The 71,383-nt window shown below is 41.9% G+C and overlaps 4 protein-coding genes and 1 long non-coding RNA gene across 31 annotated transcripts in view; 2 read left to right on the forward strand and 3 right to left on the reverse strand.

The window, feature by feature from the left end:
* Positions 1–14,360: 14,360 nt before the first annotated feature.
* LOC112175424 lies at positions 14,361–15,135 on the reverse strand. The gene is made up of 2 exons (XR_002926447.2): positions 14,918–15,135; positions 14,361–14,639 (listed from the first exon to the last, which is right to left on the reverse strand). It is a non-coding gene; the product is annotated as an uncharacterized LOC112175424 (long non-coding RNA).
* Positions 15,136–15,996: 861 nt separating this feature from the next.
* Positions 15,997–29,580, reverse strand: LOC112180076 (MADS-box protein SVP). 6 transcript variants are annotated; one of them, XM_024318584.2, is made up of 9 exons: positions 29,418–29,575; positions 28,938–29,150; positions 17,653–17,728; positions 17,220–17,272; positions 17,040–17,139; positions 16,874–16,915; positions 16,666–16,707; positions 16,384–16,562; positions 15,997–16,268 (listed from the first exon to the last, which is right to left on the reverse strand). In XM_024318584.2, exons 2-9 carry the CDS (start codon positions 29,126–29,128, stop codon positions 16,250–16,252), a joined length of 702 nt encoding a protein of 233 aa, XP_024174352.1. In that variant the 5' UTR covers positions 29,129–29,150; positions 29,418–29,575; the 3' UTR covers positions 15,997–16,249. The 6 variants fall into 6 exon arrangements, with proteins under 6 accessions (XP_024174352.1, XP_024174353.1, XP_024174355.1 ...); XM_024318585.2 differs by having other exon boundaries at positions 28,938–29,146; positions 29,418–29,570; XM_024318587.2 differs by lacking the exon at positions 29,418–29,575 and adding an exon at positions 29,284–29,400.
* A 496-nt stretch (positions 29,581–30,076) lies between these two features.
* Positions 30,077–42,697, reverse strand: LOC112180075 (MADS-box protein AGL24). 21 transcript variants are annotated; one of them, XM_040510896.1, is made up of 16 exons: positions 42,432–42,697; positions 41,485–41,558; positions 40,256–40,938; positions 39,779–39,975; positions 35,705–35,786; positions 35,409–35,470; positions 35,219–35,318; positions 35,048–35,089; positions 34,745–34,795; positions 34,461–34,651; positions 33,901–34,021; positions 32,576–32,816; positions 31,830–32,310; positions 31,526–31,720; positions 31,033–31,144; positions 30,077–30,518 (listed from the first exon to the last, which is right to left on the reverse strand). In XM_040510896.1, the coding sequence occupies exons 4-11, from the start codon at positions 39,952–39,954 to the stop codon at positions 33,985–33,987; spliced, it is 741 nt and encodes a 246-aa protein (XP_040366830.1). In that variant the 5' UTR covers positions 39,955–39,975; positions 40,256–40,938; positions 41,485–41,558; positions 42,432–42,697; the 3' UTR covers positions 30,077–30,518; positions 31,033–31,144; positions 31,526–31,720; positions 31,830–32,310; positions 32,576–32,816; positions 33,901–33,984. The 21 variants fall into 21 exon arrangements, with proteins under 21 accessions (XP_040366830.1, XP_040366832.1, XP_040366829.1 ...); XM_040510898.1 differs by having other exon boundaries at positions 40,256–40,941; XM_040510895.1 differs by lacking the exon at positions 42,432–42,697 and adding an exon at positions 41,700–41,748.
* A 2,355-nt stretch (positions 42,698–45,052) lies between these two features.
* LOC112179470 (J domain-containing protein DDB_G0295729) lies at positions 45,053–46,485 on the forward strand. The gene has a single exon (XM_024317887.2). It carries the CDS (start codon positions 45,138–45,140, stop codon positions 46,143–46,145), a length of 1,008 nt encoding a protein of 335 aa, XP_024173655.1. The 5' UTR covers positions 45,053–45,137; the 3' UTR covers positions 46,146–46,485.
* A 23,071-nt stretch (positions 46,486–69,556) lies between these two features.
* Positions 69,557–71,383, forward strand: part of LOC112180873 (histone-lysine N-methyltransferase NSD3) — a 3,506-nt gene continuing 1,679 nt past the window's right edge. Inside the window, exons 1-4 of one of the 2 annotated variants that reach the window (XM_024319444.2) lie at positions 69,557–69,704; positions 70,797–70,931; positions 71,074–71,165; positions 71,246–71,288. In XM_024319444.2, the coding sequence (XP_024175212.1) occupies positions 70,827–70,931; positions 71,074–71,165; positions 71,246–71,288 (240 nt within the window). In that variant the 5' untranslated portion in view covers positions 69,557–69,704; positions 70,797–70,826. Of the gene's footprint in view, positions 69,705–70,793; positions 70,932–71,073; positions 71,166–71,245; positions 71,289–71,383 lie in introns of both variants that reach the window. The other variant, XM_024319443.2, reaches the window with a different exon arrangement.

Consider the following 71,383-nt stretch of genomic DNA (forward strand, 5'->3'; position numbering starts at 1 on the left):
CGAGCAGTGAGAATTCCGGGTCTGACATGTCACTGAGCGTTGCGGATAGGATTTTTATTGATTCGTTGCGTCCGTCTGCCCCTGCAGGAACCTCACTGCCGGAATCACTAGACATCGAACCTTTACAAACCATACCTTGAGAAGTAGCAATGGCTCGAGGTAGGGTCCAAAGAGTTCGACGGTAAGAGAGGGAACTGCCGCCCACCAGCGGCGAGAGGAAAGGTTGGCTAGCAATATATAGTGCCGCTAGTGGTTCCGTCGGCGGGGGAGAGATAGTGTCGGCCTGGGTCCTTCGTGACGGTACCCTAGTTGAATAAGCGGGAGGTCCGATGACTGCGGCTGCCGTGAGTCTGCTAAATCTAGTGTTCCACCTTCCTGGAGTAGTGAAGTTACGTCAGCCAATGAAGGATGAGAGATTGTCAATTATGCCAGCGGGGCACGCTGCCATCCACAAGGCCATCTTCCGCCAGGGAGTCACACTTCCGCTGCTGCCAAACCTTCAGATCTTGGTTTGCGAGTTCGACCTTGCATTTGGGCAAATTTGTCCTAATATGTGGAGATTGTTGATGGTGCTCAACTCACTCTGGCGTCTGTCAGGTTGAGAAGGTTCGACCGTGGCGGAGGTGCTACACTTCTATGAGATGGTCTATATGAGGCGCCAAGGGTGTAGCGGATAGGTGAACCTTACTCGCCACCAGGGGCCCCCTAAGTTGATCAAAAATTTGAAGGATTCGATGTCTCCCTAGCGGTTGACCTTCTGTGTTGCGACCACGGGGTGGGAGTATGATGCCGGAGTAAATGAAGGGGCGCCGACCTTTAGGATTAAGTCGGAGTTCCAACCAATCCGAGGTTGTCGCCAGTCCTTGCTGACCAAATTTTGCGGTTTTGCTTGCAATATGCCCTTGTTGTTTTTTTTTTTTTTAATCAACGCTTGTCTCTATGCAGTCAGCTTGCTCTTTAATTTGACGCGCCAGGAGCAGTGCCCTGTAGCGAGGATAAAAGGGTGCTGGCAGAACTGTAACCTTCTTGACTTGCGTCTGCTCACAGGTTGGGAGTTGCTGGTCAACTTGGGATTGACTCACGCCCTTGGTAAGTATCTTCCGTCGACCAGTGCTTTTTTTTTTTTGTTCCATATTCTAACTTGCGTTGTGTGTCTGCTTGTTCAGATTCTGTTCCAGGTAACAAAGCGAGCGACGACGCGTTTAACAAGGCTATGGATCACGCATAACTTCATAACTTCCTGGAGGGCATGTATGCCGCTGGGCTAGCCGCTCAGCAGACAGTCATTGATCCACAGACCCTGGTGGTGAGCCAGTCGCAGACTGAGGTGGTGATGCCAATGCCTCATCACTCATAGGTCGTTCCTGCTGGTCAGGCCGTGGGGTCAGTCGAAGGTTGCACCGAGCAATGGGTTGCTGGCGGGAGCAATGTCAATCCCGCTCCCACGAAGACCAAGGAGAGGGTGCCTGCCCAACTGCGAGGGCCCCGTAAGGAGCAAACGGTGTCAAGGAAGGAGCCTGTTACAATTGCGGGGTTAGAGCCTCAAGGACTGTCGAGGCCTGTTATCGAGGGTGTCGCCCATGGAGCCATCCTTCGGAAAAGGTGTCAGAACGACGTCGACGAAAGTGAAGAGGCAGTCGACGCCGTGCCGCTCTGGGTCCTCCAGCAAAGGCAGAAGAAAGCCAGGCCGACTCCTCGACTAGTTACTGTTGCTGACGCCGGGGAGGGGCCAACTGGAGGGTTGGTCTCTTTCGCCGCCTACACGGAGTTCTTGACTGATCCAGAGCAGGACTTCCTCTTCCATCTCAGCGAGCGGCTCGGGTTCGGCGGGCTGGATGGCATCTTTCGCTCGACTACCGTTCAACAGTCGCCGTTTAGTTCGACATTTGGGCATATGTCTGTTGGGCTGCACGAGCTGTTCCTGGGGGCATCGAACCAGCCTCAGGTTCAGCGGCAGCTGAGAGAGGAGATTTAAGGTCTCCAAAGGGAGTTGGGGGAGACACAAGACAGTCTGGCGGAGACTGAGCTGCGCCTAACCAAGGCAGAGTGCGACTTGACGGATGTCCGTGGTAATTGAGCGTCGCCATTAACCGAGATGTCAAGCGGAACTACTGAGTGTCCCGGTTGGAGCAAGACATTGCCCTGCTGCAGGAGTAGCTGGAGGCAAAGACTAAGCGGGCTGATATCCTTCAGCGGGAGTCTGCCGCCAAGTCTGGGGAGCTAAAAAAGTTAGAGGGCGAGGTTGCCCTGCTGGAAGTTGAGAGGGGCCGCACAGAGGCCGCCGCCATGGAGTCGTTCAAGCAGTCCCTGGTGTACAAGCAAGCCCTGAAGGAGGCGGCGAAGGCTGGTGCCGCTGCCAACTTGGACCTATTGAACAAGTAGGGCGCCATTGACTGGGTCAAAGTGTCTCAGTCTGCCAGTACGTAGAGCCAGCCGCTGATAAGCCTGAGGGTCTGCGCTCTGGTAGTGGCGAGAGTGACCATGGTCCGGCGGACGACTCTCAGCGGACTCTACTACCTACCTAGTCTGAAGTTTCTCGGGCCAACCTCATGGCAACCCACACTCGGCCGGATGGTACCATATGGACGCCAAGCCCTACCACCGATGGTTTTGATCAGTCCAGCAGCCTGGCTGCCCAACAGCCGCCAGTTGACGGTGAAGATGTTGCTGCTACTCCTGACAATCCCTGAAGACTGCCCTGGCCTTGTAGTTTTTTTTTCTTTTGCTGCCGCTGAGGCGTATTGTAATTTGACATTATTTTTGGGCAGGGAGTCCTGACCCTAAATGTACGGTGTCTTTATTTGTCTGAAATTTTTCCAAAATATGGGATTGTTGCTGATAACATGATTGTGCATTCTGAAAGTTGATAGATCGCTAGAGTTTTGACTTCAGCTTTTGTTGATCAATGAAACATTAAAGGAATTAAAATGATTCCAAGTGCACGATGTAGCGGACGTGGTCCGCTGAGCGTTGTTGGCATTGCCAGTTGACTTTTGTGCTAGACTTGGCAACAATGGTTTGAATAATTCCTCGTTTCATTGATAGTTGAGAGATCAGCGTTTACAAAAGAGGGGTTATACTCGTTGGGTAGCTTCCCTTAGCTAAATATTGAACACAAATTTAGCTAAGTCAAGATGCTCTTGGGTAGCAGTAGGACTATTTGTAATAATACCGAAGGTGTTCGGTATTCCAAGGGTGGGTCGTTGTGAAGCCATCCTTGTCCATTAAGTAGGTGCCGGGGCTGACGACTTCCACTATCTTGTATTGTTCTTCCTAAGTGGAACGGAGTGCCGTTGGCAGAGGAATGACCTCCTTCATAACCCAGTCCCCTAGTTGGAGGTTCCAGGCTTTAACTCTGGCGTTGTAAAAACGCGATACCCTCTGTTTGTGTTGCAAGTTGTGCAAATGGGCCTTCTGGCATTTCTCCTCGAGGAGATCCTTATCGAGGTTGATGCCTTCGCTGTTAGTCTCGGAGCAATAGCCCTTGACCCTAGTGATAGGTTGGGTGACCTCGATGGGTAGTACAACCTCAGTCCCAAATATCATACAGAATGGTGTTTCACTAGTAGCGGATGTGGGAGTCGTTCTGATGGCCTAGAGAACTTCCAGGAGCTTCTCCGCCCATAAACCCTTAGCATCATCGAGCTTATTTTTAGCAGCTTTTTGATTATCTTGTTTGCCGCTTCGACCTGGCCGTTGGTTTGGGGGTGAGTGACAGATGCAAAGCTCATCTTAGTGCCCAGGTTAGCGGTGAAAGATATGAGTACTTTATTGTTGAACTGTGTTCCATTGTCTGTGATGATGGTATAGGGGACGTCGTAGCGGCAGTAGAAGTTCTTCCAAAGGAAGTGAGTGACCTTGGCGGTGGTTATTGCTGTCAGTGGTTCCGCTTCAATCCATTTGCCGTTATTATCGATGGAAACAATGATATATTTGAACTGCCCCTTAGCGGTTGGGAACTTACCAAGTAGGTCCAGGCCCTACAAGGAGTGAATCCATGGGCCGATGATTATTGAAAGGGGCTCTACCGGGGCATGGGGGAGGTCAGTGTATTGTTGACACTTGTGGCAAGACCTGGAAACCCTTCTGGCGTCATCACCGAGCGTGGGCCCGAAGTAGACTTGTCGCATTGTGCGATTGGCCAGAGATCTGGCGCCGGAGTGGTTTCTACATTCCCCGGCGTGTATCATTGTCAGAACAACCTTTCCCTCCTCTAGGGTCAGACACAGGTGGTTGGGATGGGTGAATCCTTGGCGGTACAGCTTGCCATTTTGTATGTTATAGCAAGTTGCTCTTCCCTTGAGTTGCCGCGCTTCGACCTTATCTGCCGGCAGTGTTCCATTGAGCTTGTACTCGATGATTTCATCCATCCAACTGGTATTTACTTCAATGTTGAAGATTTCCGCTAGGGTTTTGGTGATGCTTGGCCTATCAAGGCACTCTACCCTTGTGTCCGCTAGACTTTGGTGCGGTTAAGAGGTTGCTAACCTTGCCAGTGAATCGGCCTTGGCGTTCTGTTCTCTAGGGATCTGTGTAATGGTGTGGAATTTGAATTTTCTCAGGAGTGTCTTGACGTATCCCAAGTATGCCGCCAGTTGTTTGTCTTTGTTTTGGAAAGTGTCATTGACCTGGTTGATGACTAGCTGGGAGTCGCTGAATATGTTGACGTTGTCAGCACCAGAGTCGATGGCGAGGAGTAAGCCTGCAATGAGCGTTTCATACTCCGCCATGTTATTGGAGGCTGTGAAATTGATCTTCAAAGCGAATTCCACGTTCAGTCCTCCTGGGCACGTCTGAGTGTTGCTTGGGTGCTGGTTCCTCAGCAGGTTGTTATAGGCGTGTCACTTTCTGTTGGCTCCGGGGTCGGTGCCTCATGTGGCTCTGTGAGCTCAGCAATGAGGTCAGCCACCGCCTGGCCTTTCATAGCAGTTCGTGGCTTGTATTCAATGTCGAATTCGCTGAGCTCAATGGCCACTTGTTGAGGCACTCGGAATGTTCAAGGTTCTGCATTACCTGCCTCAACGGTTGGTTTGTCAGGACATGGATTGTATGGGCTTGAAAGTATTGGCGGAGACGTCTAGCGGCTACGATTAGTGCAAGAGCGAGCTGCTCTAGGGGGAATATCTTGTTTCCGCCCCGTTCATGCCTCTGCCAGAGTAGAATACTGTGAGCTCGTCCTGCCCCTCTCGTCGTACAATAGCGCAGCTAACCGCTGATGAGCATACTACTAAGTATATGTAGAATATCTCACCCTGTACAGGAATGGAGAGAAGTGGGACGGCCACCAAGTACTCCTTCAAGTTCTGGAACGCCGCCTCACAATCTGGGGTCCAGTCAATTACTTTCTTGTGGGTCCTCTTTAGAACCTTGAAAAATGGGAGACATCCATCGGTGAGTCTAGAGATGAACGGAGAAAGGGCGGTTAGTTTGCTCTGGAGGCTCTGAACGTGGAGCTTCCACACAAGAGAGACTTCATGTTGAGGATGGCTTGCACCTTATTAGGGTTAGCCTCTATGCCTCGCTCGCTGACGATGTAACCCAGAAATTTACTAGCGGTGACGCCAAAGAATCATTTTTCTGGGTTGAGGCGCATACCATAGGCCAAGAGAATGGCGAATATGATTCCGGAGGTTTGCCACGTGTCCGCTGGTCTTGATCAACATGTCGTCCATGTAGACCTCTATTATTTTGCCAAGGTGCTTCGCGAACATGGCGTTCATCAACCGTTGGTATGTTGCCCCAGCGTTCTTCAAACCGAAAGGCATGACATTGTAACAGTATAGGCCTTTGTCGGTTGTGAAGGTAGTGCATTCCTGGTAGCTAGGTTGCATCTTGATTTGGTTGTATCCTAAGAAGGCGTCCATCATGCTGAGCAGCTCTTCCCGCTGTAGCGTCAACCAGTTGGTCGATGCGTGGTAGCGGGAAGCTATCCTTGGGGCATGCCTTGTTGAGACCCTTGAAGTCTACACACATTCGCCATTTTCCTCTAGGTTTCTTAACCATGACCAGGTTGGAAATCCACTGAGGATAATTAACTTAGTGGATGAACCCAATGCCCTGGAGCTTGGCGACTTCTTCCCCTATTGTACGATATCTCTCCTCATCAAAGGCCCTTCGCTGCTGCTTGACCGGATAAAAGGATGGTTTGATGCTCAACTTGTGCATGATGATCTCAGGGGAGATGCTCGGCATATCAACATAGGACCATGCAAATACGGCGACGTTGTCTCTTAGAAACTGAGTGAGTTCTGCCGCTATCTCTAGGGCTAGCTGAGCGCCGATGAGGACCGTCCGCTGAGGATATTCATCAGAGATGCTGATAACCCTCAAGGATGTTTCAGGGTTAACATGCTCCTTTTTCACATATTTCTCCTCGTCGTCCCTAGGATCTTCAAAAGTATTTGTCAATGGTGTATAGTTTCCCACCGTTAGGATCTTATGGAGGCGTGTCGACTGTGCTACAGTTGTTGAATAACATTCTCGTGCCAGTTGCTAACTTCCCTTAAAATAGCCCGTCCCATTGGGTGTAGGGAACTTCATGAGAAGCATGTATCCGGCTATGATACACTTTAGCTTGTTAAGCGCCGATCGACCGATGATGGCATTATACAAACTGAAGCAGTCGATGACGATGAACTTTGTATGTATCTCCGCTGTCATGGGTTGGCGCCAATGACTAGGCGCATGTAGCCAGAGCCTAGTGGCTGTGTGACGTCGCTGGAGAAGCTGAGTAGGGGTTCGTTCCGTTGGAGTTAGTTGTAGCAGCCATTGAAGATGACGTTGATAGTGGATCCCTTATCGACAAGGACCCTTCCCACGGACCATTTATCAAGCATGGCGTCGATCAAGAATGGATCGTCATGGGGGAGATGTACTCCGCGCTTTTCTTCCTCCGAGAAGATGATAGGTTCCCAACCAGACTTTAGGAGTTTAGCGGATCTCTCGTAGCGGATGTTTCAAATTTCTTTAGGATGGTTAGCGCGTGCATATCACTTTCTTGCCCTGTGAGACATGTTGGTGATCAGAGCACCGCCGTCAATGGTGTTGATACGACGCATGGGCTCGATGTTGGCGACCACAGGTGGCGATTAATGCACCTTGAACAGTTCCATCTTACCATCACGACATAACGTCTCAATTGCCTTTTTGAAAGTGTTGCAATTGTTGGTGTTGTGACCGCTGTCCTCATGGTACTTGCACCACTTGCCGATGTTTCTTGGGTTTTCCCACCCTTGGGTACTTCCTTGGGGGTGGCGGTGGGATCTGGTCTTTGCACTGGTCGTATATCTCTTCATACGAAGCTGTGAGGACTGTAAACACGGCGTACCGCTGGGAGGACTTTGTCTGTTTGTTACGGTTGTCCCCTTGGGATGAGCGGTTACCCTTGTGGTAATGTTGGTCCTTTTGCCGCTTGTTTTAGTAACTTCCTTATTGCCACTCTCTCTTCTTATCAGTTGGCTGTGCGGCAGAGGTTTTGTTAACGGTCTCCTGCTGGCAGGAGGAAGGTTGAGTGGACTTTGCTGGGGTTGGCGGTGGTGGTGGGGTTTCATCGTATGTGATGAACTCCGCCTGTGAGTGGATGATGACCTCGCCCATAACGAGGTCGTACGCAGCAATTGGATGATTGTAATTGAGGTGATAGAGAAATGGTCCCTTTAGGAGTCCTTGCTTGAAGGCTGCCAGTGCCATTGTTTTATCAAGATCGCGGCACTGAGACGTCGTCGCTCGCTATCTGGTGACAAATGCCTTCAAAGTTTCCTCTGCACCCTGCTTGACGTTAAACAACTGACTTGTGTTGTGATGTCAGGCGGCCAACAGGATGAACCGAGAAAGGAAAGCGTTTGATAGTGCGTGGAATGAGTCGATGGATCCTGGTGGGCACTCAAAGAACCAGCTCATTGCCTCACTATCTAACATTTTGCTGAATAAGTGGCAGAGGGTGGCGTCATCGAATCCCTTGTTGTTAGTGACTTTTTTGAAGGTGTCCATATGGACGAAAGAGTCAGTCATGCTGCCGTAATGTGGCATCTTTGGCGTCTTTACATGTGCTGGTCTGATGGCCTGTAGGATCCTGGTGGTGAATGGCCCTGGCCTGGATGTAAAGAGCGGATTTGGTATTGGCGCTGGGGCGCCTGCTTCTGCCTGGATTAGCCTTTGTTCAAGTTGCTGCATCCTTTCTAGAATTAGGGAGGTTGCGTCGCCAGCGGGTCCCGCTTGGAGGTTCCACTGTGCCAGCTCCTGCCTGGGGGCATGTGGATTACCTTCAGTTCCAGCCCTGACAGCGGAGCGGTTTGTGTGCGGTTATGACTTTGCTTCTTGCTCTAACATTAGTCGGGGTGGGGGAGGTGGACCTATTTCCAGTAGCTCTGATGGGTTCAGCGGTACTTGCATCTGTACAATTGGTGCGGGTACTAATCTTCCGGCATTGGGTCGACTGCGCCTGGTACTCTACGTTGGGTTAGCATTTGCCTCCAGCTCCTTCTTCAGTTCGTCGAATCTCGACATCAGCGTGGCCACTTACTTTTAGGCCTCGGCCTTTTCTCTGCGCTCTTGTTCGCACTCTTGGTTTGCCTTGTGAAGGTCCGCCAATGCCAACTCATACATGGCAGCGAGGTCCTGGCCTGGTAGGTGACTGCTGCCTGGGCGAGCCTCCGTTGTAGTTTGAGTTAGTGGGATCTGAGGAGTCACCTGCGGCTCCACACTAGGGTTAAGGAGAGTGTTGAATAGTGCAGTCGCGGGGTTGGTGGATTGGTCCGCCAGCTCTTCAGCGTTTCCCCCGCTACCGTTAGTCATGGTGAGTGTTGTGGTGGGATGGTCTTTTGTTCAAGAATTCCCACAGACGGCGCCAATGTTAATGTCTAAGATTGAGCGGTAGCCCAAATCTCGGTTAACTCTGGTCCGGTGGGTGGACCGCTACTTGGGATGTCTTTAGAGCTCCTGCTATCTGTCAAGTAAAATACAACGGGCGTCAGAGGGAGACCGCGCTGGGCGGTCTTCTCTTCTCCGAGGCCTACGTTAGTCAACTTATTTATGTTGACAGAATAACAGTAGGTAAATAGTAAATGCGTCATTAATGAGGAGAGAGGAGTGGACCTTTTATAGGTGGGGAAAAGGCTGACCTCTTCATTATTTCGATGTGGGACTGATATGCTTCAGTTCCCAGCTTCTGATGCCTCAGCGAGGTGATCCTAGGGTGGCGCGTGGCAGCGCGTCAGCGGTGACCTGGGGGTGAGACGGGGCTCAGGTGATAGTTTACTTGGCTGCGTTTCCATAGGTCACACAGTTGATGGTTGTTGGTACCGCTGGCGGGAGTATGGGCGTGGCTCATTATAGCTAATTATGCTTGGCAAATGCTCATGTAAGTACATTCACTGTTGTGGCCCCAGGTTGGTGGCAAGATTTGAATTTTTGTGGGGGAGGGTCTAGAAAGGCGATAGATAGGGGGCCATTGACCAGTTGTTTGTATCGCTTGCAGTATGGCGCAGGAGAATCGCAGTTGCGATAGGAGAGAGAGTTCCTCTCGTGGGGGGGAGGAACTCGTGGAGGGGAATGAGCTTCTCATGGTGGTGTTGGCGCCTTTCGCAGGGGTGGCAAAGGTATTTCTAGCAGTCATGGCGAAGGTGTTCCCTGTGGGGGCGTCGTGGGTGGTTCCCAAGGGGGTGGTGAGGGTGCTTCCAGAGGAGGTGGAGAGGGTTTGTCCCGTGGGGTTTCGAGTGGGGTTGGGCAAACTGTTGTTCCCGATATGCCGAAGGCGAAGAATGTTGAAGTGTTGGAGATTTCGCGATCACCACGGGGGTGGTTGCTCCATGGGGATATGCCCATTGATCAGCCTGGTCCGAGTATGACGGAGGAGCAGATCGCCGAGATGAGGACCACCTGGGCGATTCAGGACAATATCTTGTTGCGCCCTTTGAGGGATGGTGAGAATTTTAGCCACCCCGAGGTGGGGTGGGCATACTTTTACGAATATCAACTCAAGTGTGGGTTGACTTTCCCGATACCTGAGGAGCTGCAGTATCTATTGTCCTGCCTGAATATATCGGTAGGGCAGCTATCGCCCAACACTCTGAGACAAATAATGGGAGTGTTGCTGCTATGGGAGCTTAGCAGGCTGTTATGTCCCAGCATTGGCGAGTTAAATTCTATGTTCAAGATGTAGTGCTCGACGAAAGCTGGTGATAGTGGATGTGTAAATTTTAGGGCACGTGGCCATGCGATTAATGAGGACCTGCCGTCAAACATTTATGCTTACTGGCAGGGAAGGCCTTGCTTGGTAGGAGGCCAGTGGCAGAATCTGGATATGGTGCATCGGGCTCCGACCCGTTTCCAACCCATCTGTGAGTATCGCGATTGCATTTTTGGTGGGTTTTGCCTTTGCGTATACTAATAGCGTGTCTTTGTATCGTAGTGAGGCAGGAGGTTGATTTGACCACGCTGGAGCAGAAACGTGTGGCGAGGGTGATAGGTGTGTTTCCCAAGGAAGCGAGGGGGGTTCTATCGCCTGTGCAGGCTCCCGATATATGAAAGGTTTGGTTTAGGGAGGCGTCCGGGTGAGGGGTTGCTCTTTTTTGTTTATGGCGCTTGATTGTATGCTGTGTTGGTTTAGTAAAATGCGTAATTAATGAGGAAATAGGAGTGAACCTTTTATAGGTGGGAAGAGGCTGACCTCTTCCTTGTTTCCGATGTGGAACTGATATGCTTCAGTTCCCAGCTTCTGATGCTACAGCGAGGCAATCTTGGTGCGGCACATCAGCGGTAATCTAGGGGAGAGTAAAGGCTGAGGTGATAGCCTACTTGGTTGTGTTTGTGTAGGTCAAACCGTTGGTGGTTAGTGGTTGTTGGTACCGCTGGCGGTAGCATGAGCGTGCCTCATTAGCTAATTATGTTTGGCAAATGCTCATGTAAGTAAAGTTATTATGCTTCGAGTAATCGAGTTATCTTTCTGGTATGTCACCGGAATGTCAAAGCAAATGTAGGCGTCAGTCGTGCACTCTTTGCTAATTGGTGCTTGTTAAAATACATGTATTTTATAGAGACTCCTAATATTATTTTGGGACGATCTCTAGATGCTTATTTTAAGGGTTTAGACTCAATGTCCCACCTTTATATTCGACAGTTTCATTAATCAATGATATATATATATATATATATATATCAGATCCTATCCAGAGCGAGGTTAGGGTTTAGGGTCACTTTTCGGTTGCATATACACATCTCGACCGATCAGTTTTTAGGTACTAATGCATACATCATCTCTGCAAAATTTCAGCCAAATTGATGGTAGTTAAGGCATTGATAACTGCTTTAAAGCTAGTACGGTTCAGATTGGACAAATTAAGTTCGTCCACTAGTTTGAGAAGAGTTAGATACCTTAAATAGGGATGGCAAAAATCTCCAACGGGGCGGAGCTCCATTGGATACCCGCTCCTAATGGGGGGAGAATTCGGGGACAAATGGGGAATAGTGATGGGGATCCCCAATCCCCGCTATCTAAGATTGGGGATGGGGCGGGGATGGTATTGTGATCCCTATCCCCAAACCCGCCCCAATAATATATATATATATATATATATATATTTATAATATAAATCACAAATATATACATTTACTACTTTACTTTAATGACTACACTTTTACTTTAATGTGTTTTGACTTTTGCACTCACTGAATTATGATTTATGAATTTAATCATATTTTAAATTTATTTGTTGTAGATTTTGATTTTAAAAAAGGCAATATGAGAAAAATTATTTTATTTATTAAATTCTTATTGGGGATTTGAGACGGGTTTGAAGGTTTAGTCCCCAATAAGGATGGGGACGGGGAATCCCCAATATATTTTTATTGGGGATTGGGGCGAGGATGGGAGTAGAAAATGACCCCGGGGATGGGGATGATATTGTGATCCCCATTCCCAACCCACCCCATTGCCATCCCTAACCTTAAATATCACCAATTTGGCTGAAATTTTGCATAGATGATCTATACATTAGTACCTAAAAACTGAAGGGTCGAGATGTGGATATGCGACCGAAAAGTGACCTTAAACCCTAACCTTGCTTTGAAATTTCAAAGCGAGACCTTGCTCTGGATAATATATATATATATATATATATATATATATATATATATATATATATATAGACCCGTTCCAAAGCGGATGTTCGCACTTCGCTAAAATGCGGACGGCGACGCAGCGGAGGTGATCAACTAGGCAACGGCAGCGCGCGGCTTGCAGGAGGGAGGCCGGAGGCATCTCTGAAGGTTCTGGGCAGCGTTCGAGGTCGGAGGAGGTCAGGGTTGCAGGTTCTGTGCAGCAACCCGACCTGCAACTGCAGGTTTTCTGGGTAGCGCTGCAACGACGTCGCCGGTGACTCCCCCGACTGCAGACCTCTCTGCGCAACCCCTAGCGTCCTTCCGGCAACCCCCGCCACTCCGTCGCTCCCCGAGTCGAGCTACAGCGTCGCCGTCCGCACTTTAGCGAAAGTGCGAACGTCCTCTTTGGAACCGCTCTGTATATATATATTATATTTTTTTATTGTTTTATTTTGCTTTTTACGTTTTTGTCCCTGTTGTCAAAATGCAATCCATGATATTTTAATATTTGAGGGTTATGAATGTAAAAAAAATTAGTTTTGGCTAACAACACCTCTTCTCTTAATAATAGTGTGTGTGTGTGTGTGTGTCTATATATATACATACAGATCCTATCTAGGTTAGGGTTTAGGGTCACATCTCGACCGTTCAGTTTTTAGCTACTAATGTATAGATCATCTCTGCAAAATTTCAACCAAATTGATGGTCGTTAAGGCATTGATAATTGCCTTAAAGTTAGTACGGTTTAGGTTGGACAGATTCAGTTCGTCCACTGGTTTAAGTGAGTTAGATAACTTAAAGATCATCAATTTAGCTGAAATTTTGCATAGATGATTTATACATTAGTACCCAAAAACTAAACGGTTAAGATGTGGATATGAGACCAAAAAGTGACCATAAACTCTAACCTCACTCTGAAATTTCAAAGCGAGGCATCGCTCTAGATAAAATCTGTGTGTATATATATATATATATATATATATATATATATATTAGAAAATGTCTACACACCCAATGGGTGTAAAAGTAGTGGGAATTATAATTCTGAGAGTGGAGAGTTTGAAATAGTTATTTTATATTATATTATATTTTTTTATTGTTTTATTTTGCATTTTACGTTTTTGTCCCTGATGTCAAAATGCAATCCATGATATTTTAATATTTGAGGGTTATGAAGGTAAAAAAAATCAGTTTTGGCTAACAACATCTCTTCTCTTAATAATAGTGTGTGTGTGTATATATATATATATATACAGTCCGGCTACGGTGCGGACGTCAGTACAGTGCAGACGGTATGGATTTCCGATTTTCTCCCACTTTCCGATCACATTTTCACATCTTAATCGTTCAGTTTTTAGGTCCTAATGTATAGATCACCTCTGCAAAATTTCAACCAATTTGGTGATCGTTAAGGCATCCAAAACTGCAAATTACAACAATGTACACGAACGGTTTCGGTTAGACAGATTCGGTTCGTTCGTGTAAATTGCAGTTTTGGATGTCTTAACGATCACCAAATTGACTGAAATTTTGTAAAGATGATCTATACAATAGGACCTAAAAACTGAACGGTTAAGATCAAAAAATGTGATCGGAAAGTGGGTGAAAACAGAAAATCCGTACCGAAATTTCAATACGGACGTCCGCACCTGAGAAAAATCCTATATATATATAAGACTCTTTGTTCAAAATCCACTACTAGCAAAACTGCTTATACACAGATTGCAATCAGTACTTGTAACATGTAATAGTTACTGATATTTGTGTGAGAAGCCCAATGACCACCCTACACTCACAGATCAGATTTATGTCCCATTTGAGGGGGGTGGCCTTTGGTCTTTCCACACTGATATAAAAAATTAGTGTGAATTTTTGCAGGACCCATCTCTACACTAGTATATCCATTAAAAATAGGGAAAATTCCACAAATGATCACTCAACTATGACTCATTCGACACTTTGGTCACTGAAGTTTCAAATATATCACTTTGGTCACTCAACTATTACACTGTCAATCACTTAAGTCACCCAAAGAGTATTTTTTATAATTTTTTTTAATGAAAAAAAATTAACAAAGTGACTACAGTGTAATAGTTGAGTGACCAAAGTGATATATTTAAAACTTTGATGACCAAAGTATCGAATGAGTCGTAGTTAAGTGACCATTTGTGAAATTTTCCCTTAAAAATATTTGATACTTGATATCAGTGTGAAGTATTTTCTGCGGGACCAATCTCTGCACCAATATTCCATTAAGGATATCATTTTTGCATTTTTGTTTTTCTTAATTTACTTTAAAGATTAATTAATATAATCACAATTAGTGATAATAATTTCCGAGTCAAATCTATCTTTTAGTCATAATTTCCATATTTACAATCCCGGCCACCACCGCTTCCATAGCTATACCACCACCACGGCTGTATCACCGCCTCTACCCTCACGACGGCCACCGTAACCACCGCCTCCCCGGCTGCTACCTTTATGTTGCTGAATGTGACGAATCCAAAACCCCTTACCTTCCGGTCTCATGGTCATATGATCTGAAAAACAAACAAACCAAAATCGAATCAGATCTGAGCATAAACACAAATCAGAATCACAAAAAGAGATCAAAACAAAAAGAAATAATAAAGGAACCGATCAATCTTCAATCTAGAAAGATGAAGATGAACTACCCGATTTTGAGATAGTAAAACACAAGAATCACAGTGACATATAGTAACAGAGGGAGTAGGATCATACATCGAGTAACATAGAAACACATATCAAAGAGATGAGAGAACAGATCCGATCCATCTGATCTCTGCAACTAACAAACCTTCGATTCAATGATCTCACCAAAAGGAGCGAAGGCCCTTTCGAGCGCATCGTTGTCGGTGGCGCAGGGATCCCTCCGACAAAGCAACGAGACTAAATCTCAGCAGAGGCCATAGCTAGAAAAATGAAAACCCTATAGAAAAGATAAAGAAAGAAGTGAGGAATTGAGAGAGTAGAGGGAGTGGTTCTTGCGACCTCTACTTATTAAACTAATACAAAGATTCATAATATCTGTCAGCCATGACACATTTTATAACAATTCTATTATAATTTAATACATAATGCAATTTTAATAGTGTGTGGTAATTATTAATGACCAGCTTTAGGGGTAATTAACAATTATTATTAGGGTTCACACTGATAGCAGTGGGAATCAACAACAATAATGCAAACGCATATGTGTGTGCGCGATTTGTTTCTAATCGTTTTAATTCTCAATTCACATTGATTTTTGTGTGAGATGCAAATTTTTTTTTTTTTTTTGTCAAAACCATCTCTTAAACAAATATTGCCACAGATGTTTGTGGGAAAAGTAGCACTTACTACAAAAAAATTGAGTGAAACTTCATACTGATATCAGTGTCACCGTCACATTCATACAGACAGTGTGAAAAATTAATTGTTATATATGGCCGTGTGAATGAAAATTATTTTAAAAATTATAATTTTTAATAGTGACGAATATGTGTGTAAAATAATTTTCATAGATATCAGTACAATATTTGATACATACAGATATCTGTGAGGAAGTCTAGCCACATTGATTTCAGTGAGTGATAGTATGAGCATGTGCTTATGTGAGACCCAGTCTTCAATTCACACGGATATTTGTATCTACAAGCTAAAACCCACTGATTTTTTATTAGTGTGAAAGTCGGTATGTATAAAATCTGTATATATTGCTCTTTTTACTAGTAGTGATCTCATGACAATTTCACTCATGCTATTGCATTTACTCAAACGTTAAGCCCATAAATTTAATCGATATCAAAAGCGATGGTCAATTTAGGGGCGACTGGAGATGAGGTCCAATTTGGCTAAAATGTCACCGTCAGTTCATTCATTCAATTGGCTGCAGAATAATCAAACAACGTACAAACATAGTTTTACATACCATAAACATTGAGCATATTTGTACAAATAATAAGTTCTCGGCTAAGATTTTGTCATCCAAGCACATTGGCAAGTTACTCACACTATTAGCCACGTCTTCCAATATATTATACACCCATGTAACAAAGACATACATACAAATACCAGGCAAAAATACTTCGACCACATTCATTTATTACAAATGCCATGCTAAAAATACTTCCACCTGGATCTCCCCAGTTTAGCCACGGTAAGGAAGCCTGAAAGTTTGACGAATACAAATTGATCAATGAACACATTTCGATTAAATAAGTTTATGAAATATATGAACATGCACGCTGAAGCAAAAGCAACAAAGCAAGCAAGCTCGCTCACCCAAGTTTGAGAGATAAGGTGTCGTCAGCAGAGTCGACATCTAGGGAAGAACCAGTAGCGCAGTCGCTGCTAGCATTTGTGGCAGATTCCGATGATAAACCTTCTTCTGCCGTTGAGATATCCGACTCCAAGGCGAGTACACCAGCTTTGTTTCCATTTGTATTGGATATCATCCCCATCTGTATATGATTAATGCAAAATTCTATATTCACCGAATAGTATTAAGTAAAGAAATCCCTCCCTGACCCTGACAACACACAACAGTAGTTCGTAATTGTTTACCGTCTGCCTTAAATGATTGTTCGCTTCCAACAACTCAGCTCCCTGCAATTATATACCAAAAGCAAAATAATTGAAGAAAAAAAATGTACATACGAAGCTAAAACCCTAAACTCTAAACTCAAAACATTTACCTAGCTTAAAAATATAATACATTTTCAACGTCCTTAAAATACAGTATATCTACTGTGTGTTAATTTAACTTGCTCACCTTTGCTTCAAGTGCCATAATCTCACCCATAATCTTTTCTTCCTGTAGTGAATGGAAAATTTTCACTTGGATGTATTTACTTTTTATATGGACATACCATGCATGTGTAACTACATACATATAAATTAGATCTATGCTTTTGAGAAGTGAACTTATTAACAAAAACCTTGGTGTGAAGCACACGGCTAAGTCCTCCTTCAATGTCCTCCTCCAATTTCTTCAACTCATCCATATGCAGCCCTTCCAGATCCTCACCATTCATCTGCCTGTTGCACGCGAAAGGTAGTCCAAATGTTCATTCCAGCCAGCAGACATCTAATGAATTTAGATAACGTTGACTAATTACCTTAGCACGCGGGTCTTATCTGCAAGTTCCTTACTCAACTTGATGCGATCAAACTAAAATGAGAAACGCAATCATATTATTGATCTCACTGACATATTTACTCTGTAACATGAAATGCTTAACAATTAACATATAGAAAAAGAAAAATGATTATACAACCATGACCGACCAATAGATTAACCCTTCACATTAATATGAATGCCCTAGTTTAGTCCTTTACTCAATGGCATTATTGTCATTGCCCTAGTCATTAACATTTAGTGATTAAAAGTCAAAACCTGAAAAGTCCAAATTTGAGCTCTAGCTAGCAATGTTATATAGCCTTTAGAAATCAATCCTCATAAGACATATTGAAATTCCAGAACCTACAGACTATATAATCAACTGAGACTATTTTCCAGATAATATTCAACTGATCGAATTGAATTAATACCTGGAGCTCAAGAGACGGCTCCAACTTCTCCACATTTTCAATGTGCGCTTTGTACCTTGCAATAACATCCTTTGTGCTTTACAAAACAAAATAAATTAGTTAGAATATTTTCTAAGCCTTATTCTTTGAATATTTTCTAAGCCTTATTTTCTAATTGTGGTAATGACTTATACAATGTATCAAGGAAATGATGGATGCTGATATTATGTACTTTTCCATTCTATACCAAAAAACGAAAATACTAAAATTATAGCCAACAAAACCAGCATGTACTCGCTACTATTAAACTATATGGAAATGCATGCCAACAAAACTAGGACTTGATATTCTAAATAATTCTTCAAGTGAATTGGGATCCTGACCTAGGTATGGACATGCATGCAAAAAACTTTGTTGAGCTATTAATTGGCAGGGACTGATTGCTTTGGTTCTGCAAATCAAAACATTTTGGGTTCTATATCTCTATATTTTAGCATACTATATATGAGATCGTATTAGAATTAACACACGACAAGCTAATTAAAGTGAGAATCGAGACCATCATTCAAATTAACCAAGTGATGGGGGTGAACCATCCAAAACAAGAAAGCTCGTGAGAAAATTAATCGAAACTCTTAAACGAGGGCCATGCACTATGCTATAGTGTTGGCCACTTCTAGTTGCGATTATACAAAGAAAAATCAAATAAAAGATCGGATATATTTGCTTTATTTAGTGTTGGCCTGCACGAGTGCTAATTGCCTTGGGTAGTTGCAGTTGCATACCAAAGTGGCAAAGTGTTTCAATAATTAAATTATACGTACATCTCGACTAGGGTGTGTATGAGTTCTCTTTAATAATATATGTAACTTCTCATCTTTCAAGTTGTTTGCCATTTCTACTAGAGCATCTTTGTTTTTTTTAACTTTTGAAACTCCCTATATATGGCATGTGGTAAATCATCTCTAACATTGAGTTCCAAATTCTATGGCTAGAACTTCCAAAATATCTATTTTAGCATTTCTTTATCTTTTTCCTTTTTCCTCTTTCCATCGCATATGAGCAAATCCTCATATATATTATAAAAGAAGATGCACTACAAAGAGACAAAAGAATCTTTAAAAAGATGTTCATCCTGAGCGCCAAAAGAAGATACGTTTTACTAATTTTATCAATAAATAATGTTATTCTTTTCAAAAAAAAAAAATCCTATATATAATGTTGTATCATCATATTTAAGTATTTGCTGTACTGTTGTTCTACTATTGAGATGTTTACTTATCCAATTGGCAAAATTATGAGTCAAAATAAACTCTTAAAATAGATAAATTTCATACTACACCAACCGTGTGTACTTTTTTTTTTTGGCTAAATACTGTTTAGTACCTTGTGGTTTGTGCCCAACATCAATTCAGTCCCTCCATTTTCAATTACATCAAAAACACCCCTACACTAGTATTTCTCGTTTAATAGGTCCATTTGTCATCATTCCGTTAAATTTAGCCGTTAACTTGCTGACATTGCATTTCCAACTCAGCAAAGTGGAGCCCACATGGCAAGTAAAATTCCCTAATTAACCTTTGATAAAAAAATTCAGTTCTAGTCTGATGCCAACAATTGCAGCGGGTTCTCGATTCCAAGATACTGCACCGAGACCATTTTTTTCGAAGCCATTGTTTGCTCTCTATCTCCGAACTTTTCCGGCTGACTTCAGCTAGCTTGGCATCATCAATATGCAACTTTGCCTGATTTGTCTTCTATCCACCCACTCCTTCAATTTCAGTTAATTATGCTACTAGAAGTGATCAAAGCTATGGGAAATGGCCAAAATAGACTAAATCACCGCCGTGCACAGTAGCCACACACGGTGGCCGAAACTACAAAAAAATCTCAATTTCTCCAAATCTAATCCAAACTGAAATTCAAGTGCAGAAGCATGTAGAGCTCGACAAGTAGACCAATTTTGACATCTGAGTTGAAATCGAAGGTCGCCGGAAAAGGAAGGAAACCTACCGTGAAACCCCCACACCATTTCTCCTTCGATTCTCACTCATGCTTCATTGTTCGAACAATCCGACACCACAGGGACATCCACGAAGTTAAGAGGAAGTTACGGCCACTGGTTGAAGGTCTCGAAATGGCCGGAATCTGGAAAGCTCGCCGGAAATCCATGAAGCTTCTCCCCTTCGATTCTCCTTCCTCGCTTCGCGACTTGACAAACTAAGACCACCAGGTTTGTAGCCACCTCACCTTGTGTCTTGGTTTCAGTCGATGGTCGATTGGGCACAAACAATGGGTTTGCAGCAGATGGTGGCGATGGATCAGATCCGATGGGATCTCGATGCAAGCACCGGTTGTGTGGCTGGATTTTGCACCCTTTTTGGTTGGTTCTGCAGTTGGATCCGCTGTCTTGATCTTGCCACAAGGCAATTGGAGCGGTCGTGGACGGAAATCAAAGTGCACAGTAAAGTGCGGTAGAGGGAGTTGTCCTGGGTCGGGTTTTGAGGTTGTGGCGTGATGGGCATACAATTTGGGGCTGTCATATGGGTTTGAATAGAGTCAGGGTCACTTTGGGAAATTGGCTTCCATGTGGGCCCTACTTTGCTGAGTTGGAAACGTCATGTCAGCAGGTTAACGGCTAAATTTGACAGAATGATGATAGATGGACCTATTAAACGAGAAATACTAGTGTAGGGGTGTTTTTGATGAAATTGAAAATCGAGGGACTGAATTGATGTTAGGCACAAACCACAGGGTACTAAACAGTAATTAGCCCCTTTTTTTTTTATCAAATAGAACTTCATTAATAATAATGAACTGCATACATAGAGTTATGAAACAATACTTTGCATCAAACAAAGAGTAGTTGCTGCAAAGAACTGACCACACTAGACTTCACACTGGAAATCTATACTAACACACTGATGAAGCCAACTAAGCCCCGATTCCAAACAAAGTAAATTTGAAGTCCACTTAAATTTCAAGTTTTTAATCCGCGTGTACTTAAATATGTGAAAGAATATCTCTATACTTTGAAGTCTACTTAAATTTCAAGTTTTTTTTTTTAAAAAAGACAGAATATGATTTCAGATGAATAAAATAATTTAATTATCTGAAAGAAAAAGAGTCGCAAAAGTTCTATTAAGATTTCTCTGTAGAGATTTCGTGAGAAGCACCTTATTCAATGTTTAGTGATTCTGGGTTTTAGTGGTTTATTATTAATCCTAGATAAATGAAGGGTGGTGTTATTCACACACTCATTTTCTCTATTCACACACCCTATTTATTATTCTATTACTTTAAATTTTTTTTTTTTTTTACAAATTATCCTAACTACCCTCCCTTATGAAGTCTCTTTATTTATTTTTTTCTATTTAGCAAGTCAATCATGAATCAAACAATATTATACAATAAAAAAAGAGAAAATATTACAAACAGTACCCGACCATGCAAAACTATCACTTTGATACCCCAAGTTTGACGTCCAACCCAAGAACAGTACACGACGTTAACTAGCTAACCACGTGGCATATTTTGAGGGCTCTCATGGTTTCCCACATAGCAAATATTTAACGCTGTGATGGACAGCGTGTACTATTCTTGGGTCGAGCTTCAAACTTAGGGTACCAAAGTGATAGTTTTGCATAGTCGGGTACTGAAGTTAGAAGTCGGCCTTAGTTCGGTTACTGTTTGTAAAATTTTCACATAAAAAAAATTTACTTATAAATTAAGGAAAAATAATACGTTCATTGAGTGGAAAGAGCTGTATTATTAAATAAGGAATATGTTTCCAAGATAATTACGTTCATCACCAAATTATCAATATACAAACAAGGAATATTTTCAGATAAAGGAATATTTTCTACTAAGAAAATATACTTAGATTGCTATGATTGCTACGTATGTCAACAAAAATTATCAATCTAATAAGAAAATATAGTATTTAGATTAAATATAGTATTTAGATTGTAGTTGACTGGCTGGATAACAAAAAATTAACTAGCCAGTCAAGTAAAGTTAAAATGAAATCAAAGCGTCAACAATTTCAAAATTATCAATCAAGTCAAAACCATGATGAGCAAGCAACCCATACCAAAATCAAACTAAGACAAACAGAACGCACAAATTTAAAGTTCCTAGATCCACCAAATCGATCACTGAAAAACTTTATCTCTTTAGTGGAACGCGATGGACTGAAATACACTAAATAATTTCAGTTAGGATCTTACCAAGAATGATGGATTCAAAGGGGCTCGAATGATCACTAGACTCATATTTTTCTTCCATGTCTCCATTGCAAATGAAAAATTTTCTTCAAAGATGGACCTAAGGTTGCTTGTTCTGCTATTATTAAACTTTAAAGCATCACATTAGAGAGATAGAATGACTACGCTAGAGAAATTTTTGATGGAAAAGAAAAGAGGGAATCACAAAGAGTTTTGCAGTCCTCTGAGTCTGCGGGAAAATAAGAGTTTAGAACTTGGGACTTACCAAATAAAAATAAAAAAATAAATAGAACTGTAAGGGAGGGTAGTTAAGGTAATTTGTAGAAAAAAAAATTTGAATTAAAGTAATAGAAAAATAGAGAATGTGTAATAGGAAAAAAAAAGTGTGTGAATAACACCACCCTAAATGAAATCAGTGAACATGCGGAAGAGATGTTCTCTAAATTTAGATGACTGTAATGTGAGATCAAAACACCCGCACTAATCTCTTTAACCTAACAAGTTGATAAGGCCGAGCTAAACTGCTCAGGTAAAAGGCAGTCTTCAAGGTCACAGCTCCCCCGATATTAGAAAAAAATGAATATGCGTCTCAACCGAAAGCAAAATAATAGAGGAGGCGCATAGAGGATCCTAATGTAGGAGGCACTCATTTGATCAAAGCCATGAGATCTCAACTAAGCATGAACACTGTTATGAGCTTCACTCCTAAGGTTCATGCCTTTTTTTGAATATGAATCTATAGCGATATTGCTTATATAGTCAAATAGTTAACGATAGCTTATCATCTAATATTCTAAATGAACAAACAAAAGAAATCTCATGTACATCCTCAATCTCGAGTTAAAAAAGCACCTCTCATGCACAAGTCATTATGAGGGCCTCAAAAACAGTATCAAGTATGTGGCCGAGCACTATGATGACTCTACGAACCCATATAACTATCTTGACGACTTTTAAGTCCTCCATGAACGGAAAAAACTATATCAAGATAGATAGGTGTAAACTCCTCCGTCTAGTGGGACAAGGCCATCAACTAGTTTGACCAAATTACTTCTAACACAACCCAAAGCATCAACGACATAAACACATTCTTAAATGATTTCATGAATATTACCAACCTAGATAATGTTCGAAAATTAATCATGCAGCCATACAAGTACTAGTAGTAGAGATGAAAACAAGAAATAACCAAGTCAAGAAAACAACAAGATTTAAAATGGTTCGGCCAAAATCCATCTTACGTTATCGAAGGGTTTTCATCTTCATTACGAGAGAATTTCATAAGTACAAGATACACACCACTCAAATTTATACACCACTCAAGCACTCAAAGTTGTACCTAACTTCAACCCTTATATCCAACAAGATACATCCTAAAAGATCACTCTACCCAAAGAGTTATACACATCCTTGAATACAACTCACTTTGCTTCTACATTTCAAAGACCCTTAAGAGTTGTTCTTGTCATCTTGCTTGTCTCCACACAAGCTTCTTCTACCTATACTATTGATAGAAGCCTCTTCACCACTTCATCAATGTCATTCATGAGTTTACCACCCATCTCCCTCATTAACTCCCTAGAAAAACTAAAAAGTCTAATGTATTCCCAATGCATCAACTTGACCATGCATTTATGCCCAATGCATGCACTTGATTAAGCATCATTTTCTCATGCATAAGTTGTCATCATGAATGCACAAACCATTAATACCATGCATTCATACCATGAGATATACCTCACTTTGGTAGAGAGCTCCGCACTATCATTTCAATCTAAGTCATCTCAATCCAAAACATACACCCACAAGCCTCATCATCACTTCAACTTCTAGTCATCTTTATTTGAAACATCACTTACTATACCAATAAACACTCGTTATCACCTAAATCCCTAAAGCCCATCTCTATCTAAGACACCACTTTAACCGCCCACAAATACTCCATCACGTCAATGCGTGAAGTCCATGATCCAAGATACCGCTTGTTATGCTCGCAAGCACTATTGGTCTTTTTTTTTTACCAGTTAAACATAATCCAAATCAATTGTATGTGGTTATAACTTATAACTGGTATGATTCAATCAGCCAATACCATGTGTATGGAAACATAATCCAAATCAATTGTATGTGGTTATAACTTATAACTGGTTTGATTCAATCGGCCAATACCATGTGTAAGGCAGCGAGACAACAATCACAAGTTGGCTCTAAATCCCTTATCCAGCAGGATTTACCTTCTCATCATGTCTGAAACCTAAAACCATATATCAAGCGTCTCTTCTCTGCCTGCACACCAGTCCTGCCTCAAATACCTACATCCTTGTACACAGTTTCCATACATGGCTTCAGGATTGAGTTTTCCCTATTAAACAAAATATGCCTTATTCTCCATACTGTTAACACCTACAACAGTGTAACTGACTCGACTTTAAGAAAAAAATGTCATAACTGTTGAAGTGTGAGAAATCCTCCAATATTACACTAGCCTTGGAGAATCCGAGCCATTATCACCCTTATGTTTCGACCTTGGACAACCCGACTTTTTGTGTCCTTTGTATTTACAATTGCAGCACGTTTTTCCTTCCTTACCTCTTGATGCGACCTGTCACATAACCTGGCAGTTTATAACTTCACATCCTTTCCCATCAACAATTAGTTGGGCGTTGTAGAATAGAATGTCATTCATCTTTCTTACCCAAGAGTGAAATTTCTCTTCTATCAATTTGCTCTACTTGAATTGTGGAGCACTATAACGTGGCAAGACGAACAGCCTCACCAACCATCATACCCTCGAGTCATATATATTATGGTCCCTTATAAATCCACATTCAAATAGAACTTTCCCGAGTCCACCTTGCTCCTCAACTCACGAGTTGCTCCAACTATCGAGTCCATCTTTGACGAAAATTTCCTCGTGTCTCCTACCCGCTTCTTCTTCAACACCTATTGCACCTTTGGGCTGCCACCTTAACCATTCTACCCGACTCTTTTTATCTCAGATGACAAGTCTCAGCTAGACCATCCCGCTCTGATACCACTTGTTAGGAAGTTAACTCCTCGGTCACACAAGTACTAACAGTAGAAATGAAAAGAAAAAATAACCACCCAAAGACACACACTTATGCCTCAATAGTTGGCCCCCACGTGTGACCAACGTTGCCTCATTAGAAAATCAGCCAGCTAATATCCCTCTTCTCGATTTATCATACTAACCCATTACTTACTCCTCAATAGTTAGCTCCATGGTGAAACAAATTTTGCCTCATTAGAGAATCAGACAACCAATAACCCTCTTCTCGTTTTATCATACTAACTAAAACTTAAAAAGAATTAGGGAATGATTGGTACCATGAGCCGTGTCAGGCGTCAGAAGATGTATTCAATGCCCCAATCCTAACCTCAGAACATTAACAAGGTACTGAACAAGAGAACCTTGACCAGTGCTCCTAGAACATAACCACCTTACTAACTCTCACCTAACAGCTACGGGAATATACCTTAAAACGACAAGCAAATTGTCATCATTCTAAAGTCTGAAGCCATAATTTCATAAATTTACTTGACCGCTCATGACTTTTTGTCTTCTTAAAGGGTTGATGAGAATCACAAAAGTATGCACTTCCTTCCTCTAAAAACTAAACTTTACCACACTTTTCTTGGAATGATCCGTTCTAACTTCTTCGTCAGAGCTTGAATTTGGCCTCACCAACCGGACAATCTTTTTTTGGCATGAACAGTTTTTCCTCCTACATATTTGCCACTTTGCCATAGATATAAGAAAGGCACCAACAAAGACCTTGTTCATGCTTCACCATCATCTATGGAAGGGCCGCCACCACTAAGAGCTTGATGCCACAATTATACAAGTCGGATTCTAAGGGATTGATCCTTTGGCTAGTTAATGTTGAACACAAGACACAAGGTGCTTTGACGTCAAAACAAGATACAATTAGGTTCTAAAAGGTCAGAACTTTCTACTTCATGAATCACTTAAAATCAAACCTTAAATTATGAATACATTTTTAGTAGATTAATTTAGAATACTCTAGCTTTAAAGTTGATCACATCAATGAGAAAGAAAAAAAATTAGGACAATTAACAGGATACTATAATCCTATATATGATTGTGAGAGTTTTCCTTCGGTAGTAGTAGGTCAACCATTATTATTCAAAATGAAAAAAGTAATATTACAGTTATTTGCACTATCAGAGTCGTCAGAAAGAGACACCGCTAAACGCAATACTACTCCACCAATTGAGTGAAGCTCAGGGGGAGTAAATTAATAAGAAACTAACAATAAAATTTTTCTGTAAAATCCATAAGTAAACTCGCTGACAACCTCATACCAATAATGCAGTTTTTTGCAGGTATCGATCCCAATAAAAAGTTAGGTACTGAGACAAAAATCGTCCTGAATCCCAAGTTTTTATAAAAAAAACCAACGGGATCCCAAATTCGGATCTAGAACATAGAAAGCCCAGATGTTGCAACCCTTGTTAGCCCAATAGGGCCCAAGCCCAAGTCTAGAAAACAGAGCAAAGCCCCAACCTTAGGCTTTGCCCTTACAGCCAACTAGTCAGCGCTTGTGATCTGTCGCTGCCACACCAACCCGCCACCAAGCCTTCGACCGACCAACACCGCGGAACCAGTGAACTCAAGCAAAGGGACCTAGACTCGCATACCACAAGCCGACAATCTAGCATTTGCTCTACTGCATCTCTCTGTCACCACCACACATTGGCCTTGCAAACAGACCAAATGGGACGCAGAACAGCCAAAAGCCGTCTACACCGAGATTGATGCTGACCCGACCTGAAAAATTACCAAATCTCCCACCGTGCCCACCAAGATCTACCCAGATCAGCCAACACCGTCGTATCACACCACTACCTTTTGAGTCGTGCTCGCCTAGGCCTAGACGAGCCTCCACAACACAGCACCGCCAATGGGGCTACACAGGGTTGCACATCAAGAGGCAAACGATCCGATAAAACATAGGCCTCCACACCTGCAAGCCATGATGGCGCAGAAAACGTCTGCAACAGAGAAATCCCGGCAGTAGCTAGATTGGATTTGGACAACTCCAAAGAAGACGTCGTATGTGTACTCCATGCAGGACCGAGAGAGAGAGAGAGAGAGAGAGAGAGAGAGGCCAAGCTCGAAGGCGGCACTCTCCCAATCCTAGCAGAGCTATGTTAGGTCGTAACATTATTAAAAGAAGAGGGTTGTTTTTTTAATTCAAAGTTCTGGAAGTGTTTTTCTAATTGTGAGAGTTAATTTATTTTCATTTTTAGTACTAAAGGGATGGGCAATCCTGATCAATCTCAATCCCACTTTTATATGTACTAATTTCTAGCTAACAAACTTAATACATTTTCTTTATCTATCTTATAGTTTTATTATTCATTAACCTATGCATCTTCAAATTTGCAGTTCAAGAAAATATTCTTACTTGATAGCAACTCTTTGTAAGTTCAGGGAAAAAAAAAAAGAGTTTAAGTCATCAAAGTTTTAGACTCATATGTCTAGAAGCAGCATAGTATTGACAGACCTAAATCACTGAAGCTACTCAGCTTCCTAGCAAATCAACTTTCAAGCAAACAATGGCATTTAAAATAGTTTCACCAAATTCTAAAAAGAGATGCTACTATACTAAGTCTAAAATATTGACTCTTTCCATACAAGAGTCCAAACAATCATTATCTTTAAGCAGTGTAAGACGATGACATCTTAAAATTAAGCTCACACTGACCTTTTCTAGGATAAAGAAAACCACCTTAGTGGTGACGTTTCTAATTTTATTAGTAGACATGATTACATGAATGACTCCAACTATGAAAAACGAATATACGGCCTTTTCTCTTTTGTTTACTATAACACTTCTCTTTTCTGGTTTTTAGTATAATACATTCTATTGGTTAATGAAAAGGGAACATAAGCTTACATATATACGTAAATTCTTATTCCATAATTTACATTACTATATTACATTCACTCTCATGCATGCACATGTTATGAAGGTTGGTTTTATTGGTTTGAAATATGGACATATCACATATGGCAAAACTAGTTATACATGCATGCATGATCGTGGTAGCTCCACCACTCATAGCATGCCCTACTCGAAGCATGGATGCATATTCCAGTTGAAAGTCTTCAAGCTTCTATGATGTAGTATTCCAACTTACCATCATATCATGCACCTTCCTGGTATGAAAACCTCAAATCATATAATATATAGTCTATAATACTTATATCTCTCCAGTTTGTAACCACATTTACGAAAATTGTGATTTAGGTGCTGATCGAGACCCATCAAGGCTCGAGAGAGACCAAAAATGCCCTCTTCTAGCTCATTCGGTCCATCATTTTATGTGGATAGAATATCACTAGCAAACAATTGATCACATGAACCAGTTTCGAAACTAGCTACATGCAAATTTTCGTTTAAATACATGTGTTACAAGAACCACTCGAAAATTTGTGTAAAACGAAATTACCTAAAATTTTGAGAAAAATCTCATCATCTTACATAAGCTAGCTCTCTTAAGAATTAACCTTTTATCTTGGCCTTCCCCAACTAATTAAGATTGTATATATATGTAGTTTATTTAAGTGAAAGGATGGAGTATATTAAAGGCAGCTAGCTAGATATTGATCAACTATCTCTAGTATTAGCCATGCATAGTAGACAAAATTTCATGGAATCGATGAACAAAGAACATCACGTCATCACCAGCACTCCCAACACTCAACTGGGTAGTCACCACGTGTTCAGTGTCAAACATGGAAAAAAGCGATTGTGTGAAAGCCAGCAGCAGGAACACTTGTCCTTATCAAAACGCAATAGTACTAATGCATGTCCTGGTGCCACTATACTACTACTGGAAACTGGAAACCACGGAAGATTGGAATCTCCATAAAGGAATCCTTTTTATCGGAAAAATAAAGGTATCCCCCTTGGTTATATGAATCTCTCTCCCTCTCTCTAGCTCTCTTATATAGTTGTATATAAATATATATATATATATATATATATTATATATATAAGAAGAAGAAGATGATAAAGGCCGGGGTACCTGGAGCTGGAGGACTCGAAGAGCTTTCCAGTAGCAGAGAAGATGATGACAGCATACTCACAATCACAGAGAACCGACAGCTCTCCAGCTTTCTTCAAAAGCCCTCTTCTCCTCTTCGAAAACGTCACCTGCCTTGCCGACAAGTTGTCGATCTTCCTGATCTTTATCTTCTCCCTCGTCGGCTTCGACATAGCTTAGCTAGCCAGCAGCTTGCTTCATCAAAAATCAAACCAACCACTAATCAACATTTTCCGCCAATTTCAAAGATTACGTACTGTGCTAAAACCCTAGAATCTAGATCTAAGTGAAGAAACACCAAAAAAAAAAAAAAAAAAGACCAACCGACCACATACATGCTCAGCTAGCTCATGAAATACATCAAAGAACACATAAAAACCGACCAGGAAAGAGAGACAGAGATAGACTCAGATTTTCAGTTTAATATTAGTGGATTTTAGTTTTCTCGTTTTGATCTGTTACCTTTCTTGGGCGTTGAGGAACCTGAAGTTGAAGGAGGTGAAGGGCGCTACAAGCTTGCTAGCTGAACAGGAGTGGAAAATATTCTTTCCTATTAATGGTAAAAAACGCAAGGCCGGATTCCCATTATGGTAAAATTGCAAGGACGTCTATTCCTCCCTTATCCTTGACCTTTTTGCCTTTTTTCTTTTCTTTTTTTGTTTTTGTTTTTTGGGTCTGATTCTTCACCTTTTTGTATTTTTTTATTTCTTGCTTCGGAAAGAATGGCAGAGGCGGCTGAGACACATCGGACGGAGCTCAATGTACATGGTGTTAATATAACGTTATCTCCGCCGTCTGTTTGGGTTAATTAAAAACTTTAAAGTCTATGTCGGTAAATTCATCCAGCGTTTTTATGTGGACGACATTTTCTCCCGACACTGTTCTGATGTCATATGCTTTCAACCCTACTTTCTTCCACGCGTCCATGTCCCACTCAATATATTTAATTCCGCCACCCTATCAGTTTCAATTATAATAATTTGGCTATATTGAACAAAGGGAATTGACTTGAGATTAATGAGTGGGTGTCTCAAATCTCAATTGCACAATGATAAACTCGTCTTGTTTAATAGCTAGACATATATCAGTGTTTACACACACATCTACATCAAGCGGAACAATTTGAACTAGGGCCAATCCAATTCCAACTAGGAAAAGCTAATCCACTGCAATGCCCTAGCTTGCATTGTTTAGTGTCGCATAACAATTTACACATGGATCGATATAAATCAAAGAAGCCTTAATGATAAGAAACGCTGGTACATAAATAACCAACCAAATTTCTTTTGGAAGTACGTATGGTCGGATCAAATGTACAGTTATGGCTTGTGGGCGCGTTAGATGTAAACCACGTAACCATTGAGGTTGTTACGGTACAATTATTAAAGCATGACTGAGATCTAAGCGACCCAATTAATTCAAGATTGCAGCTAGTGGTCACATTTCAGGAGAACTGGTCACGTTGATATCATCGACGCTCCTATGTGAAGACCGGAAGCTCAACTTGTAGACATCCCCACAAAAGTAATCACAATTGTGACATTCATGAGATCTAAACTAGGGCTGTCCACAAAAGTAATGATAAGTGTGTCATTCATGAAATCTAAAACTAAGGCCGTCACTCGGTCGGTTCGAATCGGTTACGGGGCTTACCAATTCCAAAACTAAAAATTTTGATTTCTCCTACCAACCAAAATTTTTGGCATGTACGAAAACCAGACAAACTTTTTCCGTAATATTTGATTTCATTTTTATCAATTTCGATTACTAAAAAGTTAGTTTACCAAATTTAAAATATCAATTAGTATTAGATCCGTTCGATAATTACCAAACCAAATGACAATCCTAAATCCCTAATCTAAACCAACAAGAGGGAAGGAGTTTTCATGAGCTGTATGTCAATTGTTATTAGGACTTCTTTTTTTTGTATTGAATCCAGGACTTTTTTTTTTGTATTGAATCCAGATCAAATAATTAGGTTAATCAGGTTTAACCGAGAGTTAACTACCCCATAAGATTAAATGTTCAATTCCTTTATATATTTATATAACGGCGTACTATGAATATAAAACCTTACCGTTCAAGGCCCCACCTTGGAACTTCTATTTTCTTGTAGCTCGCGGCCTGTCAACAACCTTGCAGCCCTGTCACAACCTTTCTTACATAACTTGATGATATCTGTTCTACACCTAATACAAGAGAACGGGATGCCATTTCAATAATAAGCCATATTATCATGAATGCTTTAGCAACAAATGTATAGAAATATTGGATTACCAATTTAAAGTCTTTAACAATGTGATCCAGCAATACCAAAAAACTTTCACAACAATAACAGTTCCCTAGTTGACACTTACATTTCATACCCAAAAATGAAAAAGAAAAAAAATGCCTACCCAAAAATGAAAACAAAATACACACACACACCATTTTCATTTGCGGACTATTTATATCGTTCTGATGGTATAATTTAGAATATATTTGAATGTCCAAGGGACAACCACAAAAAGTACTATTTTTTAAAATCAAATAACAAGAGGGAGCGGAGGAAGCGGGGACTAAAACCTTACCCCAGGTACAAAGGAGAAATAGAGGATGGAATAACCACATCGATCAAGATGATCAAAAGAAGAACAGCTGAACAATGCATCCAATTTGCATTCTTGGAGAGCTCCTTCAAAGGATTTGAAAGAAAAAAAAGATTTCTTCCAATTTAAAAAACCGGTTGTAACTATTCTCTTCGAACCTAAACGATGGAATCGTCCCTGACGGTATATACAAAACAATCGATTTGTAAACGTTGAGAACTGAAATGTCACAATGTATATATATTTTATATAAATGTCAAAGTGATGGAAAAGAAAGAGTATTAACCTGGCCTCACTGAGCTGTTCGACAAGAGCGGAAAACCAAGCAAGTCCAAGAGGACAAAAAGTACTGAACTCCACGTAAAATTAATTAAAACGCATTTCTAATCCGTTTAATATTTTCCAGAGTTTGGCAGCTCTAACCCTTCTAATATATTCCAGAGTTTGGCAGCTCTAACCCTTTTATTATTTTCGTGACTTTGGCTGCTGGCTTCCATAGTTCCATTGCATGACTGATGCTGTGGCTTTTGTTTGCTGGCATCTGCCAGCCGCTTTTGTAATGCATCATATGGTTGTTAACACTCCATCATCCGTCTGAATATGCATCAAAGCATTACCCTATGCACTTGGAATAATACATTTCATGCTTGCTCAAACTCTCCAATTCCTCTAACAAAGTCTGATATTCAGGACTGAGGGGTTTTGACTGGATCACGTTGCAGGAAATAACATTAGACAACCAACTAAACTAGACAATGAAATCCTTCCTGCAAAAGTGAATAACCAATATAAAAAGAGCAGGCATAAGACCAATACAAACAATGAGGTAACATATGCATCGAAAATTCAAAATAGAAATGAGCATAGAATTAATACAGATTAATTACATATATAACTCCAATCAAATATGCAACTATAGGACTTCTTTTTGCCTACTATGATTTCAACAGATCGCTATACATTGCCGCATCAAATATTGGTCTCCTCTTCTACCATTTTAAACTACCAATTCAACAGATGCACAGTATCTACCTTGAACAAAATGCTTTAGTATATGCACCAAACAAAAGTTCATCACCTTCCAAGAGAGAAATATCAACTGAAATGAGCATCATTCACAATCGAGTCATAGGATATATGATATATATATAGGTCTTGCATTTTGGAGAAGCATCCACGCATGGAGCAAAAGAGTATAATCTATCATTGCTCCCAACATTTTAAGGCCCATATTTTGTAGTGAAATCCAGTAGTACTCAAAATGCAGAGATACCTAGAGAATATTAAATACAAAATTTAGGCGTTGTTAATTAATAAGATTTTGGCTGAAGGAATTGTAACATTGAAAAACTTTGATGTACCCATGCATTAAAAATTACAATTAACCAGCAGCAATACAGAACCACATTTGTTGGTCATGAATTCAAACTAAAGAGAATCATCCACAATGTAAAACAGCATGGCTCGGATATTAAACCTTTCGGATTATTAATCTGGTATATGTAAAGGTGAAGACGAACCACGAATATTAGGTACTATACAAAAGAGAGCATTGTCACAGTCGCATCAATAACTCAACTCTTCAATACCTTAAGCTGAAATTTAGAAAATTTATAATTGTAAACCAAGGAACACATCAACACAATATTCGTAAAATCAATTAACATATCACACCCATTTCTATCATATACCTCAGCCAAATAGCTTTGTAAAGAATCTTCAGCTATATATTCATTCAATTCTTTGTTGAACATTGTTTTTTCCTAATGCTTAAAAGTCCATCAAATTGTGATTCGGACAGTATATGATACAGATAATATAAGAAACTAAATTTTATGGATAAAAGATAAGAAACTCTTTGGAGCTCTTCCTAAAAATTTTTGTTTTCCTTTGTTTGCATCTCCTATGCATGGATATATGAAAGGACTCTTTGGAGCTTTTCCTTCTTGTGTCAATTATGATTGAATTTCTTGCAAAAATAATTCGTGTAGAGAAGCTTAAAAGATGAACAACTCTAATAGTTGGCTGAAAGCTTAAAAGATGAACAACTCTAATAGTTGGCTGAAAGCTTAAAAGTGATCTCCAAGAGCCATTTCCTAATGTTTTGATTTTTTTTCTTCTTTTTTATTTTTTATTTTTTTATATTAAAACCTAGCCTCTGAGAAAGTTGACTCGTAAGTCGTAACCTTTTCAGAACTGTAAGACAATGATCCAAACAGACATAGTTTACATATAAGAACTATTCTTCAGCATATCTTTCTTCAACCTAGCTCTTAGACTAGATATTATTATCTAAGTTCATTACATAACTTCAGCTGTAACTGATAAAAAAGAAACTTCAGAGGCAAGTTACTCACCCTCCTAGTCATGCCCGCGAATTTGGTTCCCAACTTAAGACACACATACAACGACGTAACATAGTGTCTTCATATAATTCCACCTTATTCACTAATTAATAGTGATGCCATATATCCCTCCCTGTTTTAGCCACAGCGAGGAAGCCTGAAAGTTAGACAATGCAGATTGTTAAGAAAATTTGATTTAGTTTAATATTTATATTGTGATGTCAATTATGCTTATTATCAAAATTTTATCGTTTAAAGATATTCATTTAAGTTTTGGGTAAAAGTTCAACTTCAATCCTAATTGAACAATATAAATATATACACTTTTGACCATAAGTATAATATAGTGACAAAAGACATATACAACAGAGATAATCATACATTCATACCAATCTAAATCCCAAGTTTTGTGCAAACCACATATAGATTTATTAGCTTTTGGTCAGATAATTTATAAGCTTCAACGATCTTACTTAAACCCCAGAAATTAAAGGTTTTAAACATAAGAAAGAAACAAACATGCATGAATGACGTTTTCTGTTATATGAAAGCACTCAAGGAATAAAGCTCACCCAAGTTTGAGGGATAAGGTGTTGTCAGAGGAGTCATCCTCAAGGGAAGAAGTCGAAGAGCCAGTACCGTAGTAGCCGGTGGAACTTGTGGCAAATTCCGATGCCATACCTCCTTCTTCATCAGTTGAGATCTCCGACTCCAAAGCAACACCACTAGCTCTATTTCCATCTCCATTGGATAGCATCCCTAACTGTATGTAATCAATGCAAAAATGTTCATCCGGTTATATATAAGGATCCATAGCCCTAACTGATATATAATGTACAGAATGATCAAGTTGAACCTTATTTACCCTCTGCCTTAATTGGTTGTTTGCTTCTGTCAACTCGGCTCCCTGAATTATGTAGAAAAGTTTGGCAAAATAATTGGAAGAAATAAAAGTGAAATAAATGTGGGACATGCATTTTTACAAGAAAGACCCAATGATATAGGAAAGCCAACTAATACTCTAGCCAAACCCATGCCAAAACTCTAGAACCTCAAAATATCTCTTACACTTAAACAGTTATATTTGTTTTGAACTCATAAATATATATGGTACATCTATCACTGGCATTATCGATTAATTGATTGAGCTCTTGCTAACCTTTGTTTCAAGTGCCACAATCTGACTCATAATACTTTCATCCTGAAAAGAACGGAAAATTTCAATTAGATATTAATTTATGGACATTCACATACATTTAACTATATAAACCAAAAATATGGGTCTATTATCAGGTCTTGAGAAATGAATATCTAATTTGTCAACATAAACCTTAGCTTGAAGTACACGGCTGAGTCCTCCTTCAATCCTATTCTCCAATCTCTGCAACTCATCTATAGTCAGCTCTTCTAGATCCTGCCCCTCCATCTGCCTGTTACAAAACGCATATAATCCATGGTATTCTAGCAGATTTCGTCTGAACAACCATCATACAAATTGTTAAAATTAGTTAATTAATTACCTTAGCTTGAGGATCTTGTCAGCAAGTTCCTTATTCAACCTCATGCACTCATTATTCTCCAGCTAAAATGAGAAGTGGAATCGTGATTTGAATAATCTAATCTAATTCTCTAACATGAAATGCTTAGCAATTGACATACTGAAAATATTTGATTACTTTAAACAAATATGATCCACCTAAAAAAATAATACCTATATTATATTTTTCAATGACCATATATAGTAACACATTTTGAAGCTAAAAAAATAGACCTAAAGATATTTAACTGAGTACGTTAAATGGAATATTGAGCGTACCTGGAGCTCAGGAGGTGGCTGCTGGTCCCCCTCTTCCCCATCTTCAGTGTGCAGGTTGTACCTTGCAATGACACCCTTCGTACTTTCACAATACACAAGTAATGAAATAAGGTACAATTAAAGTTTCCGTACTACACAAGATAGGATATGGCTAGTTTGGTTGATTTTCTTTTCAAGCCTGGACCAGTTTCTAGGGAAAAAAAATATTTCTGCATATTGATAATCTGGAGCCATTACCCTTAACTAATGAACTGCAAACTTCTTGGAACCTTTGGAATTTCCAATATATCAAATTTCAGGAGGAAGTCCAGACTATACTAAGGAGACTTTACTGAAGTAATGATATCATTTGCAAGGGAGGGAGGCCCAAAATCTTTTATATCTTTTATCCCACCATTTAGTCAGACAAATAAAAATATTTTTGTACTTTTATACAAGGTTATAAATTTTAGATAATTGACCTAATTACTAGCCAATGATCTCAAGAGAAGTCAAAGAAGCCCATATATGCATCTATTATTAAAATAATTAATAAATGATTATGTCATGCAGTGATTAATCATTAATATATGCACCTGCATGAAAACTTGGACAAGGATGCATGAGGTCAAATCCTAGAATATCATCCATGAGACCATTCATCATGGGACGCTAAGATGTTTGGAATTTATGAGACAATATCTAAAAGTGAATGAGACGCTCAAAGCAACTGAGTAGTCTGAGTGATAGGTGGGGCTCCAAATCTGAGTTTTCAACATCGCGTTACCTCATTCCACTGTGAGGTGAGGTCATGTGATAGTTTAGTAGTATTTTCCTGCTATTTTAAATTCTGTTGGAGGAAATTATTATTTTTCTCTGAATTTGTTTTTGGTGTGATATGTTTCTCTACATTGAAATCTATAAATACAGTTTTCTGAGAGCATCTTCAACATTGCTTTCTATCTTTCAGCCAAATTAATTTGCAAGCTAGCTACTTTTTATAAACATCAGCCTATTTTTTTTTTTTTTTTTTAGAAAATACAAGTACTGATTTTAAATACCTCTTCTTGATATTATGTTTAGTGCAATTTTAGTTAATCTGTTTTTGTATAGTTTTCATCGATATTTGATTTTCTTGATATTTTCATTGGAAGTTTTGTTATTTGGGTCCTCCAATTTCCACAGAACTCAATAATCTGGTTATTGCTTAGAACTCTTAGCTTGAAGTTACATTATCTCTTTTTATACACCAAATACACAACCAATACTAATTGGAACCAATAAAGGAACCACTAAAGTCTCTCTCTTTTTTTTAACATAGATTTTAACCAAAGGACATAGTATTAAAGTTGACAGATCCACTGAAGTGGGCTTAAAAAATCCACTTTAATTGCTTTGGATGGTTAAGTTGATCCATGAAACTTTCTTTGGCTACAAGCAGAGCTGATCACAGTCTCTTCAGCAGCAAAGAAAAGGTAAGTTTGACTTCTCTAATTATCTAGATAAAGAATATTGTTGTGAACTTGTAACCTGGATGATAGGAAAGAAAACTAGGAGCTGAAAACTGATCTATCATTTTGAGCTCGAATCGAAAATCAGGGTGCAATGTAAATACTTTCTTGATATTACAGGAGCCATGGTGGTTTTCATATCCCACTAAGAAATATGCCTTCTACATAAACTGATGTGCTTGCATGTATGTATGCAGAAGACAAAACAGAAGTACAAATTGGATGAGTACAATGATCAAAATGCCTTGCCAATAAAGAAAGATATAAAAGGTTAGTTGAGACACTGACATATCTATGACAGAGTTTGCCAAGTGATTTTATACAGGCTCCAAGTAAAGCTCAGCTCAGCTCACAATAGCAGTCCACCTATTCCTGAAGTAAGGTATTAGGAATCATCCCCTAAAAGAGAGAGAGACTTACTAAGAATCACCACTTAGGGGTAGACGGATGCAAAATAGGCTGGATATTCGTCAAAGCTCTAACCATTAAGTGTCAACTAAGGCTGGCGCATGCCTATTTCATAAAGGATGGAAAACTCACATAAAATGCCGTCTTAGGCCCCTGGCACCTCCTCCCGTGCTAGCATAAGATACAACTCCTACAGCTACTAAAAGACTCTCTTTAAGGCTTTTCACTCCTATTGTTAGAGACTCTTTCCTTCCAACATCCTTCTAGCAAAGGTAGCTAGGATTTAAAGTCATGGAGGAAGGTGCTATACTATTGATCAAGTAGCACTTGTAGTCTCGGATTTCTTGTAGCTTTGTAGACTTTTTAATGCAACCATCTCATATTTCTGGCCGGCCACATGGTTTCATCCAATACCAAGTGGTGAGGGTCCTAGGAAGCAGATACGAACAAAGAGAAAGATCATTGCTAACAACGATAGCTGGCCGTTGAAATGGCGAGGGAGAGTGTACACTTAAATGGAACTAACATTGGCTGTTTTTGAATCGACTAAGATAATTGCTAGGCAGCGAAAGCTGGGGATCGAGAAGTGGAAGGAGAACTTGGGAATGAGCTATTGTACTTGCCAACATTGTTTTCACAGGAATCTTCTGAAATGACAAAACTTATGACAATGCCTATTAAGATGTCTGTTGGGTTAATGATAATATTTGTGGTGCTATTGTAGCAGTAGCGTGATCTCCTCATACTCTAAAAACGCTATTGCTCTATTGTGAGACTACTATATACTGAAGATGATTACTCTTAGCATGACAAATCTCATATTTTAAAAGCTGGCCTCAGAAGAAGAAGAGAAATATAAGCAACAATTTTCCCAGCTTTGTGATTATAAACCACAAGCTTTTTATTGCTATTAATTAAGTGTCAAATAGTATTTCCTATTATTAATTCTAGTATAACTTCCTTTTTCCTTTTTCCTTTTTTTTTTGGTGGGTGCTGGATCAAGTACTTGCTTTTGTTCCATTTATAAGTATATGTTGCTGTTCCTATTTTGTTTTGTCTCATAAAAAGTATGTAATTGAATAATCGATTAAACCAATAAAGAGATCAACCATCACATATAATTTGATTATGCACATAAAAATGAGACTAATTCTTTTTACTAGAACACTTTTTCTTTTTCTTTTTTTGGTAAAGGTTACTGTAATGCTTTTCTTTCTAGTTTTACTATAAAACTTAGCTAGGGTCAGTTAAACAAAAAACATACAGCTCATTAATTCTTATTCCATGATTTACATTAAACATTACATTCTCACCATCCATGTATCTCTCATGCATGCACATGTTATGAGAGTTAGTTCTATCAGTTTGAATTTTTGCCAACAAAACCAATGCAGGGCAAAAACAAGTTAAAAATGCATGCATGGTCATGATAGCTCCACCACTCATGGCATGCCCTACTTGAAGCATGGATGCACATCCAGCTGAATGTCTTCAAGCTTCTATGTATTTGAACATATCATCAAATCATGCACTTTCCTAGTATGAAAAGTCAAATTATATGGCTCAAATAGATACCATGCTACCAGTAAACCAAACCACACACGGTTACAGATATTATCCTTCAGGTCAGGAGATTGAACACAGATAACCACCTTTTTAACAAACCCAAAACCGTGAAAGAACAGGTGTAAACAATATGATAGACACAATTGCCTGAAGGGGAAATACCTATAGCATTAAAATATTAATAATAAACATGAATTATGATACACTCAGATCTTATGTATATCTCTTTATATATATATTCTCGAACTACGAATTAGCAAGCTCTTTTTCTTTTTATCCTTATCTTCTCCACGTACCTAAGAATATTTGATATGAAGTATAAAAGATTTATTTTAGACAAGTGCTACGAAGTTTTGCATGTATGTTAATTTCCATGTAAAATGAGAGGCAACAGAACACACGTGTTCTGTGGAAAAGCAAACGACTAGAATACTTGTCCTAATCAAAACAGTTCATCAATACGTGTTGCACCATACTACTGGAAACCATGCAAGATCCATAAAGGTCACGACACACACTCTCTCTCTCTCGCGCCCGTAATTCTATGCCGGTAATATTTTTCAGGGAAGAAAAACCAAATAATCTGAAGAGGACGACGGTAGAGAAGTACCTGGAGCTGGAGGACTCGTAGAGCTTGCCAGTAGAAGAAAAGACGATGACAGCAACCTCAGCGTCGCAGAGAACTGATAATTCTCCGGCTTTCTTGAACAGCCCTTGTCTCCTCTTTGAAAACGTCACCTGCCTCGCCGGCAGGTTTTCTATCTTCTCAATCTTGATCTTATTCATAGCTAGCTAGCTGCTCAGTTGCTTCATCAAAGATCCAAGTATCAAACCAACCGGTTGAAGAATTAACCATACACTCAATAATGGAAAAAAGGGATAATATATGGGTCATCGCCAATTTCAGAGAAAGAATACTGAGTTAGAAACCCTAGCTAGTACCGAGATCATAGTGAAGAAAACCACAAAACAGAAACCCACCAATCATATAAACAAACATATTTTAGCTAACTCATGAACATCAAAAAACAGATAAAGATCAGGATAACTACTGGGTTATCAATTTCTAATTTGTTCTTTTGCTTACCTTACTTCGGTGGTGCAGATACTGAAGCTTTGGGTCTCACCAGAGTTGACAGCTAGCAGAAATGGAGGTGAAATAGTAAACGCTTAAAAAAGGAAACAATTGCTTCCTCATATGGAAAAAAAGAAACGGGCAGCACCGCAATCGGACGGTCAATAATGCAGGCAGGAGGGTTATAGATGTGATCTGCATCGTTTATTTCTGTCTCGGTGCAGCCTACAAAATATCTTTTTAAAGATAGTCGGTTATAATTCACTGTGACCTGTTTACGTGGACGATGATTCTCCTTGCAGCTAAGTCAGCCAGATGGCTCTCTCCATCTTTATCTCCAATCCCACTTGGTGCCATTCGTCATTGTCACTCTAATCCATCTCAACCGATATTCTGGCATACGTAGCCGAGGTTCCATTTATGTTCAGCTCTGTTCTTAGGTAGCCCGGTTGTCCTTTCGTACATACTAGGCAATTCCTCCGGCGTGATGCCGCAGGTTTGTTTACTTGTTATGTTTTATAAATTCATTGTATATTTACATTAATAGGCAGCTAATTTCAATAACAAACCCGTTGGGTTTGTTTGCTCACTAAGTTTTATAAATTCATTGTACATTTATATTAACCGGCAAATAGTTTCAATCACAAACCCAGACCCAAAACCGTCCTCTTTTCCTTTGCTCAAGCACCAGTCTACTGCTGCAAATTGAAGTTGCTTCAAATTCTCATGAGAAAAAAAAAAACACTTGAACACAAAAGAGCAATTAGTAGCACCACAACCATTCGCAAGGCAAAAAAAAATTTATCTGGTACAAAGCAAGTCTGTGCCATAAACCAAAGGCTTCAACCTACAGATGTCCAAAAGTGATTTTTTTTTTTTTTTTTTTTGAGAAAGTCCAAAAGTGAAATTTATCAACCAAAACCTATCCCTCGCTCCCATGTTCCATTATAACAACGATTACATAATACAACAGTATCCTGTAACGTTTCTAATTACAACATTTTTTTTTTTAGCAAACCTCGACAGAGTGAGGGAAAATTATTGAAAAAAAAAAACGAGTACATCAAGATGGTGGAAGGGGAAGACAACAACCTAATTACAACATAGACTTGCTTTAGACTTTCTAATTACAACATATACTTGTAAGTCTACTTGCCACAATCAAATAAGAGATGCATTTAATAGTAAATATATCAGTCTACTTGATAATCATATATCCTCAAATGAACATTAATTCCAACCTTACGTAATACATGATCAGCACCCGCATAAAGCATTTGTGGTTGCGCATCAGCGTCTTTTGGAATTTCCTTTCCTGACAAAGAATAGAAAATAATGGCATATGTTATCAGAGGTAAGGCTTTTCAAAATAAAGCCAGACCTCTGCCTCAAACCAAATCCAGGCAGCCGCTCTTCCAAATAAAGGAAAAAAACACGAACGCAAAAGGAGAGTTACCCGAAACGCAGGTCATCTTCCTCCTCACAGCAAAACTCAATGACCCAGAATCACCTTCTTCCCCGCCCCCCCCCCCCCCCCCCCCCCGGTTCACCATCCCAAATCTCTTCACACGCATCCACTCTTCACATGCACCAAATTCAAAAGCCATTATTTAATATACAACAAAAGCCATTTGAAACCTAACCAGCCCAGCAAACTGAACTGATTTAACACCAACTTCAAGGCACAAAACTTGTACACATGTTGCTAAATGTGAACGATAGCAGTGATTCTACATAACTTTGTGACACAGAATCGTATCCATTGATCTAGCTAACTCAAACACGCAATTCCTAAATTTTTATTTATTTATTTTGATAACTTGAAACACCCAGACAATAAAACCAGGGGGAAGAAGAACCCTTGATCCAGTACAAACAAGAGCCAGGACCAAGCCAACTAAACTAAAGTTGGACCTCGAAAACCATCATACAACAAAATTTCACGTAAAATTTCTCGTAAAGGTGATGAACCCAGTTGGAAGGACACTTGCCACTGTTAACTAACGAAGCAAAAATCAGAGCTCTGCAATTCAGATACAACCCTAAACCTAATCCAATTCTCAACAATCTGACCAACAAAACTTATAATGATGAAATTTTACCCAAAACCCAATAATCGAATAGTCCCAGAAAGCCGAACCCAACAAAATTGACCGCAAAATTTACATAAAAGGTAACTGACTTTTACCTTCGAAGACTGAAACTGTGAAGGTGAAACCGAAATTCCCAAACTGAAATTGAGGGAGGAATTGAGGTCAAATCAGGAGACCGGGTTTCGGATGGTGCCTAGGAAGCAAGTCAATTTTGTAATTTTCTGATTTAACTATCCGGAGAACCCAATCGATCAAGAAATCCTTTCCTCCTCTTAGACTTTCCTTCAGTGAACCTTCTTCTTCTTCTTCTTCTTCTGCTGATTGGTACTGAAAGGTCCCCCCCCCCCTCCCTCCCTGATTACATCTTTCTCCCTCCCGCCTATCGATCCTCCTTCTCCCTCTCTCACACACTGTGCTCTGTGGAAGACTGGAAGCTGAGCAAAAGCCCCTCTCTCTCTCTCACACACTGTCACTCTCAATGTGAAAGTCGGGGGCACAGACAAAACAGAGAGGCAGTCAGGGGCAAAACAGTCAAAGCCCCAGAGTCAGGAGCATCGCTAATTTTTTCTTTAACATAATTGGTAAAATTGGGAAGAAGTCAATCAAATTGAATAGATAATACTCAAGTGTTAGTTCAAAAAGAGTGATATACTTTAGCATATTTAATACATGTACGGACATGAACGATTTGATAGACTGTCAGCCTGCTATTGGACAATATACTAACCAAACTTTGTTTTTTCCTTTCTCTCTTTTTTTTTTTTTTTTTTGGCGAAAGCCAAGTATCTTTTCAAATTTCAAGTATGCACCTCACCAAATCAGCCATGTTCCAGTACCACATATCTTCAGCGTCACCAACTAAGTAAACTTAATTGGTGTTTTTGAGATAAGCTATAAGTTAAGAAATTGTTTTTTAAAGAAACTAAATTTGAAATAAGACGGAAGGGTTGATTAAAAGTTTTTGAGGTGCATTTCAATGTCTTTACTCTAAATAAGTCAAAAACCTTTCGTCAAAAAGTAGCTGTATTAAAGACGCAATATCAAACAAACTATAGTGAACTAGGAATAATTACATTTGAAAGAGTAAGAAACTGAAACCTGAAAAGTATCATAAATCATTTATACATAAAGTAACTTAATTAGCAAACCCCGCTCACTCCGATGCGTCTCGTTCACGTGCACAATACCTGCATCCAAAATTATCGCAGGGATGAGTTTTCATCCTCGCTACTCAATAGGGAATTCGCCGCGGCCAGATTTAAAAATACATAAAATATGTATACATTTTTTACCAGTATTTGAGAACTACGTATATAGGTAAAAACAAAGATCAAATCATAAACCATAGGTTTTGTTTCGAAAGCATTTATGCGGGCCTAGAAAACACAGACCTGATGATCAGTCACTATGCCATTTACGCCTTTGTTACCATTAACATCGTAACCGGCAAAGAGTAGAGAAAGTGTCTATTTACGCTGTATCACCTAGAAGTGGTGTCACACGTCACATGATGTAAGAGACTATCCTGTTCATACAAGCCCTCCAAAAGTTTAGGGGATCGAAATCCAAGGTAGTCGCTATGCTCTACTCACTCTCATGTCATCACATAAAATCGAAAACATTTGATAATAAGCATGGCAATGAAAATATCAAATCCACAAAATTATAAAGAAATAACCACAGTCATGCAAGACTATTTATATATATATATAATCTAACCAAGAGATTCCCAAATCTCCATACCTGAAATATAGCAACTTTTACTCCATTCATTTCCTTAGGCCAACACCACCTCTGTTCACGTTTTGGAAAATTGGAGTTCCTAAGTCCAGCAACACATCAAGTATCATAAGAATTCTTTTCAACAATACTCGCCATACCAAACAATATTCACTTTATCATTAATTTTTGTAAAAATGCTTGATCAGTGACCCAAAGAGTAATTTTCTTCTCAATAGAGATAAGATATCCAATTTATTTTGGGCACCCATATACTATTTTAATCGATCATCTTCCTTTCTTGTTCAATATCAACTCTTATACTAAAATCCCAATGACCAATATTGTTTATTAACAAACCAAATTCATATGATAGTTTATTGGTCCTTAAGAAGCTCATTCACAAGTTCATCTTGAGCTTAAGTTGTTCTTTTATTTTGATCTTCCACCAATCTGTGTTCACTTTGATACAAATTAATCAAATCCAACTTAAAAGCTTCTTTGACTCTTATTGAAGACTTCTTAATAGAAACACGACTTCTATAAGTTCAAATTGATAGAGACTTAAAGAAACTTAGGCACATGAAAAGTACGTTGTTGAGAATAAGCTCTTTCCCAAATGTCATCTTCTCAAGTCTCAACAATATTTCCAATGCTTTGAACCATTAATGCAGAAGCATTTCCCATGAATAATTGCTGCCCTTCCTTAACCTTCACCGTAAGAGCACACCTCATCGAAGCATATATAGCAAAGTTAACATTGAACATGTTTGACTTAATGTTGCTAACCATCTAAACTAGCACTCTTGATTGTTGGCCCATAAAAGAAAAACTAGTACACTGATCCATCAAGGTGATGGGGAAGTGGATATGGGCCTATACCATATTAAATGACCAAAACACCCACCAGCAAAAGAAAGAGCGTGAAAACATTCCCTGCCATTTCCAGCAAAACCAAGCCCAGATATGTAAACCCCCACATTCCATTTCTATTTCTATTTCTATTTGATCTTTTCCACACAAACCAAAAAGCAAACTCCAAAACATCGATCGCCGTCGTCGGCGATCCCAATCGGAAAAGTATGGACCACAATCCGAACAGAGCCGAAGCCGAGCGGTTGCTCGGAATCGCCGAGAAGCTTCTACAGAACCGAGATCTGAGCAGCTCGCGCGACTTCGCCATTCTGGCGCAAGAAACAGAGCCGCTATTGGACGGCTCCGATCAGATCTTAGCCGTCGTCGACGTCCTCCTAGCCGCCGATAAGCGCGTAAACAACCACCACGACTGGTACTCCATTCTCCAGGTGGATCGCCGATCCGACGACCACGATCTGATCAAGAGATCGTACCGACGGCTGGCGTTGCTCCTCCACCCGGACAAGAACAAATACGCCTTCGCCGAGCACGCCTTCAAGCTCGTCGCCGATGCATGGGCCGTTCTCTCCGACCCGGCCAAGAAGCCGGTCTTCGACACCGAGCTGGGCCTCTACAGCCCAGTCGATCTCACCGCCGCCGCTGCAGCAGCCTCCAATCCGAACAAGCTTCCGGTGCGGCGGGGGCAGAATGCTCGAAACGACGGCGTTTCGGACGAGCAGCAGCAAAATCAACAGAGGTCGAGATTATCGAGCTTCTGGACGGCGTGTCCTTACTGTTATATACTGTATGAGTACCCTAGGGTTTATGAGAATTGCTGTTTGAGGTGTCAGAATTGTAAGAGAGGGTTTGAGGCCGTTTTGGTCCCGAATTTGCCGCCATTGGTGCAAGGCCAGGATGCCTATTACTGTTGCTGGGGCTTCTTCCCCATGGGGTTTGTTGGTGGCAGCTCAGCCAATGGAGGAAAGGGAAAGGCGGCTGCCACCGCGCCGGCCTTCCCCACTTGGATGCCACCGATTTTCACAACGCCGCCGCCGCCGCCACAGAATAAAACCCCTGAGACTTCCAGGGCACCCCCTGTGAATGTGCCGCCGCCACCTGCCCCGGTGCCCGCGGCGGCAACGGTTGATGTAATGTTGAATTTTTCGGGTGGGAACTCGAATTCAGGGACAGGGACTAATCCAAAGAAGAGGGGACGGCCGCGGAAGTTAACTTAGTTTGGGAGGTTTAGATTAGAAGACCCACATTTGTAACCGTATGCATTTGATTTGGGTGTTAGGGCGGGGAGAGAGACAAATTTTGCTGAGGGGTTTGGAGCTGCTCAGTGTCAAAATTCGGAAGGTACTCTCTTCTTCCTTTTGGTTGTGTTTGTTTTAGAATGTAATTGCTGTTTGTAGATGTTTCCAAGTTATTAAACTGACGGCATTTGTAGATTAAGCTTCTTGTAGCCAAAATGTTAATTCGTTGAGCTTTTGAACCAGTTTGGCTTTTTCTATCTTCATATTGAATGTACAGGAGCATTTATCTGGGGACATGTTTAGTTGGTTGATTTAGATATTTCATTTTTGTTTGGGTTTAAGGTGGGTGCATTTGATCAAAAAGTAGCTGCAGGACTGACCACTTTTTTTATTATTGTCAAGTGGATTATTGAAACCTTTTTTCTTTATTTTTTTTTTCCTCCTCTAAATTCAGCTTTAAATTAGCTAATTTGTCTCCTCATATAAGGAAAATTTTTAATTCCCTATATAAGGAATGGTTGTATTTGATATTTACTGTATTGTCCTGTGTTAGTCCTCTGTAATATGCGATATGTGAAAGAGCGAAGAGGTATACAGACACACAAGGACACCTGAAAAAGAAATTAACTGAGATTAAAGAGCAGAGAGTACACTCAGTGAGCTCTATTATTTTTCTTTTGGTTGTGATAAGTTCTATCATTTTATCGGCAAAAATAGAAGAGTACAGATTAAATATATACTGCTGTTGTATAAAACTACTGTTTAGAGTGGTTTTTAATCTCAGTTGAAGATCAAATAGCAACAGCATCGGGGATATAAAGGACTAGAATGTTAGTTTAGGAGCTCTTAAACCATGCTTCTACCTTACAGAGTCATAAGCCCATCATAAAGGAATCAAGTATTATTTTAGGAGCCATTTCTCTATCTTTTGAAACCAATTAGACAGAATTTCATTAATCATCACTTTGAATCAGTACATAAAACTAGTGTAGCAGCTACCTATGTAGCTTCTGAGGCTGACAACAGTATGGCAGCTTGTAACCGAACCATTTTACGGAGCCCAATGTGTGATAAGATGCTTGAACTTACAAATTGGAGCATCTTTTTTTATTTTTATTTTTATTTTTTTAAATTTTCTCAAAATTTAACATAGGAGCTGATATAGAGATCTCATTGGCCGAAGCTCTTATCCCAACCCCTAGCTGTATGAGTAGTTCTGAGCTTCCACCTGAAAGTGGAAGAGTTATTACTTGGTCTAAAAGTAAGGTTTGTGGTTGAAAGGTACTGTCTGCTTATTGGTAACAATAAGGCTTACAGGCCCCCCCCACCCAGTGATTTGTATAAATACATGTAGCAACTTTTTTTCAGAACAGAATTGTGTTGGGTTTCATTTCCAAGAAACGATAGTATTTCTATGATAGTACTCCTTATGTTATTTTGAACACCAAAAAACTGCAGCCATTTAACATTGCTATTAAAATTCTATGCTTCTCAGAGCAGTTTCTGTGATTTTCTGAAGTAGAACATTGTGAATATGCTTAAACAACATGATAGATTGGGTTTGTATGGCTGTTATATGCTTAAAATACCGGGTACCGTTTCCACGTGAAGTGGGAAGAGATAGACTTTGTCGATAACTATACCGTGGGTAGTCCTCTTTCTGGAGTTAAACGTAACTGTAACTTTTGCAAATTCTTGTGCCGGAATGGAATGCTATTTATTTATTTTTTAAAATAGAATGGAATGCTATTTTGGTGCGGTAGAATTGAGTATACGGTTATGCATGAAAAAAGTTACGGGCTAGATCCTGTATTTGGGTGTTCTATTCTTTTTACGGGCTCTATTCCTTTAATTGCAGAAATGAAACTATAAGTAAGATGCCCTAGTTATGAAAGTATGTGAAAGTATTGCACAAAGATGGCACTGACCTAAAAACACCCAATGAAGTAGTACAAAGTATTTATACCCATAATGAAGTAGTACAAAGTATTTATACTCACAATGTAGTACAAAGTGTTTATACATATAATAGCACTATGTCATCAAGCATAGTGGACACTTTTTTAGTGGGTCCACAAGATATAGAGGGATCGAAAATGTTCACCTGGTCAGTTATTGACGAAGAAAATAATGCTCAACCACCTGAAAGAGAATTATTATTAAGTTGTGGTGTTTTGTTTTCCACAATTTGATGTAAATCTAAGGGTTATTGAGTATAAATTCTTTGATCAGCAACTGACCAGGTGAACACTACTGATAGAGGGATACAACCACTACATGCATCCTGTAGACCTACATTCAAGCTACAACGACATGGTGGATGAATTATTATACTTCGCGTGTTCATTCTTTCTTACTTCTACCTCTCTCTCACGTTAACTAGAGTCTTTGGTTTTAAGCAATAATACAAAGGTGGATTTTTAGATCATCATATGTAACAAAAAGAATAAAATAGTATGTAACTGTGTAATTTCACCTGATATTGGGTCACTAAGTAACTATAATAATTTTTGTTTTTGGAGAAGATAAGGAAATTTATAAGCGAAACCCTCTAACACAACTTACACCAAATTGACTCAATTAAAGACAAAAAGGGCAAAAAAGATATGGCTTATTCCTCCAAATACGGGTGTCCGAATAGGCATGGCCGAGGGACGTCAGGACATTAGCAACAAAATTGGTTCCCCGTGGAAAATTATAAAAAGAAATAAAGTCAAATTTCTGGAATTTGAGTGAAAATCACACTTCCCATTTTACAATCCACACTTCCAGTTTCATTTTTTAGTATCTTAAATTTTGTATTTTTGTAAAGACAAAATTTTGTGAGTGTGAATTTTGTTCTAAAAGAGGAAAGAATGAGTGTGGATCAAATTTAGGAGTGTGAATTTCATTCTCCTATATAATTAATGCATTAGAATCCAATTAGTCATGGAAAGAACTTGGCTGACCAGCCCTGGTCAGGATGGGCTGACCACAGCCACTAATAATTTGACAGCTGTCCTTTTTTTTTTTTTTTTGCCCCTTTCCCTTTCTGTTCTCCTTCTTCACTTCTTCCTCCTCTGTTCTCTTTCTTCCTCTTCTCCACTCCCATGGCTGCCCATCGACGCACACAGTCTCACTCAGTCAGTCACTACTCTCGGCTTCAACAAAACCCTAAGCCCTCTCATTGCCTTCCCCAAACTCGCCGACTCTGCCAGCGAGTTCGCTCCTCTCCGAAGCCACGGCTTGACCGTCAAGGCCTCCGCCGCCGGCAGTGGTTCCATTACTCCGGCGAAGCAGCCATGGCAAGGCGCGGCGATGAAGCCTCTGATCGACGAGGATGATCCTCTTGTTCGTGCCGACTCCTGCCGGCATCACCAAAAACGCGTGGCAGCTACTGGCGATTTTCCTTGCCACCATCGTCGGAATCATCACTCAGCCTCTGCTTCGATCTCATATCCGCCATCGCCGAAGAGCAGAGGAAGAAGGAGTCGATGGGCAGCCATGGGAGTGGAGAAGAGGAAGAAGGAGAACAGAAAGGGAAAGGGGAAAAAAAAAAAAAAAAAAGGACAGCTGTCAAATTGTTAGTGGCTGTGGTCAGCCCATCCTGACCAGGGCTGGTCAGCCAAGTTCTTTCCATTAGTCATTGCAGTTGTTCTTATTTACACGATGCAAACATATGAACTCCCGATTAATGTCTGCAACCAATTGGATCAAATCAACAAGTTTAATTATTTTTATTTTTATTTTATAAGGTGACAGTAGCACTTGAGTTAATTGGGACCAAGTCTACCAGTAGAAAAATGAGTCTTACAAAATGTACCCAGTAAAACAAACTTGTCAATCATTCTGATAGAACCTAAGAGCTCCAAGAAAGTCAGAGCAGAAAACCTAGAGCAAAGCCGTCTACTTTCAATGCCCCATCCGACGGCGCGTTCTTTGAACGTCATCGTCAGACAGGCAACCTCGTTGTGCAAGTCTTCTGGCGTGGGAAAGTGGTCTTGGGGACTAATTTGAAGCTTGGAAAAGCCTATAGAGAGAGTTCGGCAGACAGTGGTGCATTTCCGATCTCCTCATAGGCGGAGGACGAGGGTAAGGGTGGAGCAACAGAGGGGATCTGGTGTCTGCTGGGGATGATCTAGGGCTTCCAGACAGGCGGTCATGGCTTTTTCCCCGCATCGGGGTTATGGATTGCTGATGGTGGTCGCGAGGATTTCTCCTTACTTCAATCAAATTTCAGATTGAAATCGAGATCTTGGGCGATCTGGTCGGCTATGTCAATGGGTGGTCAAGGAAGTTTGAGGTGCTGCTTCAGTAACGCTGGTGGTGTGAAGCTGTGTGTGGCAACTCGACTGGTGGTGGAAGCTTTTGGCTTGGTCCTAGGCTTATGGGCCTACAATGGTAAGCTTGCTTTTTATTGTTTTTAATAATTAATTGGGTCTGGGCTTCTGCCTTAGGCCCAATCTTATTTACCTTTTATGTGTGTTGCTTTGTTAGCACAATTAAACGTGGCTTTATGTCAGCAATAAGTCCCTCCCATTTTGGGGTTGGGCGATGTGGGCTCTGTCCCGAACTGCATACCTTGTGTGCCTGGTTTGCGCTAGTTAGGCAGTGGGCTCCTTGCTTTGTCAAATGGTCGCAACCTCCTAGTGGCAGGATGAAACTAAGTGTTGCCAGATTCATTTTTTGGTGACAACATAGTGGGAAAGCTGCTCTTATTAGTATATTATGGCTTCGAGTAAGTATTTACTTTCCAGTATGTCACCACCTTTGTAAAGCGAATAGAGTAGCCAAAAGTGCACTATTTGCTAATTGGTGCTTTTTAGAATACATATCTTTAGTTGAGACACCTGTTATTATCTCGGGTGATTCTCTTAATGCTTATTGTAATTTGAGGTTTAGGCTGTATGTCCCCCCATGTATTCTATGGTTTCATTAATGACTAAGGCTTAAGGGCAGCCGTTCTGGCCTCAAAAAAATAAAAAATAAAATGTACCCAGTAAATTTCCTTATACACACAGTAGTCAAAGATTTTCCCTTAAATTTCCATATTTATCCTTAGAAATAAAAATACATATAGGCTTAGCACCCAACACTGCCGTCAAAGGCCGACAAACTTCACTGTTCATCTCTTTCTCAACCCTAAGCCCCATTTGGTAGGTAGAAATGTCAAAATAGGAAAATGATTTACTTTCCTTTCCAGAGAGATATGGAATTGAATAGGTTTTGGTATTTTCCTGTAGGTGTTTGGAACATTACTGAAAATTAAATTCTGGAATTAATTTTCCATTCTTATTGTAGTGTTTGATAAGTCATAAGAATGAAATATAAAATTATAATTTTAGATAACACCTTTATTAATTAAAGTACAAATATGACTTTAACTTATAAGGAATATTGGCGGGGGAATATAAATTTTTTAGAGGGATAATTTATGTAATTTTGCCTTTGACAATGGGAAATAAAATTAGAATACAACTCTTGACTAAGTAATGCTATTAAAGGCTTTATAAGAGAGTCAACTTCTAGTCATATCTCATTTTTTATTTCCTTTCCAATCTCTAATTACAACCAAATGACACTAAATAAAAAATGAAATTAATTCACATTCCATACCATGATTTCCTATCATCTAAACGGTGCCTAAATTGAAAAAGAAGAAGGTTGGAGCCTATAACCAGGTGCGTTGGAAGAGGATACTATTGAGGTTCATGATGTTCTCGAAAGAGGATTTGATTGTGTCTTTTAGATGTGTGTAGAGCAGCTATACTACTGCTAGATTATAGTCTCTCTCTCTCTCTCTCTCTCTCTCTCTCTCTCTCTCTCTCTCGGTTCTAGTGTAACTGTTGAAAGGTCACTCTAAACCTCATTCAAGATCTCATTCTTTAAATCTTTGGTCTGGCGTAGTATCAGGTTGGCCGCAAAGTAGGTTTGGGTTTGCTTGTTGCGGCACAAGGACCTAGCTCTGGTATTGCTTCTTCCGCTTCATATACAGGTCGTGCATAACTGCAATTGTTCGTAGTCTTGAAGGCCACCATGGTCCCTTGTTAAGAAAACTGTCATATTGGATTGGTGGGTTCAGGATTCAACGGTTGCTAAATTCACTTATAGGGTTTGGCCGTTTGGCCACCAAAGATTGGTTCTGGCTGGTCTTGGTATGTGGCGTTGAGGGTTTTTAGCTAGGTTGGGCCATTTTGCTTAGCTAAATTACCTTCTCTCTATGAATGTGATGTGGCTTCTGTGTACCCTTGTGGCTTCTTTGATTTCTAATTATTTTTGTACACCAATTGTGGTCTCTAGGCACATTCACTTGCTTGATTGTTTTTAGTCATGTATTATCAGAGTGGTATAAGTTTATTTTTTCGTCGCATAATAAAATGATTAACCTATGAACCAATGAATATCATTTAATAGGGCTTGTTCTCATATCAAGCCAAATGTTGCTTATATATATAATTTTTTTTTTTTTTTGAGAAACTTGTTAACTCTTTTATAGATCAGCGAAATTACACATAACGACCTACCCCAGTGAGGTTGTTAGAAAGAGTCATTATCTAAGTAATTGAACCTTTTTAACAAACAATGAAACTCATAGAAAACTATTCTACACTACCAATGGTGAAAAACTCATATGTGCACAGGTATTGTAGATATTCTTGGCAACATTTCTCAAATCTGAGGACCTATAAACTTCTCGCCAAAAGAGGAGAAATTCGGATAAGATAAAAAATGTAGCCCAAGCCTAGTCTGATGGATTTAAACCCACATTCACATATCTCCAACTCATTGACCATGAGAAAAACTTAGTCCAATGAACCCCCACCAGCTTGTCACCACCTCTGCAACCGCTACTGTACCAAACTAACAAATGCGGCCACCGGTCAAATAAGCCACCCACCGCTGTCTACTAACATGTCGCACCTGCATCTCTGAGCCACGCAGGCGAAAGCGTCCCCATCCACAGCCGAGCCAAGCATCAACCACCTCCATCAAGCCCACGCCACCAGTCCGCTAGTCCTCAAGCCCAACAGCCTGACAACCCGACGCACCACCAACCAATGATTCAAGGCAAGCCGCCTTAGTACTATCTGCCAGTCGCAGCTTCAGCCTGCCATTGACTTCGTCATAACTGGTACGCACATGTTGGTGAGGAAAATTTTTGATAGGACTTTGACTCACCAATAAATTTGGACTAGAGCTGGTTCTGACTAGGAACAATCGAGAAGCCTATTTGGACTGTTGACCCAAAGTTTGACCGTCAGCTCGAAGAGAAAGGGGAGGGGGGATACCTACAGAAAACCCTTCAATGCCTAACAGTGTAGGAAACTTAATCGGAATCAGATCTTACCTAACTATCGAGCCTCCTATTTATAAGTGAATGCTTACTTGGACGGCAAGTCGTCGTCATTACCGTATTTATGGCTATCATCATTACCGCACTTATGGTTGTTACCATTACAGCACTTATGATTGTAATCATTGCGCACTTGTTGTTGTAACCGCTTCTGCATTTATAGCTGCAATGATTGTCATACTTATAGCCGCAATCATTACTGCACTTACGGTGCACTTATAGCCGTAATCATTACTGTATTCATGGGGGGCTTATTTGTCATTGTACTTACATGAGCATTTGCAAGCATAATTAGCTACAATGAGCCACACTCATACTACCGCCAGCGGTACCAACTCCAGCTGAATGAGTGACCTATAGGAACACAGCCAAGCAGGTTACCGCCTGAGCCCCGGCTTACCCCAATATCACCGACGCGCCGCCATGTACCGCGCCAAGACAACATCAGAAGCTCCAGAAGCTGGGGACTGAAGCACATCAGTCCCACATCGAAAACATGGAGAAGATCAGCTCCCTCCTCACCTATAAAAGGTTCTCTCATCTCTCCTCATTAATTACGCATTTACTACTCACCTACTATTACTTTGTCAACACAAATACATTGACTAACTTAGGCATCGGAGAAGAGAAGACCGCCCAACGCCGTCTCTGACAGAACCCGCCCCATATTTCACCCCAAAATCTGAGGTGGCCCTACGGGGCCCACCTTAGAAGAAATTCTTCCAAATTCACAACACACAAATCTCAAATTAACAACCTTAATTCCTCAGGTAGTCAGAGCAATTCTAATAGAAAGGTAAATGAGGAAAACCTAATTCAAAGGCAAATGCGGAAGCCATGCTATTGACTATGCCTCGACTCCATGTACGCCCGACCTCAACTAATTTCACCTGCACACTGGGCATTTGAAACCGAAGGGCCCAGGGGAAAGTACATAAAATACGTTAATGTGAGTGGACAAAAATAAACAATTTTAAACAAAAGGGATTTTATACTTTCCCACATTTATTTCAATCAAAACTTTCGATGCATGCAATGAATAACAAAAAAAAACAAGAGGAGTTCCACTCATGAAAACCGACTAGCCTCGCTAGTCACATACGATTTAAAAGAAAGAGTTGGAACTCTGATCTCAAGGAAAATAAGACCAGCCCCGCTGGTTACAGTGAAAATCGGACTAGACCCCGCTAGCCCAGCAATAATACAATGAGTAGGGGAAGATGATAGCCATACAAGTGAGCCTCCCAGGCTCGGGTGATAGCCTCCCAGGCTAAAGTACTCCCATTACTCCCGTAATATACCCTTACGCCACTAAGTGTAGCGATAGGATACTGGGCTTCAGAATTACTGTCACAGAGACAGTAACCAGCGCCACAAAGGCGGAGGGTTTCGGTGATCCCATCACCTCACCACAAAGGCGGAAAATCAATGCTAGCAATGATAAGTCACCCAAAGTATGGCAAAAGAAACCCGAAAACCAAGTAAATCCATAAGTACATAAAGCTTCCCCATCTCTCGTAAAAGAGTTTCCCATGACGTGTCCCACACGCCAAGATCATCTCAAATCCAAAGTAAATAGGAGATAAAATAATAATAAAACAAATCTCCATAAATCGAAACAAAACCAATTCCAAGATCATCATCAAGGCATTCCCAATGCCAAAACCGAGAGTCGATAAATAAATAAATAATATACTCCATCGAAATCCCATTTTGAAAATCCTTTAAAAATCTCAAATCGAATTGAAATATAATTAGAGAATAATTCCGGAAGTCACCTCGGAAATAAGATAATTCACCATTAAGATTATAACTCAAAAGCAATTTCGGAAACGAATCAATAATGAAAGTATTTATATGAGATAATACGAAATCAATTTATAATCTCATACTCGAAAGGTAAATCGATGAATAAATAGAGCATACTTTAAGAAATAATGCATGCATCAATTACTTAAAAACAAAAGTCCACTCACAGTACTATTCCGACGGTCACGCATTCGAGTTCCGTCATCGAGCAATAGCTCGGTACGTCGTCCTGTACACAATTTATATTCCGTGAATAATTCTTCAATAAATTAATACGGTTCCTAAAATCAATTCCTCATAATTTCACCTCCCAATTCTCCTCGGATTTAGCCCAAATTATACCACTAATACCAATTCGTTAATTTAAAGGTTCCAAGGCAGAACGGAGAGATATCCGACGGTCGGATTCTCGTAATTCGATAATCGAAACCCTAAACTTCAAAAATTCATAATTAATTTCAAGTTTCTCCAAAAATTACCAAACTTCACATACGAGCTCTACACAATTTATAGGATTTAATGGGCTAAAAACTGGAATTGAAACACAGTCCAACACGCCTCCACGCGCCACCCACAGTGGCGGCGCCGGTGGCCACCACCTCCAATGGTCACCAAATTTTGACAACAGCACCTACTCAACACACTGATCACTTTTCTCAACTACAACAAGTCCCAATTTTACCTTTAAGAGCTCGGATTAAGCCGATGAAGAAAACCCAGAAATCAAGCTTCGGACCCTAGGATGTTCTTCGTCGATTCGACCTCCACGATGCAAATCGGAGCAAGAGGCCTCAGGGGAAACGTTCGCCGGCTCAAGGCGCTCCTACGGTCCCAATTTGGTGGTCGGAAACGGCCGGAAATGGAAGAATTTGCCAGAAATCGAAATCTGCTACAGTTTTCTTCAAGCCGTCGATTCTCACCTTTCCGGCCAAATCGCCGTGACTCAAGGGTACTAGCGTGTAGAGGAGAAGGAGGGGCGCCGTCGATGGCCTGCAACTCGTCCCCAGGTGGCCGGACGGCGGCAAAAATGAAGGAGAAGGAGAGAGGCCGATGCGGGGGAGAAGAGAGAGGAAGAGAGAGAAATCGGGGTAGGAGGGTAGGTTTCCCGAAATGGAAACTTACCCTGGTAACTTTCTATATATATAGAAAGTTACCGTGAACAGTAACTTTAGTATTTAGGCTATAACTTCCACATACAAGCTCCGATTTTTACGTACCACATATCCACGCGCTCGGTTTAAAGTCCTCTACAACTTTCATGAAAGAAGTTTTCTCAAATTTTGACCGAAACAAAAAGTCAACTTTTAGGGCCACTAAAAGTACTTAAACGACAGTAAAAAATGAAAATAACGGTCATTTACCGACCAACTAACTTGTAAACTGCTAATTTAAGATACGGGACGTTACAGTCTCCCTCTGATGCCGCTTTGTATTTTACTTGACAGGTAGCGGAAACTGAGAACTCAGCAAGTGACGATCTGCCCATCGGATCAGCGTTAATTGGACTTGAGCTGCCGCTCAAATCATAGACGTTAACATTGGCGCCGTCTGTGGGAACCCTTGAACAAGAGGTCATCCCACCACTACCATGACTGGTGGTAGCGAGGAAAACGCTCAGCAGCAAGCGGACCAGTCCGCCGACCCCCAACCCACAAACCTAGCAGCTAACGTTAACCCAGTGGTAAACGTTAACCGTGCACTATTCAATACCCCATCAAACCTGGCGGCGGAGACCCAGCCGGGCAACAGTCGCCCACCAGTCCAAGACCTCGCCGCTATGTATGAACTGGCATTGGAGGACCTCCACAAGGCAAACAAGGAGCGCGAACAGGAGCGCATAGAGAAGGCCGAGGCCCAAAAGCAGGTGGCCACACTGATGTCAAAATTAGACGAAAAAAGGCGCTGGAGGCAAACGCTAGCACAGCACAAAGCGAGCAATCGTGGAGCACCAGACGCAGTCGACCCAATACAGGCGGAATGATACCCATACCAGTCATACAGATGCAGGTACCGCTGAACCCACCAGAGATGACGGGCCCGCTTCCTCTGCCCAGCCTAATGATGGAGCAGGAGGCGGAATCACAACCAAACACAAACTACCCTGCTGCCAGGGCTAGAACGGAAGGTAATCCACCTACCCCCAGGCGGAAGCTGGTTCAGCAGAACCTCCAGGTGGGGCCCGCTGGAGACACAACGCCCTAATCCTAGAGAGGATGCAACAATTAGAGCAAAGGCTAATCCGGGCGGAGACAGGCGCCCCAGCGCCAACGCCAAATCCGCTGTTTACATCTAGACCAGGACCATTCACCGCCAGGATCCTGCAGGCCGTCAGACAAGCACACACAAAGACACCAAAGATGTCACATTATAGCGGCATGTCCGACCCCTTCGTCCACATGGACACCTTCAAGAAGGTCACTAACAATAAGGGATTTGATTACGCCACCCTCTGCCACTTATTCAGCGAAACATTGGACGGTGAGGCAATGAGCTAGTTCTTCGAATGCCCGACAGACTCCATCGACTCATTCCACGCACTGTCAAATACTTTCCTCTCGCGGTTTATCCTGTTGGCCGCCGGACATCACAACACAACTCAGCTGTTCAACCTCAAGCAGGGGGCAGCGGAAACATTGAAGGCGTTCGTCACGAGGTGGTGATTGGCGGCATCTCAGTGCCGCGATCTCGACAAGACAATGGCGCTGGCAGCATTCAAATAGGGACTCCTCAAGGGACCATTTCTCTATCATCTCAATTACAATCATCCAAATGCCGCATATGACCATGTCATGAGCGAGGCTGTGATCCATGCACAGGCAGAATTCATCACATATGGAGAAACCCCACCACCGCCGCCAACGCCTACCAAGTCCATTCAACCTTCTGCTAGCCATCAGGAGACCGCTAGCAAAACCTCTGCTACGCCGCCAACTGATAAGAAGAGAGAATGGCAACACGGCACCTACCAGAACAAGTGGCAGAAGGACCAACATTACAACAAGGGCAACCGCTCATCCCATGGGGATAACCGTAATAAACAGACGGAATCCTCCCAGCAGTATGCAGTGTTCACAGTCCTCACAGCCTCGTATGAAGAAATATAAGACCAGTGTAAGGACCAGATTCTGCCACCACCCCCAAGAAAATACCCAAGGGTAGGGAAGCCCAGGAACACCGGCAAATGGTGTAAATACCATGAGGACAGCGGCCACAACACCAACAATTGTAACGCTCTCAAGACAGCTGTGGAGACTTTGTACCGCGATGGTAAGATGGAGCAATTCAAGATACGTCAACTGCCACCCGTGGTTGCCAACATCGAACAAATGGGCCGCATCAATACCATCGACGGCGGTGCTCCAATTACCAACATGTCGCACAGGGCAAAAAAGCGTTATGCGCGCGCTAACTACCCTAACGAGGTTTGCAATATCCGCTACGAGAGGTCCACCAAACTCCCAAGGTCGGGTTGGGAACCCATTACCTTCTCAGAAGAGGAGAAGCGCGAAGTGCACCTACCCTACGATGATCCATTCTTAATCGACGCTATACTCGATAAATGGTCAGTGGGGAGGGTCCTTGTGGACAGCTGATCCGCTGTCAATGTCATCTTCAATGGTTGTTATGGCAAACTCCAGCGGAATAGAAAATTACTCCAGGATCATGAGCCATTGCTCAGCTTCTCCGGAGACATCACGCAACCATTAGGTTCAGACTATATGCGACTAGTTATCAGCGCCAGTCCATGTACTGCGGAAATCTATACGGAGTTCATCATTGTCAACTGCTTCAGTTCATACAATGCCATCATCGGTCGATCGACACTCAACAAGCTCAAGTGCATCATAGCCGGATACATGCTTTTCATGAAGTTCCCTACGTCCAACGAGACAGGCTGTGTGAAAAGAAGTCAACAATTGGCACAAGAATGCTACTCCATAACCGTAGCACGGTCGACACGCCGCCATGAGATACTAACAGTAGGAAACAATGTGCCACCACCAGACATCTTTGAGGACCCTAGAGATGACGAGAAGAAATATGTCAAAAAGGAGCCTGTCAACCCAGAAACATCTTTGAGGGTTATCAGCATCTCCGACGAACACCCTGAGCGGATAGTCCGCATCCGCGCTCAGCTAGACACAAAGGTAGAGGATGAACTCACCCAGTTTCTACGTGGCAACGCCACCGTCTTTGCATGGTCCTATGCTGACATGCCTGGCATCTCCTCTGAGATCATCACACACAAGCTGAGCATCAAACCATCCTCCTACCCTGTCAAGCAGCAGTGGAGGGCCTTCAATAAGGAAAGGTATAATGCAATTGGGGAGGAAGTCGCCAAACTACAGAACATTGGGTTCATCTGCCAAGTCAATTACACTCAGTGGATTTCCAACCTGGTCATGGTCAAGAAACCTAGCGGAAAGTGGCGGATGTGTGTCGACTTCAAGGGCCTCAACAAGGCATGCCCCAAGGACAGTTTCCTATTACCCCGCATAGATCAACTGGTCGATGCAACCGCTGGGCATTAGTTACTTAGCATGATGGACGCCTTCTCTAGCTACAATCAAATCAAGATGCACCCCGGTGATCAAGAGTGCACCGCCTTCACCACCGACAAGGGCCTATACTGCTACAATGTCATGCCCTTCGGTTTGAAGAACGCCGGTGCAACTTATTAGCGGTTGATGAATGCCATGTTCGCTGAGCATTTGGGCAAAATCATAGAGGTATACGTGGACGACATGTTGGTAAAGAGCATCAAAGCCAGCAGACACGTTGCAAACCTCAGATTCATATTCGCCATTCTCTTAACTTATGGTATGCGCCTTAACCCAAAAAAGTGCTTATTTGGCGTCACCGCTAGCAAATTCCTAGGTTACATAGTCAGTGAACAGGGCATAGAGGCCAATCCTAACAAGGTGCAGGCCATCCTTAACATGAAGGCTCTAGAATGGAAAAAGCACGTTCAGAGCCTCCAGGGCAAGCTAACCGCCCTGTCTCGGTTCATTTCCAGACTCACTGACAGATGCCTCCCATATTTTTCAAGGTCCTAAAGACGACCCACAAGAAGGTAATCAATTGGAACCCAGACTGTGAGGTGGCATTCCAGAGCTTGAAAGAGTACTTGGCAGCAGTCCCACTTCTCTCCATTCCTGTGCAAGGGGAGACACTGTACATATACCTAGCAGTATCATAATCAGCGGTAAGTTGCGCCATTGTCCGGCAAGAGGGCTAGGAGGAGCTCCCCGTATTCTACGCAGGCAGAGGCATAAACAGGGCAAAAACAAGATATCCCCCCTGGAATGGCTCGCTCTTGCACTTATTGTTTCCTAGACGCCTCCACCAATATTTTTAAGCCCACACCATTCATGTCTTAACAAACCAACCGCTGAGGCAGGTAATACAAAACCCTGAGCACTCTGGGCGCCTCAGCAAGTGGGCCATCAAGCTCAGCGAGTTTGACATCGACTACAAACCAAGAACCGCCATGAAAGGCCAAGCGGTGGCAGACTTCATCGCTGAGCTCACCGAGCGTCAGGATGAACCTAACCAGGGCCCATAAGAGGCCAGCACGGAAATGACAACTGTTGAGGAACCAGCCCTCTAGCAACAGTCAGACTGGAACCTCCACGTTGACTGCTCCGCTTGGGCCAAAGCCTGCGGCGCCTGAGTCATCCTCACAAGACCGGGGGACTAAACGTAGAATACACATTGAAGTTCAATTTCAAAGCCTCAAACAACATGGCGGAATATGAAGCACTCATTGCTGGCTTACTCCTCGCCATCGACTCAGGAGCTGACAATGTCAACATATTCAGCGATTCCCAATTAGTCGTTAACCAGGTCAATGACAGTTTCCAGGCCAAGGACCAACAGTTAGCGGCATACTTGGGGTACGTCAAGACACTCCTCAAAAAATTCAAATTTCACATCATCACACAGATCCCCAGGGAAAAGAACACCAAGGCTGATTCACTAGCGAGGCTAACAACCACTCAACCACACCAATGTCCAGCGGACATAAGGGTGGAGCGCCTTGACAAGCCAAGCATCACAGAAACCCTGGCGGAGATTTTCAACATTGAGACCAGGCCTAGTTGGATGGATGAAATCATCGAACACAAGCGCAATGGGACATTACCAGCGGATAAGGTCGAGGCGCGACAGCTCAGGCAGAGCGCAACCCGCAACAACATACAGAATGGAAAACTTTACCGCCAGGGTTTTTCTCATCCCAACCTCCAATGTCTGACCCCAGAAGAGGGAAAAGATGTGCTTACAATGATACACGCCGAGGAGTGTGGAAACCACTCGGGCACCAAGTCTTTGGCCAATCGCACAATGCTACATGGATACTTTTGGCCCACGCTCGGTGACGACACCAGAAGGGTGTCTAGGCCCTGCCACAAATTTCAACAGTACGCTGACCTGCCTCATGCCCCGGCAGAACCCCTGTCAATCATTATCGGCCCATGGATCCACTCCACATGGGGACTGGACCTGCTCGGAAAATTTCCAACCGCCAAGGGCCGGTTCAAATACATCGTCGTCGCCATCGACTACAACAGCAAATGGATAGAGGCGGAGCTGCTGACGACAATAACTACCGCCAAGGTAACTCACTTCCTCTGGAAGAACATCTACTGCCGCTATGACATTCCCCACACAATCATCACAGACAACGGCACACAGTTCAACAACAAGGAACTCATCTCTTTCACCGCTAACTTGGGCACCAAGATGAGCTTTGCATTCGTCGCTCACCCCCAAACCAACAACCAAATCGAAGCAGCGAACAAGATAATCAATAAGCTGCTAAAAAAGAAGCTCGACGACTCCAAGGGTTTAAGGGCGGAAAGATATTTGGAAGTTTTGTGGGCCATCCGGACTACTCCAACTTCCACCACCTGTGAAACGCCATTCTGTATGATGTTCGGTACTGAGGCCGTCCTACCCATTGAGGTCACACAACCTACCGCCAGAATCGAATGCTACCACTCTGAGACCAACGGCGAAGGCGTCAACCTCGACAAAGATCTCCTTAAGGAAAAAAGCCACAAAGCCCATCTGCACAACTTGCAAAACAAGCAACGGGTTTCACGTTTTTATAACGCCAGAGTCAAAGCCCGGAACCTCCAGCTGGGGGACTGGGTAATGAAGGAGGTTATTCCGCCACCAACGGCACTCCGCCCAACTTGGGAAGGTCCATACAAAATTGTGGAAGTCGTTAGCTCCGGCACCTTCTGCTTAATAGACAAGGATGGCGTCACAACGACCCACCCTTGGAATACCGAACACCTTCGGTATTACTACAAATAGCCACGCCGCTACCCTAGAGCATCTTGACTTAGCTAAATTTTTGTTTAATATTTAGCTAAGGGAAGCTACCCAACGGGTACAACCCCGCTTTTATAAATGCTGATCAGTCAGCTAATCAATGAAATGAGGAATTATTCAAACCATTATCACCAAGTCCAGGCACAAGTTCAAATGGCAACGCCAACAATATTCGGTCGACCACGTCCGCTACACTATGCACTTGGAACAATTTTAATTCCTTTAATGTTTCGATGATTAACAAAAGCACAAGTCAAAACTCTGGCTGTAAAAGCAACATTCAAACAACAATAATCGAAAGGCATACAACACTGAAAATTTTCAAACACACCCGTCTATTCAGGGTCGGGACTCCCCGCCCAAAAAATAGTCATTACAAACAAATAATAATAATAATATATATGCAGGCCTCAGCGGCATTACAATACAAAAGTGTGGAAGAAGGCAACATCTTCAACAATTTTCAGCACCGCCCTGCTCACCCTCGGCCGACGGTTGCTGCGCGCCCATACGACTTGTCTGATTGGTGCCATGCGCAGTCAGGCTTGGGGTCATGATGTCCCGTCCGGTCGGGTACGAGCCTCCAGAATATTGGCCCTAGAGGCCTCGGACTGGGTAGGCACCGGAGTTTGCAGGAAGGCCTCCGCCGGGTCATGATCACTCTCCCCACTGCCGGAGAGCACGCCAGGCTGAACCGCCGTGGACCCGCCCCCTAGGTCTGACGGTTGGATGGGTGTGCTAGCGGACCCGGACGCCTTCGTCCAGTCAATGACACCCTTTTTATTCAGAAGCTCTACGTTGGCAGCAGCACCGGCCTTCGCCGCCTCCATCAAAGCTTGCTTGTACGCCATAGACTCCTTGAAGGCATCCACAGCGGCGACCTCAACGCCGCTCCTCCCCGCCTCCAGCTGAGCAGCCACACCCTCTAATCTCTTCACCTCGGCGGATTTGGCGGCAGAGTCTTTCTGAATAATGTCAATCCTCTTAACCTTGGCCGCCATCTTCTCTTTCAGCTGAACTATATCCTGCTGGAGCCGGTTGATGTGGTCGTTTCGCTCAAGATTTTGCTCGATGGCCACTTTCAGCTTGCCACAAGCATCCAAGGCATCGCATTCCGCCTTGGTCAGCTGCCGCTCCTTATCCGCCAATCTGGTCTGAGCATCCGCCAACTCCCCCCGCAGGACTTCGAGCTCTTCCCGCAACTGCAGCTAGACCTCAAGCTGCTTCGAAACAGCCAGGAAGAGCTCGTGTAACCCGACGGACAGATGGCTGAAGGCCTAGCTAAACGGCGATTGCTGTAGCACCGTTGGGCAGGCGGTTCCATCTAATCCGCCAAATCCCAGCCTCTAGCAGAGGTGGAATAGAAACTCCCGCTCGAGATCGGTCAAGAATTCCGCATAGGCTGGAAAAGAATCCAAACCGCCAGCCGGCGTCTCCCCTGCGACAGCTACGGTCACCCTCGTCCTCTTTTGCTGCTGGCGAACCCCAACGGGCACCGACTCATCCGCATCATCCATGACGGGGTCATCATTCTACCGCCGCTTGCACACCAGCATGGCACCTTGGGCGGCGCCCACCTTGGCAGGCCTTGGCGAATTCTGCGGCTCCGGACCCGCAATTGTAACCGGTCCCTTCTGCGGCACCGCCTGCTCCTTATGAACTCCCCGCCGCTGGTCTTGTACCTTCTCCCCCGCCCTCTCGGGAGCATGATTGACATGACTCCCACCAGTAGTTTCCTGCTCAGGGCAACCTTCGGTCACTCCCACGGCCTGATCAGCGAGGGCATGGTGTGAGTGGTGCGGCATGGCCAACACCACGGGAGTATCTGAGGGAGTTACCACCAGGGTCTGCGGGTCGACGGTGGTCTACTGCGTAGCCAGTCCGGCGGCGTACATTCCCTCCAAGAAGTTCTGTAGCTCCACACGATCCATTGCTTTATCAAAGGCGTCGCGGCTCGCTTTGTTCCCTGGCGGTGAATCTAAAAAGCACCACGTTAGTCAGTATGGGAAAAATAAACTTTAAGGCAGGATTGGAGGGAGATACTTACCAAGGGCGCGTGTCAGTCGTAGGTCAACCAGCAACTCCCAACCAGTGAGTAGGCGGAGGTCAAGAAGATTGCGATTCTTCCAGCCGCCCTTGATCCTTGCCACGCAGCACTCTTCCTCGCTTGTCAAATTGAATCGCAAGCCTGCTACAAAAGTACAAGCAGTGGTCAAAAAAAAAAAAGGCATCACGCGGCATAAAACCGCCAAGTCTGAGTAACGGGGAAACAACGTCAACCTCGAATTGGTTGGAACTCCGACTTAATCCTAAACGTCGGAGTTCCTTCGTTCACCCCTTCGTCGTACTCCCAGCCACTAGTAGCGACGTAATAGTTAGCCCACCAGAAGGACATGGAATCCTTCGTATTCTCGACCAGCTTGGGCGCACCCTGATGAAGGGTCAAATTCACTTGCCCACTGCAGCCCTGTCGCTTCACATACACAAGCTCATAAAACTAAAGCACTTTCGCCACGGTCGACCCTTCACAACCCGACAGACGCTAGAGCGAGTTCAGCGCCAACAGTAGCCCCCACATGTTGGGACAGACCTGCCCAAATGCAAGGTCGAACTCGCAGATCAAAATTTGGAGTTTTGGCAGCAGCGGCAGCGTTACCCCCTAGCGGAAGATGGCTTCGTGGACAGCGGCATATCCCGCAAGCAAAATAGAAGCTCTCTCATCACCCGTCGGCGGACGCAGCTTCACTACTCCAGGAAGACGGAATATTCTCTTTAGACGATTTACGGCCGCCGCGGTCATCGGCCATACAACCTCATCCACAGGAGTCCCGTCGTGAAGAACCCACGCGGTTTCCACTTCATCACCCCCAACCTCTCTTCCCTCGACGGAACCGCTGGCTGCACTGTTGCTTGCTAGTCTCTCCTCACGACACTTGCGGGCGACAACCTCCTCCCTCACCCTAGAACTCTCTGCACAACCGGCACGACCCATTGCCACCACCCAAGGTATGGTCTGTAGCGGCTCGATGTCTAGCGGTTCGGACAGTGAGGTTCCTGCATGGGCAGACGAACGCAACGAGTCAATATACACCCTATCCGCCACGCTGAACGACACGTCAGACCCAGAATCCTCATTGCTCGAGATCTCTACGACGCTAGCCATCACAAACCCTAAAACCCAAACCAGTCAGTTCAAACAGGATCTAAACTCTCCCTTATCTCTGTTTTCACCTAAGAACATCAAGAACACCCATACCCAGAAAACCCAGAAAATGCCAAAACAAGAACAAAACACACTCACTCCAACCCAGATTCGACCATCTACCAGGGCAAGAATCCTCAACCTCCTATCAAACACCCAAAACCCACCCCCAAACACAACTTTAGACCCTTAGAGACACCGGAGAATGCCAGAAACCACTTCGAAAAACAAAAAACCAGAAATCGACAGAAGCAAACAAAAACCAATAAAACAAGAACGAGATTTGGGGCTACCAACCTCAACGACATAAACTCTGGTATGCTCGAAAGTGCTCGACTTTGCTTCAGGAAATCTTCGTCTTCCAAAGATCGACAGATTCACGGAAATTGCAGAACCTTCTCAGATCTCAGAGCAAGGCTTGAGAACGACGATAATAGGTAAAAGTACAAAGTGTTAAACCTCCAGGTTTCCCTCTCTTTTATGTCAACATCAAAGCAATCTAGGCCATCCGCTGAAAAACGACGTTACACGACAACCGAACACGTGGCCCACAATCGCACTTAATCTCTTGATTAACCGAGGCGTCGCCTCCGTTACAAAATCCGTGATTACTCGCATTAATGGCTAGGAGACGGGTGTGCTGCAGAGACATTATTCAACACACTAACCCAATACATGTCGGCCACGTGTCGAACGTCGTTAGATGAAGCGTCCAGCCGAAGCAACCATCAAAGAGGCAGGTCACAACTCATCGGGCAGTCTCCGCTAAGCACAACTCCGCTAGCGGAACTTCTCCCTTTTCATCTTTCAAGTGAGGCAGTCTCTGCTAAGCGCAACTCCGCTAGCAGAACTTCTCCCTTTTCATCTTGCAAGGGAGGCAGTCTCCGCTAAGCGCAACTCCGCTAGCGGAACTTCTCCCTTTTCATCTTGCAAGCGAGGCAGTCTCTGCTAGGCGCAACTCCGCTAGCTGAACTTCTCCCTTTTCATCTTGCAAGTGAGGTAGTCTCCGCTAAGCGCAACTCCGCTAACGGAACTTCTCCCTTTTCATCTTGCAACGGAGCACAACTCCACTCACCGGGCCACCACCAAGTTGGTCCCAGCAACACTGCTTGCCGCTTACTATCAGCGGAGGGACTTCCGCCAACGGTGATTCCCAAGGCAACGCCTTGTCTTGATGACGACCGCTACGTGGCGTTACAGTCAGGCTACGTCCCTCTGGGACACAGGGACACGTCAACAATCTACGACGACCCTGATCAGGAACGTTGACCCCCACCACTTGAGTACCAAAGATTGGGCTCGCTACCCAACACCCTCTGCTCAGTGCAGCTCCCCTCATCAAACAATATACCGACCAAACGGAGGTCTATCTTAGCCGGGGAGTGGGGGACTTCCTGGGGGGCCTAGCAGGGGCCCACCCAAAAGGGTACAAAGCATTTGTTTAGTAAGTTCATGGTTGACAACGCACTGACGCTAATTATGCTTTTGCAAGTCTAGCAGAAGTAACGCTTCGAACCGCTAGGCAACTCCCCAACCAAGATTGCCCTCCTTGACTGGGGACTTAGGGGACTTGTACTTACATGAGCATTTACAAGCATAATTAGCTACAATGTGCCACGCTCATACTACCGCCAGCAGTACCAACTCCCGCCGAATGAGTGACCTACTGGAACACAGCCAAGCAGGCTACCGCTTGAACCCCGACTTGCCCCCAGATCACCGCTGACGCGTCGCCACCCTCCGCGCTAAGACAACAACAAAAGCTTCAGAAGCTGGGGACTAAAGCACATCAGTCCCACATCGAAAACATGGAGAAGATCAGCTCCCTCCTCACCTATAAAAGGTTCTCTCCTCTCTCCTCATTAATTACGCATTTACTACTCACCTATTGTTACTTTGTTAACACAAATACATTGACTAACTTAGGCATCGGAGAAGAGAAGACCGCCCAACACGGTCTCCCTCTAACGCCGCTTTGTATTTAACTTGACAGGTAGCGGAAACTGAGAACTCAGCAAGTGACGATCCGCCCATCGGATCAGCATTAATCAGACTTAAGCTACCGCTCAAATAATAGACGTTAACAGTCATAATTGCAGGTCCAAAATATTTGACCGCTCCACAACGCACAACCCCACCCAACGCCAAGGGCCAAAGTCCAACCTCTGACCTCATTCACAACTTGAATTGAATCGCCAATCCCATAGTTTGAATGGCCCAACCACCGTCCATCTCGACCGTAACATGACACAGAGCACCACCATGGGGGAGACACATCGAAACCACGCCACCGAACTCAAACTAATATCGAGAACCCAAACGAACTCTCTCGCCTAGATCCATCGGCTCGTAGAAATCCAAGGCCATATCTCCTCTGCCAGTAAGCCTGGCAAGGACAATGAATGTTAGGCAAAAGCCCGACAACATCTCCATTAACAAGGAGAAGGTACAGAAGGCTCCGACATTGAGAGGGACCTCACTCCCAAACCCTAGCAGAGCATTAGGTTTTTTCATTCTATCTTTAACTTTCTTGATTATGCACTAGTTAAATTGCTTTCTAGCGTATGTAATACTCTAGCAATAACTTATCACTGTAGTTTAATGATTCATTTAATATATATAAAATATATTCATTTCACTCCAAAAAAAATTATTTTTTTGGGAGAGAAATAAAATTACAATACAAAGCCTCTAGGGCAACTAAAATTAAAAGAGTCTGAACTAAAGGCGGTGCAGAAAAAAATAACTATATAAAGAAAGAATTGGAAAAATGATGCTTTTAATAATTCATATGTAATACTCATCATCTACCAACTCCCTATTTATCCTCACATGAGATTTTCAATGATTGAATGATCTATGTTCATCACCACTTTCACCTCCTCTCCATCCCACGATTTCTCCTTCTCCACAACCCAAATTTCCTTACAAGTCACCAGATTTTTCTTTCCATCTCTAGCTTACTTTTATCTCCAAACTTGTTCATGCTTTCTTTGGATGAGATTGACCATGGCTCATTTAGATCTGCTTACTTTTTTTTACCACATCTAGGCAAGCTTTCGTCTGTTGGCGGATTTGTGTCTACTTTAAACAGGCTATCCAGATTGCTTCGAAAATCACACCCTCTACGGTTACTTTGTTTTTCTTAGGCGTTCTTGAGCCCTGCGTGTGTTCCAACTGATGGAGGAGGTGACACGATATGATTCTACGGTGGTGGCTTCCATTCAAGAATTGGAATGGAATTGGCAATGTACTTCTACAACAGCGATTTTTATCTTGGTGGCTGTTTGATAGGATTAGGGTTTGCAAGTTTTCATTTGGAATTTTGTCTTATATCTAGGTTAGGCCCATTATGGGCTTTATTTTATGTTTGCTGGACTTTTGTGCCTCCTTTGCTGGACTTATGTGCCTCTTTTTCTGGGGTCTTATGTATCTCTTTTATTTTGTTTAATCGTTTAGATCTAATACAATCATCGACTATAAATAAAATAAAATAAAAAAACTATGCCGTTCTAAGAAATCTCTTAAATGAAAGTATAGAATTGGGCAAATTTGAAATGAAGAAACAATTCACCTGATGTGATGATCAAACTTTGAATCAGAAAATGAAAAGTCATGGTTAAGGACCTTAATTATTGATTTCCAAAAACCAACAGTATTACAAAACGCAAAAGTTAGCCGCGCTTTAGAAAGGAAGTCCAATAAAGCAGCTCGTTTCAACTCCCAAGACACACACCACCCATGGCGCCTGCACTCGAAACCATCATTGTCTGAACCTCTCATTTTCAGCTTATCTGGTTCAACTGATTCAATCCCACCATCCCACCCTCTCTCTTTCTCTTGATCATTTACTGTAAGTGATCCAAAATCTGCTCTCTCTTTTTTTTTTCATTTGTTATTTGTTTCTTGAATAGTTCTGGTCTTTGTCAAATGTGGGTTGTTTTCTTATATTGGTTTGAGTTGTGTTTGTGCTGTTTGATTGCTGAGAAAATGTAGGAGAATCTATACAAAAGGTGGCTTTGCTATAAGTGTTAATACTTTCTAAGTTAGTAGCAGTAAAAAAGGCTAGACCTTTAATCTTTTTGTTTTCTTTGATTGAGGAATGGCAATCTTATCTTTGTTATCTTATGTGGGGTTGAAACTTTCAGATTGGGCAATGGAATGTTAAAATGTAGAGCTACTTACATTTTAGCAAAGGTAAGACAAGAATGTTGTTTCTACATAAAGTTGATGGTTAGTGATAAGAACTCGAAATTTAAAAGTCTTGTTAATATGATATAAAGCGCCATGCTTTCCTAAGAAAAAAACAGGTCTAGGGGGTTCTTGGTGCTTTCAGTATATGATTACTCCATAAATCGAAAGGCAGACACTGGTTTATAAGACAATCATACCGCGTTAAGGGACAGAAAGATGTATTGAGCTGTTATGTGTGCTCGGAATTTGTCTTCCTTGTGTCATGCTCTATGGTGCTAACACTTTATCGTCATCCTATTGATCCACCTTGGGGCTGCCCTTCACCCCTTCTTGCCTTTTGTGTTTCTGTAAAACTTTAAGGTTCATCTCTCTGGTATAATTTGGAAATAAATAACCGGTAAATTTCATACTAATGAGTTGATAATAACAATGCGATGCACATATATGAAGATTCGAAGAAGGAACAAAGAAAGAATGTTTGATCTGAAGACTGCAATATTGTTTTGCAGAGTTATAGACTAACACTACTCTTAGAACCAAAGAGGTTAGTTGAAACTTCACTAGAATAATGAATAAGAAGGAAGAAATAAGAAAGACTATGACCTGAAAAACAAAGTGCAGCAATGCATTGTTTGTGCAGAAATTGTATGAAATGAAATGTATTCATTTTATTTCTGCTTTTTTACAATCTGTAGAGGTTTGCAACAGAAGAAATTACTCTTAATGTGTTTGTTTTGATATTGAACAGCAGACATCTTGCAACTGGGAAAAGTTGTGAAAAATGGAAAATGGATATGGTGTTGCTGGTAATCATACAGGAAGGGAAGTCAAGGTGGCAGATCTCATATGGGTGGAGACCAATGGAGGCTCATGGTGGCCTGCACAGGTATTTGAAATTTAAAATTCTTTATTTTCTGGTTGTTGGGAATCAAGCTGTTTAATTGCATCTGCTGAACCTTGAACTCAAATAAAATTTTCACTTAGTCATGGCAAAGGATCATCTCCTTTTCGGCTTGTTTATATCATAGGTTGTTAATGAAAATGCTGTGAGTGGGAACAACAAGCCCCTCAAAACATCATCAGGGGAAGTTCCTGTTCGGCTTTATGGAAGCTATAAATTGTGAGTGCTTTTGTCCAGTCAGTTGTTTTGTCTTTGTTCATATTTAATTATACATAACTTTTCTCTGTATGTTCTTGCAGCTTGTATGTGGACCCTCAAAAATGTTCTTCTGATTTTGAAATAGTATGTTTTGAATTGATACTAGATTCTCGTTGAACTGCTTCTATGTATTCCAGTGTTGCCTTTCCCCGGATTCTGATACTATGCTTTATGCCTGA

Source organism: Rosa chinensis, chromosome 7 (assembly GCF_002994745.2).
Source record: "Rosa chinensis cultivar Old Blush chromosome 7, RchiOBHm-V2, whole genome shotgun sequence".
Taxonomy (NCBI): Eukaryota; Viridiplantae; Streptophyta; class Magnoliopsida; order Rosales; family Rosaceae; genus Rosa; species Rosa chinensis.

What these genes read in the sequence shown, in the direction of transcription:
- LOC112180076 (XM_024318584.2), bottom strand. Translation starts at nt 29,128, where the DNA reads ATGTCGAAGCCGACGAGGGAGAAGATAAAGATCAGGAAGATCGACAAC. An exon ending in TTATGGCACTTGAAGCAAAG is followed by an intron (nt 16,708 to 16,873) that starts GTGAGCAAGTTA and finishes ATATAATTGCAG; the next exon opens with GGAGCTGAGTTGTTGGAAGC. An exon ending in ACAATCATTTAAGGCAGACG is followed by an intron (nt 16,563 to 16,665) that starts GTAAACAATTAC and finishes AATCATATACAG; the next exon opens with ATGGGGATGATATCCAATAC.
- LOC112180075 (XM_040510896.1), bottom strand. Translation starts at nt 39,954, where the DNA reads ATGAATAAGATCAAGATTGAGAAGATAGAAAACCTGCCGGCGAGGCAG. An exon ending in AGCCACCTCCTGAGCTCCAG is followed by an intron (nt 35,471 to 35,704) that starts GTACGCTCAATA and finishes TTCTCATTTTAG; the next exon opens with CTGGAGAATAATGAGTGCAT. An exon ending in TAAGGCAGAGGGTAAATAAG is followed by an intron (nt 34,652 to 34,744) that starts GTTCAACTTGAT and finishes GATTACATACAG; the next exon opens with TTAGGGATGCTATCCAATGG.
- LOC112179470 (XM_024317887.2), top strand. Translation starts at nt 45,138, where the DNA reads ATGGACCACAATCCGAACAGAGCCGAAGCCGAGCGGTTGCTCGGAATC.